The sequence below is a fragment of the Mirounga angustirostris genome, unplaced genomic scaffold (genome assembly GCF_029215605.1).
Source record: "Mirounga angustirostris isolate CCGP_5_RB_7025 unplaced genomic scaffold, mMirAng1.0.hap1 SCAF_6, whole genome shotgun sequence".
Classification (NCBI taxonomy): Eukaryota; Metazoa; Chordata; class Mammalia; order Carnivora; family Phocidae; genus Mirounga; species Mirounga angustirostris.
Window position 1 is genome coordinate 116,556,010 of NW_026991714.1, and position 69,469 is coordinate 116,625,478.

At 50.2% G+C, this 69,469-nt stretch overlaps 4 protein-coding genes across 7 annotated transcripts in view; 1 reads left to right on the top strand and 3 right to left on the bottom strand.

Moving 5' to 3' along the window:
• Positions 1 to 6,393: 6,393 nt before the first annotated feature.
• ZNF22 (zinc finger protein 22) lies at positions 6,394 to 17,876 on the bottom strand. 3 transcript variants are annotated; one of them, XM_064594973.1, is made up of 2 exons: positions 17,779 to 17,876; positions 6,394 to 8,398 (listed from the first exon to the last, which is right to left on the bottom strand). In XM_064594973.1, exon 2 carries the CDS (start codon positions 8,316 to 8,318, stop codon positions 7,641 to 7,643), a length of 678 nt encoding a protein of 225 aa, XP_064451043.1. In that variant the 5' UTR covers positions 8,319 to 8,398; positions 17,779 to 17,876; the 3' UTR covers positions 6,394 to 7,640. The 3 variants fall into 3 exon arrangements, with proteins under 3 accessions (XP_064451043.1, XP_064451041.1, XP_064451042.1); XM_064594971.1 differs by lacking the exon at positions 17,779 to 17,876 and adding an exon at positions 10,666 to 10,983; XM_064594972.1 differs by lacking the exon at positions 17,779 to 17,876 and adding an exon at positions 9,896 to 10,484.
• RASSF4 (Ras association domain family member 4) lies at positions 13,657 to 46,860 on the bottom strand. Of its 2 annotated transcripts, XM_045878314.3 has the most exons (11): positions 46,754 to 46,860; positions 37,295 to 37,391; positions 35,322 to 35,397; positions 25,822 to 25,964; positions 24,357 to 24,448; positions 23,297 to 23,454; positions 19,729 to 19,830; positions 19,399 to 19,450; positions 18,729 to 18,850; positions 17,779 to 17,876; positions 13,657 to 16,478 (listed from the first exon to the last, which is right to left on the bottom strand). In XM_045878314.3, the coding sequence occupies exons 2-11, from the start codon at positions 37,354 to 37,356 to the stop codon at positions 16,418 to 16,420; spliced, it is 966 nt and encodes a 321-aa protein (XP_045734270.1). In that variant the 5' UTR covers positions 37,357 to 37,391; positions 46,754 to 46,860; the 3' UTR covers positions 13,657 to 16,417. The 2 variants fall into 2 exon arrangements, with proteins under 2 accessions (XP_045734270.1, XP_045734275.1); XM_045878319.3 differs by lacking the exon at positions 17,779 to 17,876.
• Positions 28,702 to 30,157, top strand: DEPP1 (DEPP autophagy regulator 1). The gene is made up of 2 exons (XM_045878320.3): positions 28,702 to 28,921; positions 29,475 to 30,157. The coding sequence occupies exon 2, from the start codon at positions 29,495 to 29,497 to the stop codon at positions 30,125 to 30,127; it is 633 nt and encodes a 210-aa protein (XP_045734276.1). The 5' UTR covers positions 28,702 to 28,921; positions 29,475 to 29,494; the 3' UTR covers positions 30,128 to 30,157.
• Positions 46,861 to 65,187: 18,327 nt separating the features above from the next.
• Positions 65,188 to 69,469, bottom strand: part of TMEM72 (transmembrane protein 72) — a 23,887-nt gene continuing 19,605 nt past the window's right edge. Inside the window, exons 3-5 of the mRNA XM_045876265.2 lie at positions 68,750 to 68,821; positions 67,060 to 67,199; positions 65,188 to 65,673 (exon numbers count right to left, since the gene is read on the bottom strand). Of these exons, the coding sequence (XP_045732221.1) occupies positions 65,195 to 65,673; positions 67,060 to 67,199; positions 68,750 to 68,821 (691 nt within the window). The 3' untranslated portion in view covers positions 65,188 to 65,194. The remainder of the gene's footprint in view (positions 65,674 to 67,059; positions 67,200 to 68,749; positions 68,822 to 69,469) is intronic.

The window sequence follows — 69,469 nt, forward strand, 5'->3', positions numbered from 1 at the left end:
CTCTGGTGGCAGTCTCTACAACTGCATTCTGTTCCCCATGGGGTCTAGCCTTGCCTTTGAACCTTCTTCTCAGTGGCCCGTGCTGCACACATTTTCATGGCGAATCCTTGAAAAGAGTGTTTCTGAGCAGAGGGGCAGGGGAAAGCATGATGACTGAGGGGAGAATGCCAGGTAAGGAAAGGGGGAAAACAAGCACAGGCAGATCTTTCAAGAAGCAGAGAAAACAGCTATAGTTTGCTTAGCCAACACTTCAGAAGATTTTTTTTCCTCTTCTACCAGGATAAGAAAGGGACTTACTTATCCCTCTGTGCCTTAGAAGTTATTTAATATCCAAGTTACTGCAGAAATGGAAATGACAATCAGGTAATTTGACTGAAATGTGCTTAATTTTAAAAAGTATGCTTGCATTCCCAAAGACATTTTACTGAATCCCAGCTGACTGTGAAGAGTGGCCCCAAGTTTTCAACATTTTGAGTATGGTTTTTTCAAAGGAAAATACAAGTTGAATGTGGATCAACTACAGTCTGGTTCCTATTATATCTCCTTTGCTGCCATGCAGTGACAGTTCTAGGAAATACAAGAATCCCAATGTCCTAGAACAATGAAAACTTTTGTGACTGAGTACTTTCTATTTTCTTTGCCCATGCAGTGCCTTCATTGGGTGGAGATATTTCTGAGCCTGGGGATTTAACCTGCTGATTTGCATCAGTGGTGACAATCTCCTTGAGAGTACTTACTAAACATGTTTCTGGGTCCTGTACAAAGCAAGGGCAAGCCGACCCTTGAAAATGACATGTGGTCCATCTCTAGCTCAAATGAAAAGCCATGAGGACATCATGAAAAATAAGCCCATCACTGAATACTTGGATTGCTTCCATATCTTAGCGATTGCAAATAATACTCACCCTTGCCCCTTTGTTCCAGAACACTCTCCAGGGCATACAGGCTTTAACTTGCATTAATAAACTATACAGCTTTCAGCATCAGAGAAAACAAGGGAGGGTTCAGGGAATGAAACGAGGAAAGAGGATTGGTATCCATAATCCTGTCCCTTTGCTGGCTGGTCTCCTGTTGGCCTGTGAGGAGACCCAGCCAATAGGGGGCAGCAACAGCATTTTATTTTATCCTCACTTCAGAGTGAATGCTGTGTCTACTACCAAGAGTAAGGCCAGACCTGATCAGACCTTTGGTCCCTGAAATACTTTCCTACAGATGACGTCACCAGGCTCTTCCCACTTATGAGCAGATAGAGGGCAGCCTTTTGCCTCTCCCCAGACACCATTCATTTTTATCGAGTCTTCAGGAAAAACCATAGGTCAGGACTTGTAAAATTGTCCCTGGAGTAGCAGTGTTGAACCACCATGGTTTACATGTAAAACAGAACCTAGGCTTAGATCCCTTTGGTTCTCAAGGGGCAAATAAATCCAAATTTATGGGTGTCTATACTAAGACCCAGGCATGGAACCAGGAAAGCTGGAAGCTGTGTGTAGTAGAGTCAACACTCATTCTGGCATTCTCTATTCTGGCAAGTCTCCTCTCTGTTTGAGGTCAAGGAGGTGGGGACTGTTACTTTTATTTTTGATAGCCATCTTTATAGATGCATTCATCTCACATGATCTAGGATGGGGTAACAAGATTTTTAAAAGAGACATCCAAAAGGCCATGGACCTTTTTGTCCTGTTTGACCTTGAGTAAGTTACTTGAACTCTCTCGGTCTGTTTCTTTATCCAGACAATGGGAATAATATCTATTGTGAACTGAACTCTGTCCTCCCAAAATTCATTATGTTTAAGCCCTAACCCCCAATGTGAATGTTATTAGTAGAAAGGGCTTTTAAGGAGGGAATTAAAGTTAAATGAGGTCATAAGGGTGACACCCTAATCCAATAGGACTAGTGTCCTTATAAGAAGAGGAAGAGACCCAGGGAGCATTCTCTTCTCAATCTCTCTTTCTCCATGCATAAGGGAGAGGTCATCAAAGAACACAGTGAGAAGGTGGCTGCCTGGAAGCAAGAAGAGTAAAACAAAAACAACCCTGCCAGGACCTTGATCATGGGCTTCTTGCCTCCAAAATAGTGAGAAAACATCTATTGTTTAATACACTCAGGCTAGTATCTCATATGGCAGCCCAAGCATACTAATACAATATCTAATGTTGGCACAGGATGGTGCAAGTATTAATTTTCTTCTTGAATATCTTCCATGCTTAGACACACATATTCAATTTCCTGTTACACTTGTTCACCCAGATACTACCACAAACATCTCAAGATCAACATTTCTTAAAACAAATTCATCAACTTCTCCCCCAAACCTCCTTGTTACCTAGGCTGGAAACCATTGTGTTTCCTCTCTTGCTTGCACCTCAAATCTGATGTGTCTCCAGGCCTGTCCATTCTGTCACCACAGTACCTCTTACTTCTCTCCTCCTCAGCATTCCCCACTCCAGAACCCCCCTTTAACTTCTTCCTTCATGGACTATTCTAAGAGTCCTCTTGACTCTCAGTGACAGCAAGTGGTCTCCTTGACCCACATCTCTACCTTTTAAATAATCTAGACAATATTCTTTCCAAATTAGCAATTTGAAATCTCTTTCAAAAACTTTTCAGACTTTCTAATTTTGGAGGGTCTGGTATTGCTTGGCCACAAAACCAATATTAAGAAAATGTGTGTGTGTGTGGGGGGGGTTGTTTTAAAGTCTGCAAGGTCCTTAAAATGCTCTAGATCTGGCTTTAAGGTGAAAAACACAGAGTGTTAGGTCATTTAAAAGTTGGAAATGGCAGTCTTCTAAAATGATATAGATTCTATGTATGTATATTTCACAATTCAAAGAGCATAAAAGAAGAATTGGGTCATTAAAAAATAATCGTCCAAGTTAGGGGCAGGTGAGGTAAGTGGCCTTCCATCTCCCTTCAGACCATGAGAATCTCTGATTCTTTAAAGGTTGATGCCATTTGATACATTTGTTTTTTCATTCATTCCTCATTCACTCACTCAACAAATATAAGTGTGTACCTTGTGCAAGGCTAAAGAATGAATTACACAATGGGCAAGGACCTCCAAAAGAATAGAAAGATTGAAGAAGAGGGATAAGGAGGCAGATGAGGGAAGAAAAGTTCTAGGTGGTACTCTCCAGCTAGGGTAGGTATGGTAGCTGACAGCCAGGCTAGAAACTCCCCAGAACTAACTCCTTACCTCTTTCTTTAACCTTCTTTCTGTACTTCCCTCTTGGTCATTCTTCATTAAAACTTTGACTTGAATGACTACTATAAGCCAGGAGCTCAGAGTCTAGTAGGAGAGAGGAAGAATTAGAGAGACTGAAATGTGGATCATTACAATTCAGTTTAAAGGAAGATTTAAGGCTGACTTCTTGGAGGTCTCTCAGAGTAGGTATTGGTCAAAGCAGGATAAGCAAAGTTACAGAGCAGTTTGGAGTTGCTGTCACTTAGTGTGGAGCAGGGAATGAAAGGAGATGAGACTTGAGGCCCAAGGCAGGAAGTGAAGCCCTGTAGGTCCAAGTAGCCAAGTGGGTCTCTTCTGGGGGAGTTTCTCTTCTAGCAACTTGGTTGTTCTCTTTCATGGGATCATTGCCTTCCAAACTATGCCCTAAAAACCTTTATGCAACTCATCTTAACAAACTGTTTCACCCCTAAGGTGATTTTTAAGGCTCTCCTGGAGGCCCATTCCAGCCGTATCTTCCACATCTCTTGGATGAAACTGCACTGTCAATAAAGCAGCTACTTGCTGTTCCCTGAGCATTCTGTGCGTTGCAGCTTCCACTCCGTCATGTAGCTCTGCCTCTCCCCTCCTTGCTCCCCCTAATCCCCGTCATACACAGAGGCTTTACCTCCTTAAAATTCTAGTCCAAGTATGGCCAACTGGAAGGGTTGTGACTTAAAATCTGGATTTTTGGTTTCTCTTGGAAAATCAGGAGCTGGTATGCCTGGGCCCGAACCTCTGCATGGCAACAAATGTCTGAAACGCAGTTTACAGTGCGGGTCACTCTGGCTTAGCTGCCTGGCCTCTATAGCCTTTTGGGTTTCCATTTCCTAACCTAGTAAATGTCATCCCTTTCGCGATCCCTTCCTTCCTGCCTTCCTGTACTAGATGTAAATTCTCCCAATTTGAATGGCAATCACCACCATGGTCATCACCTGTTTCAATATTACTTTAAAAAACAATGTAACTTACCTTTTTTTCTCCCAGTCTTTTATACATGGTCAGTTCTCAACAAATTTTTATTTCCAAAACAAAATGAAAGCACTCTGCCTCCCTAATATGGAGTATAAATACTGTTTGTGGTTATGTGCTTCTATTTTGAAGAGGGACTCCTATTACCTGTCAAAAAATTCATAGATTCTTAAATTTCCCTTAGAAACTTACTACATGGTTCTTGCCCTTTATAGGCATCCCTTTCTCTGTGAGAGTCTTGACTCAACTGAAGTAAGAGAACTCACCTTTAAATTTATGGGAGTAATACCTTTGTCACTGACAATTTTAGGTTCTGTGTATTAGCTTCTCTGCCTCTGGCAACCTAAGAAGCTAATCAGTAAATTCTTTTTTTTTTTAAATTATTTTTTAAAGATTATTTTATTTGACAGAGAGAGACACAGCAAGAGAGGGAACACAAGCAGGAGGAGTAGGAGAGGGAGAAGCAGGCTTCCCGCCGAGCAGGGAGCCCGATGTGGGGCTCAATCCCAGGACTCTGGGATCATGACCTGAGCCGAAGGCAGACGCTTAATGACTGAGCCACCCAGGCGCCCCCTACTCAGTAAATTCTAAACAATGTCCCAGGCTCCATGCTAAGCTCTCTACCTGCATTAGTTCATTTAATACCCTCCACAACTCAACCATAGGTATCTTCTTGAATTTACTCAAGGGCAATTTTTCAAATTGCCCAGTTGCAAGGTAATTAAGATGTAAACCTAAGTGGCTGACCCCAGAGCTGTCTTCATCATTAAATCCTGCCCACCCTTAGCAAGGAATAGTATTCTGTATCTGACGTAGACACCATTTTATGCAAGCACATCCCTACCCTCCAGTAATGGGTTATAGCAGCGGTTCTCAAGTGTGTCCTGGACCAGCACGTCAGCATCACCTAGGAGCCTGTTAGAAATGTAAATTATTTGGCTACAGCCCTGACCTGATGAATCAGCAATTCTGGGAATGGGCCCAGAAATGTGTTAACAAGCCCTCCGGGGGATTCTGAAGCACCCTGAAATTGGGAACCACTGGGCAGAGGGTCCCGTCTCTGTGCTTGCTTGCACAGCACCCTGTACTTGCTTTCCTGGTTTCTCAGTTCCTCTACTTGACTACTCATTTAACCAAAGTTCCTTAAACTAGGGCTGCCTTGGTCAGTTTTATTTCTACCATACTTACAAAATGACTGAATGAATGAATGTGGCAGGCAAAGAAATTTAACAACACCCCTTATTCATTAGTGTAGGGTGAATGAAATTTCAGCGATACTTAAAGAAAACAACCTTGGAGCTTTTTTCCTTCCCAAGTAAAACATCCAGATTGTGTAAGAAAGGAGGCTGCCAGAGGAATAAAAGGATTCAGTTTAGTAAACCTGAGTGATGATGGAAATTCAGCAGAGTACTGAGGGGCAGCGTATTTTCATAGGAGACTGTATTCAGAGGCTGTGCCTATCAGATTCACATTCTCCTGTAACTCAATTTCTAGTAGGGGAACACATCCTTTGATTCATTAACTTAAAGCAGCTGTGGTATTTTCCTCTCATAAGACGGTCATAAAAGATGAAGGTTGCTGCAGTGCACGTTAGTTACTACAGAAGGCTACCATGGACTGACCTAGTTTTAGGGCTCTGAGAAGAAATGCACACCACAAACTGGGAATACATAAAAACCTGGAGTATTTGCTTTACTTCTATACAGAATATGGAAGTCATTCAGGGTAAAAACATAAATTATGAAATCTAACAATATACAGAGGTCTTTCTGTTGCAGGTTGCTGTCAAAATTGGCAAATTCTTAAAGTGGTGTTGGTCCCAGTCAGAAGTTATTCCAGACACAAAACTTCTATAAAACTGATGACAGATCCTCAAAATGGCCCTACAGCCATGTCCCTGCTACAAAGTGACTTGGCTGTGATTAATAGGACACTTGCTAAGTGGTCAAAGATCAAGTCTTTTGTAAAAGATAATTGCAATCACCTCATACTCACAAAACACTTTGTGGATACTTTGTTGGATGAAACTATTGTCAGTGAGACCATCTTCTATGACTTGCACTCAATGCAAAGCCAGGAGGGAGGCAAAGTTCAAGCTTGAGGAAATAAAAAACGGGCAAATCAAGTGATTCTTCCAAAAGCCGTGATTTTAGGTGTTATGTCATTAAAACCATTTTCCAGGAGCAAAATAAACAGAGGGTAGTAGTATGCAAAATATTCCATTTTGTTTTATTTTTATAGATAACTGTCATTAATACAGCAGGAACTGGTATGATTATAAAAGATACAAAAAAATCAGAAGAATGTTAGCATTCAATAGAAATTAAAACCTGAGCTGAAGGCTGATCAGAAAGTCTGACACTTGGCACTGTTCTGATAAAAGTTAAGAAACGTGTATGCTAGACTTCATAAATAATTCGTATTAACTCAGAGAAAGTTAGCGTACATTTCAAAATCTACACATGGAGCTACAAATGCACCAACACTTGAATTAAATGACTTTCGCTGTTGACAAACATTTAAGATAACCAGTGTTACCTAAAACTCCCCAAGGGGGAAAGCAGGGAAGTGCGTAAATTGTAGATTTCTAATTAACAAGTTGAGGTGTGTTGGTATATGGTTTAATTATTTATTCATGTAGATCTAAAAGGCTAGCTCAATTTGTCAGAGTATAAGAGAATACCAAAATACAAATGGGGATGGATCAACATAAGCCCACCCCAACTTCTGGAAAACAAGTGACACAGTGTAACACCACCTCAAAGAACTGTGCTTCTAAGAATAGGAGACTTGTGGTCTAATTCAGTTCTCACTTTGGCTTCTAGAATCTCTAAGAATTTGGTGTAAAAGAGGGAAATTCAATTCCTTTAATTAATAACTATCCATAAGCAGAAGGGGGGGAAAAAAAGCTAACAGAGTGATGGGGCTTTGTTGATTAAAAATCTTCAAACATGAATACATGTTAATATGTTGAATCTTGAGTCATACTTACAAACCAATGGTTAATATACTACAAAACTTTACAAACATAAAATCTCCTCATCGGTTGCAGAACTTCCAAACTAATGGGATTAATTTCTTCTCCCTTTTAATTACTCCTTCCACAGGAAGTCCTAAAGCTGAGGAGTCATCAGAATACCTGCACTTTTACATCTGTCATCAAAACATGGTTGTTTTTGTCAAAATGATGCAGGAAGCAGTATCACATGAGGTCAAGGGTCTTATATTCTCTCAAAACATAGTTTCAGTTTTTTGTACTCCAAGTTACATCAAAAAAAAAAAAGGATGAGAACAGCTGGACTCATAGTTTCTTTCAGCCCAATGTCATTACAATGTCTCCATGCTAGGAAAGGATATAGTATTTAAGTGCTCTATTACAAAATATCTCCAGTTCTAAAAGAGATAGCTTTTATTTATTTATTTTTTAAAGGCCAAAGCAGTGCCCTTTCCTTAGCGGAGACCAGCCACTGACTTCCTACCTGTACCAGCTTTCCAGGATGACACTAAGTGAGTTTTTGACCTAATATTTTTGCCCCGGGTTTTACGAGGTTTCTCTTCTTTGTGCACCTTCATGTGCTGCCTAAGATGAGAGCTCTGGCTGAAGCATTTGCCACATTCACTGCACTGGTAGGGCTTCTCCCCTGTGTGGGTTCTCTGATGTTGAATAAGGTGGGAACTCTGGCTGAAACATCGGCCACACTCATCACACTGATAGGGTTTTTCTCCAGTATGAATTCTCTGGTGCTGAATGAGATTTGAGCTCTGTTTAAACCTTTCTCCACACTCATCACATTTATAGGGTTTTTCCCCGGTATGGATCCGCCGATGCTGAATGAGGTTAGAGCTCTGAAAGAAACTTTTCCCACAATCGGCACATTTATGGGATTTCTTTCCAGTGTGAATCTTCTGGTGTTGAAAAAGAGTTGAGCTCTGACTGAAACTCTTTTCACATTCAGTACATTTATAAGGCTTCTCATCCAGGCTTCTTCTCAGTCTACTCAAGCTTGAGTCAAATCGAACAGTCATTCCCCATTTTTGCCGCTGCCGGCCTGTTTTGCGTGGGTTCTCATAGGCTTTTCCTTGGCTTGAGCTCCGAGAAATACTTCCCTTTGGTTTTCCTAGCCGCATGGTTATGAGCCAAATGTATTCTTAAAAGTCTGCTCTCTTCTTCTGAAGTTTCACTTCCTAGAGCTACACAGCTCAATTTTCTGTGCAGAAGAAAAAAATAAAAGCCAAAGTCAATCACTCATTATTGTTATTATTCAACTTTAACCCATATTATTCAGTCTTCAACCCACTGAAACTGCATCCATGTGTAAATTAAAAATGTATCCAATACATATGAAAACAAAGATAATTCTGGGGGGGAAATACTTGCAAAATAAATCTAATAATTCCCAGGGTTTCAACTTAATAAATATACCCAAATTTTGACCAAATTTACCTATGGAGTTTTTGTCTGTTGGGACAGGATAAAAGTGATAATGTGAAGTATAAGTTTTTATTAAGCATTATCAAATGATATAACTGAAGGATTAAAAGGTGGAGACAACATAATATCCTAATGGGAATAGAAGAAATAACTGAAAAGACAATCAAAATTTGGGTAATAGACTATCATTACATTTTAATATTTACTCCCCTGTTAAAATTCTACTTACTTACTGGTGACTATTTAAGGCATCCGAATTAGAAAGAATGACAAATCATACTACTTTATTAAATTATTTTTGTTTATCCTTACTTGTTTTGCCATTCTACTTTCACAGCATGGATACAACTTGGCTCTAACTTTGTAGCATTAATCGTTTAGAAAGTAAGAACTACCCTATAAGGAGTGGCAAGTTTCTGTGAGTCAATTCAGTAACACTGGATAAGAAAAATGTAAATGAAAAGATGCTTTTTTTTCTCCCCTAGATTCTAATAACCCAAGAAAGAGGACAATTCTCTGAAAACTTGAAACAAGTGAATTGTTTCTGGGGAAGAAAAAAAATTCAGAAGAACTTTTACTGTAAAGTGGAATGAAACTGAGTAGAAACAAAGGGTAGTGAGTAGAACACAAGAAGAGGAGGAGAAAGTAAGTTTACATGCAAAAACAGAAGTTTTAAAATACCCAAATGCTGCAAAAATTCAAAAAAAATTTTTCATTTATTTACTTATAAGGTTATTTAAAATAATGGCCATAAACAAACAAGCCACAAACTCTAAATAGGTGATAATGTGGGATAAGCTAGGTTGAAAAAGTAATTAAATTATTGAAACTATCTTCCACACCCTGTGTCAGGAAGTAGACTTTAAAATGGGAATAATTACCCTGAGTCTCTGCATAAAAGCTTATAAAGCAAATAACTGAAAATACAGATTACATCATTGTTCTTGCCTTTCCTTCATCTTTTTGTATAATTCAGACTCCAAACCTGGTAGTGCTGAGGACCTTATTTGGATATTTAATAATTATCTCTGTTGTAATTATGGTTAAGTATCAGAAAGAGCAAACTGCATACAATACCAATCACCGAGAGAGCACCGCTCATTAGCTTTAGTCAATATTTGCAGAGTATAATTACAGAATATTTATCTATTTACAGAATATCTGTTTCAAGGAGACATTTGTTAGGTACGTGGTGTTGATGTTCAAAAAACAGCTATAACGGGAATTATACATCGAAAAAAACATTTATTTTTTAATACTATGTAAGTCAGACCTGGTAGGAAACTCTGAGACTATGTAATCCACCTAGAACACTACAGATGAGGGAATCATACTAAGAGGCAGCCTTCGTGGTATGCCAGACACTGTTCTAGGATATTTAATTCTCATAGCAGCTTCACGCGATGCTCTTCATTTTACAGCTAAGGAAAGGCAGGCGGACTTCGGCCAGGCCCCCAACCCCTAGCAGCTCGATCCTAGAGCCTGTCCTCTCGGCGGCAGAACTGACGTGCAGCCACAACTTTCAACACCAAGTCCTGCGCCGTGACCCGGGCTCCGCATAATTTCTCGGCAGGTGCGGGTATTACGGTAGACCTGAGCGATGGGAGCTGCAGTCGTGCGAACACGCGGACCCGGAATGAACCTGCTTTCTCCTACATAAAATCGGGAGGACAATAAAGCTGCGACATCCTCGGGGTGTCAGAGGTGTAAAGGAGTCAGGATCTGCAGCTCGCTCCTAACAGCCCTGTGCTACCCAAGCATTTGTTCGAAGTATTTAGTCCTGAAAAGAGGCGGCGACGGCCGGCGTGGGCACTGCGGCCCGACTCGCAGGAGCTCCCGCGCAGGCCTCCGCCCTCCCCAGGCCTCCGACGGCCGCTCCTCGCAGGCCGGGCCCGCCCAGCTCCCTCCGCCCCCGCCCCCGCCCGGCGCCGAGCCTTCCTAGCGGCTCGGGGAGCGGGGGCGCAGGTCTGCCCCGCCCCGAGACGGCCAACCGGCGCCCGAGCCGCCTCCGAGCACCGGGCCGCGCACCCCCGGCCCACTCACCGCGCAGCGGGCCGCCCGCCGCCGCCTTGGCTCGCTCGCTGGCTGGGCGCCCCTCGCGCCGCCGGAAGTGCGGGCCTCGCCGTCAGTCGGCGCCGCGCGGCCGCTCTAGGAACGTGGCGGGGCCGACCCTCTATGGTGCTGGGCCCACCGGAAAGAAGAAACCCTTCGTTTCTTCTTTTTGTTTCGCTCGCCCGCCGCGCCGGGGGCATCCCGAGGTTCCGCAGCATCACAAGACCTGTGGCCCGGTCCCTTTGTGTGCGCGCCATGGCCTCCGGGGCCAGCTGACTGCAGCCTGGTCAGTCGGGGCTTTTGAAAGGCAGTACCGGCCTGCCCAACCCCAAACGTCATTCTCTCTAAAGTATTGAGCACTTATTAATTATATAGAGGTACTCTGGAGAGCCGAAACTGTTATGATACAGTCACCTGTGTTAAAAAAAAGTTTTTTTTTTTTTTAAGATCTCAGTTGGCTTTGTTAAGCCATCATGAATGGGCAGCATCCCGTCTAGGAAGTGGAGATGTTCCAAGGAGTTGTATAAAATGGAAGTTTAAAAAAAATTTTTTTATTGTTATGTTAATCACCATACATTACATCATTAGTTTTTGATGTAGTGTTCCATGATTCCTTGTTTGTGCATAACACCCAGTGCTCCATGCAGAACGTGCCCTCCTCAATACCCACCACCAGGCTAACCCATCCTCCCACCCCCCTCCCCTCTAGAACCCTCAGTTTGTTTTTCAGAGTCCATCGTCTCTCATGGTTCGTCTACCCCTCCGATCTCCCCCCCTTCATTCTTCCCCTCCTGTTATCTTCTTCCTTTTTTCTTTTTCCTTAACATATATTGCATTATTTGTTTCAGAGGTACAGATTGAGATTCAACAGTCTCGCACAATTCACAGCGCCCACCATAGCACATACCCTCCCCAGTGTCTATCACCCAGCCACCCCTTCCCTCCCACCCCACCCCCCACTCCAGCAACCCTCAGTTTGTTTCCTGAGATCAAGAATTCTTCATACCAGTGAGGTCATATGATACATGTCTTTCTCTGATTGACTTATTTTGCTCAGCATAACACCCTCCAGTTCCATCCACATCGTTGCAAATGGCAAGATCTCATTCCTTTTGATGGCTGCATAATATTCCATAAAATGGAAGGTTTTTATAGGAAGGAGGGTGGGACAAAGAGTTATTAGCAAAAAAAAAAATTGTTACATTTTGGTGGGGAGGGAGGGAAAGGCAGTTTTTGTCATAAGGATGAACTCATTAGTGCCCTAAGGAAATTTCAGATGTTACAAGGCCACATTCCTGGGATGGGTTGAAACTAACTAAGTCTTGGTTTCCTATGGGGGGGTGGTGAGTGGCGGGGGCAAATGACTCCATTTTGGGCTTCTTTAACACCTTAATTTTCACCAAAAAGCCTCTGGAAGAGGGAAATGATCATACTCTACAGATAAGGAAACCGAGGCTTAGAGAAGTTTGCTCAAATTCCCACAGTGTGTTAAAACGTGAAAGATCAAGGATGAGGTGGAGGGGGGCTTTTCGGAACCAGAGTCTCCTGATTTTCAGCGTACCCCCCTCGTTTCTCTTTAATAATGATCTCTCCTGGTTCTCCTCTCTTACAAGCTCCTCTTCCACCAGCCTGGCAGGTGCTGGGTCATCTGACCTCTCTTGCGTTCTCTGTGCCCTCGTTATCCTGTAGAGCTGCTCCAGTCTGACAGCTTCAAATACCAACAGTATATGCTGAAGACTCTTGACTTGGTAACTCTAGTCCGACCCTGGGATGCAAATATTATTGAACCCCAGAGCTGTGTATCCAGTTGTTTACTCAGCTGCCATTTGCATGCGTGATGGACATCCTGCACCTCACCTGCGCCAACACAAAGGAACTTCTGACATTCACCCAACCTGTTCCTTCAACAGTCTTCATCCCAGCAGTTGATAGCAACTCCTTCTTTCTAGTTGCTCAGGCGAAAAATCTGTATGTCATTGTTGTGTCTTTTTTCACCCAAAACCCAAACCCAATCCAGTCCTGGATTCTGGTGTCTCTGTCTTCAAAATATATCCAGAATTGAGCTGCTTTCAATACCTTCACTGCTATAACCTCCACCAAGCTGCTGTCATCTCCTTGTTGGCTGGGGCTTCTCTGGGAAACCACCCAGCAGGGACCAGTGTGCCCTTGAGCCTGGTTGTATTTGAAGAGCTCATTCTAGGAAGAAGGGCGTACACACGTGACATGGAAAAGCCCCGTCTCAGCAGGGAGCCCTGCTGCACTTGGCAAGAACGCGAGCGAGGCTGGTCACATGTGTGGTCCAAGTGCAGTAACAGCAGTGGTCCATCTCCCACAAAGGGACCCCGAACAATGGTTCTGTCCACCAAGCCTGAGACTTTGCTTTCTGTTTCCTTTGGGTTCCATGGGAAAGGAAACTCTGGGGATTCCCATTCCTGGGTTTGCAGAAAACATCTTTGTTAAAAGCATGACCAGGACCATGCCCCACCCTGCATGCTGTGAGTCCAGGGGCAGGTCAACAGCTGGCTTTCTTCCAGGCAGTCTCAGCTTGTGGGGCCGAAACACAGCACGTGTACATTTGCTGTTTTTATACTTAAACGGCTTGGCTCTCACTGCATTTCCTGCTTGATCACGGCTGAGGGACTGAGGCAGGGGGGCTGTTGCCCACCCGGGCACCTGAGAAGGATATCCCACTCCTTCTCCACAGCTGCAGGGTGCCTGCGTCCTGCTCACCCTGGCACACGTTGTGCCTTGCTGGCTCCTCCGCAAATCACCTGGTCAGGCTGGATAAGCCTTGTGCTTTGTTTCCCTGGGACTAAAGGACCAGATGTATCCTGGGTGAGCACAGAGGGAAGGCCTTTAATCCATTTTCTGGTAAACATTCCTGCAGGTGGCATATGGCTATCACATGAGAAAAACAAGCTGTTTTTTTGGTTCTTTCTGATAATTTGTTCTGGGCAAACCACCCTGTTTTTCCCGAGTCCAGTCCTTCTTTTGCAATCATGTAGATTTCATCCTGTGTTTATTATTTTCTCTGGTTCCTGAGACCTGGCCTGGGAAGACAGTCCTGTTTTAGGAGAGGACATTGACTCACAGGAATCTGCACTTTGTTTTTGGATGCTTTTATTGCCTGAGATACTAGTTAGTGAGGGAGCATATGAGAAATACTGTCAGCTCTGTAGAGAGAGGAAAATAGAGCTCCCACATAAACCAGCAGAAAACCACAGAGCCTAGCAGAGAAAGTCTGCAATTGTGGTGGCACGGTGAGCTGAATTAGCAGCTTTTCAAATTGCCTCTGAAAAGCAAATATACTGTTGATAAAAAGATTGGCTAACTAACCCCTAGGATGACTGTAGAAGTGTACATTTCTCTCTTTCCTGTGTAACTTACTTGTGATTTTTCTTAGCTATGATATTCAGAAGTTAGTTTTGATAATATCTATTTCAAAAGTGATGCTTATCTAGGCAGGCCCTAAATAATATTGAAACAGTTGCAAAAAAGAAAAAAAATCCTAAACATGAAACAACTGTAAAACAAAACCAATGAGTGCTTTTAGAGGGGCTCCTGATCTGATAGCTTCCCATGTGCAGGGCCCCGTCCTGCTCCTAAGCTGGCAGGTGTTTCTCAGGCTAGAAAGCCACCTATTCCAATCTGGGCTCAGCCTTCAGGCCTCCTTCCAGGGACCTACACCATCTCTATCCTCTGTTGGTCCCCTGACCCTCCCAGGTATCCAGCCTGCTTCTCCAATTGAGGATAACGCTGAATACCTCCTATTGAGGTGAACCGTGGCTCTGTCTTTGTCTGGCAAAGGACTGAGCACCAGCCTGGCAAGATTACTGCCGAATAATGGATTGGCAGTTGAACTAGACCTGAGCTTATAAATATGGGTTGGGGAGTAGAACAACCTGGGGAAGCCTGTTTGATTTGTTTTCTACCCTCTCTGAGGTGCTATTGCTGTCCCATCTGAGCCCCTGCCTGGAAGATTCCTATGGTCCTCCTGATGCTGAGATTCTGTGAATCAGGGTGATCCTATTGCTCATCCTCCAGGCTGCCCACAGACCCCACCAATGATTCTTCCTCTGTGCCCTTTGGCTGCCTTTGTCCTCAGACCCCACACTAGTCCTCAGGACAGGAGTCATGTTGGGGTCCAGAGCAGCAGGCTGTGGCTCAGCTTTGGCCCTTTTGCTAAATGTGGCCACACATGTTGTAGGATAAAAGTTTTGCAGGTTAGAGCTGGGAGTCAGGGTGGACACATAGGCAAAAAGAAGGCTTGGTCCGAACTCCTTCAGTTCAATACAGTGCACCTTTATTGAGCTCCTAGGAAACTAGGAAAGGGAGGGAGAGCAGAGATGACAGATACTGCCGGGGATCTCCCTGGGGCACTGCTGCATGTCTCTGTGACAATGGAGCTAGGCCAGGGAAATCCTGGCATGAAGTTCACCTGGAACAGTGGCTCCACACAGCATGGCTGCTCCCAGGCTCTGCTCTTTATGGGTGCCAGGAAGGAGCCATTGCATGGAGCAGAGCTGGACTGTCTTTTATATTTGGAAGACTTTACAGTTCTTCTCATTAAATCCACTATCCACAGGCCCCAGTGGGAAAAGAATTTGGTCTTTAACTTGCTCTGTTTTGGACAAACACTTCACATAACCAATGTAAACTGTTGCATAGTTTTGCAAAGGCCTTCCCGTTCATTCCAGAAATTCTCCATCAGCTGACAAATCCAAACTGTTCTGGCCGCAGGGAATTCAAAGCCCTTTCTCCTCAAATAGATATTTCTCCTCATTGTGCCCCCTTGACGGGAAGTGTAGAGAGTGAAGGAATAAGCCCAGGAAGAGCAAGAGGCACATGGGCATCCAAGGGACAGCTGTGATGGGGACTGAGCATTGCCTTCCTGAGCCACTGCCTGAGCCACGGACTCTGCTGCGCATGGGCTGGCACCCTTCCAGTGCCATGTGGGCCTCCTCCTCTATGTGATCGAAGTGCCATGTTACCTGCAGCAAGCTCCTTATAAGAATTCTTCAGGTCCCAAGAGAAAGTTAGAAGCCAGTGCTGCAGAGAGACGACAGGAGGCTCATGGTCTTATCCTGGGTCTGACCTCTGCTGCCAGGGTGCTAGGCTGCGTGATGCTCACAGGGTGGCATCAAAGGCTTGGAGGCCAGGGATGCCACGGGGAAGTGAAGGCCAGAAGCAGGGCACATCCCATACCTGCTGGCAGCCCCTGTTTTTCCCAGCACAGTCTTGAGTAGCAGCATGAGGGGAGGCCGGACACGGATCTCACGGTTCACGTGGATGAGGAGGTCAGGGGTTCCTGGCCAGGCAGAAACTCTGGGCCCAGGCACTGGGAAAGCAGATAGGGCGCACACCCCATGGGCGCGATCAGGTACTGCTCTCCTGAGCAAGAGAGGTGTGGCACGAACAGGACTGGCCGCGCCATCCAGCCACATAATGTGGCCAGTGCCCCAGCTTCAGGGCTGCTTACTGCCCAGGCAAGCCTCACACATAGACCCCACCGAGCAAATTTGTGGCTCCTCAGGCCTGGCTCTGGGCCCGGTGAGTGCTCAGCTTGGAGCCAAGAGCCAGGGACACGGGGCGCATGGTACTCAGGCAGATAGACAGGTAGAAGCGCGGGGGCTTGATTCCCCAGCCGGTGGCTCTCAGTCCGTGTGACCAGTCAGGGCCCGGCCCCCCACACTCAGTGCGCACTGGCAGTTGGGGGGCTTCCGAAGAGGCCGGCGCTGGCTGGCTACTTGGCCTCCACCAGCTGCTCCAGGCGCTGCAGCATCGTCAGACGCAGGGCTTGGAACCTGGAGGGAGACACAGCCAAGAGGACTCACTGACCCCGGAGGACACAAGGAGAGGGCGACAGAGCGAGGGAGCACATTGATGGCTGGGCCAGTAGGCCCAAGGCTGATTAGCGGCCACCATCTCTCCTCCGCCAAGGAGAGGGAAGAGCCAGGCCTGCACCCCGCAAGACCAGCGGCTTCGAGGAGCAGTCAGGGCTGCAGACCCTGTCAAGCTTCAAATGCGGAATGTGCTGTTTCTCTTCCCAAGGTTCTTCGGTACAGAGAGGAGCATGCTGGAGGGGACAGGGTGGCCGAGCAGGGATCGGGAAGCCTGCGTTCAGGCTCAGGCTCTTCAGTGACCTGTGCCACAACCTTCCTTGCCTCAGGCCTCGGTTTCCCCTCTGTGCCCCGAATGGACTGGCCCGGTGACCCCCAGGTCCCCTTCCAGCTCCCAGACCCTACAGCCAACTGCATGGTGGACTGTCCCCTCTGACTGGGGACACTCTGCTGACTTCCCGAATGGGGCCTCACTGCACATTTGGAAGGCTGGGGTGGGGACCGGAGGGAGGGCTGTGGCTTTCCAAAACTCATTCAGCCAGAAACCGGAAACCAAACCAGTCCCTCGACGGCAGGCCCTCTCACAGTGAGCAGACTGCCTCCTTCCCTTCCTGAGGGGGACTCCGCCCCTGGCCCCGGCTGAGTGCCCCACGTGTTCCCCCTACCCCGTCCTTCACTCTGCAGAGGGGCAGGCCAATCATTGGCAGGTACAGCTTGGCTAGCCTCACCCAGCCAGGCCTGGCTGGAGCTTCCCCAGGAGCCCGGAGGTGACACCTGCTCACCTTTCCATTGAACACGTCCCCTGCACCTGAAACGACCAGCTGACATAGAAGGTTCCAACAGCCACTGCTTTTTGGCAGGCTGAGAATTCCCACTAGCAGGAAAGGCCCAGACCAGGCTGAATGTGCCCTGAGCAGGCCCTCTCCTCGGTTGCTCCTCCAGGGCTGTGTCACCAGCAGTGCTCATGACCCTGGTCCAGCGCCCACCCGCGCTCCTGCCTGACTCGCCCGAGCTCAGTTGCAACAGCGGCGCCCCTCCCGTGCTGCTGAGGTGCTGAAGCCAGAGGGGCGGTGTGCCCTGCCTCCTGACCTTTCTGCAGGCTGTCACCCCAGCTTGCCCTCACTACCGGGGGCAGGCCTCCCTGAGCCGGGCCAAGCGCCGTGCCCTGGAGGAGGGGAGAGCTTGCCCAGCCCCGGCCCGGGGCTCTGCCCTGCGCACTGGCCCTGACGTTCAGGACCCCCGACTGGCTCTTTGTGCTGCTTACTTCGTGGTCAGTTTGATTATTTCTCTTTCCTCCTCTTCTTTTAATTTTTCAACAAAACTGTCCAGCACCGGCATTTCAAATTTAATGTACTGAGCGACCTAGAAAATCCAAGAACATTTTAATGTGCTTTAAATTAGAATCCAAAAATGTGTTTTCTTTTCCTCAGGGCCTCCACAAGCAGCCGATTCAGCCATGTCTTAGAGCCAAGGAAATGGCTGCCCTTCCCCCCACCCACGCCCAACTCTCGCTCTGTACTAGGACGGAGGACAGAAAAGCCCATTCTCGCCTCACAGCCTATTATCCCTGGGAGGAAAGCCGAAGCTGGAGATTAGGAAAAGTATTCAGTAGAGAGCAGAACCACACTGGGTCTTCTCGGGGGTGGGGGAGGGGAGCGCTGGGAACGCCATTGTTTCCAACCGTGGAATGAAGCCGCGCTAGTCTGTGAATGGTCCGAGGGGTGCAGGGTCACTGGCCTTCACCTTGGGTCCAAACCCTAGAGGCCTTTTCCGTGCAAGGGAGCTCGGCAACATGCTCCTTCCTAGCCCAGGACGCAGGCTGTTGTGGGACTTAGCCACGTTTCCCTTCCACAGGCCCGGGGAAGGCCCTAGTTAAGGGGCCCTGGTGTGGGTCTTTAGTGTAATGACAGCCGAACACACTCTAACAAAGGAAAAGTTTCTACGTGCCTGCGGGGGAAGGCACAGGCAATGGTTTTTTACGACTCAACTTCCTTTTTCCCCTAGGCGGGTGGCTGGGGCTGGTGGTCCTTGACAGGAGGAAGGAGGGCCGGAGCCATCCCTGTGCTGGGCCTGGGGCCCTTTAGGACAGCTGTGTGAGACGCCACTCCACACGGCTCTGGCCAAGCTCATCTTCAGAGCTCTTGGGAGTCCCCCATGCTGTCGTCCAGCCCCTCCCTCAGGAGCAGGCCTCCCTGAGCCTCAGCCCAGACTCACATCGTGGGGAACTTCCTCGCCCAGGTCGGCTTCCATCAGGAATATCCTGGCGATCTTTTCACATGGCCCGTGCAGGATTCTGGAAATCAGTGGGTACTCACAGTCTTTTAATTTTGTTCGCTCTGAAAAAGAAGGCCATTTATAAAAGTCATGGGCAGTAGGATTGCCCCTCTCTGTTCCAGGATGGGAATGTGGTGGAAAATGGATGTCCAGGGGGCCCGGGAACCTTCTCCAGACCTTGAAGAGAAGGTTGCCCTGAATGATGTGTGATTGTGGCATTCAGCAAAGACAGGTCAGAGAGGAACGGGAGCCCAGGGAGTAGGAGAGAGGGGAGGGTGGACACGGGGAGGCCGGGCTGCTCAGTTACCATGGAGCGGAACCCTGCACAGAGGGACATGTGGGTTCTGCAACCGTTCTCAGGGGGTGAGGGGCTTCAGCTCCAGCTCACAGCCCCTGACATGCACCCCCAACCCTTCCCAACTGAGTGCGGTTGAAGACAGTGGCCTCCCTTGTGAGTTTCGCGGGATTCTGGAAGGGGCAGCGACTGTGCCTGGGTTTGGGCCTGGCAGAGCATTCACGGTGGCCCTCAGAGAAGGAGCATGGTCAGTGAGCTTGCCACATGGACAGAGACTTTGGTCTTTATGATCCGGGAGCACAGGCAGACACTTACCCCCAGACTCGTGAACAATGTAGAGCGCAAACTCACTGGGGCCGTTTTCCACCTGTACAGACAGGAACAGGAAGTCAGACCAGGGCTTTATGAGACAAGACAGGAAGGGATCCCTGGCAAGAACCACACCCCAGTGCTGTGCGCACAAGTCCCCAAAGATCCTCCCCTCTCTCTGCTTAAGATCCCAGAGATGCCGCATCAGCAGAGGAAACTTTTGCTAGACCTTCTAACCCAGGAACCACCAGCAGCTTCCCTGGCCTTTGCCAGCTTCCCCAACAAGACAGCAAACTGCCAGCATCCCGGAGCAGGGCCGCTCATAGCCAGACTTACTCGGAACTTGTTCAGCAGCAGGGTGAGCACGTGCACAGTTGTCATGGTGCTGTTGACCCTCACGTTGGTCACGGACCCATAGGCAGGAGTAAACACCGAGGTCTGCAGAGGGAGGTGGGCTGTTCAGGGCAGGGCCAGAGGGACACGGAGCTGACATCACGCAGGATCTGGGCACACTGTCAGCCAGACAGTCTGGGGTGACAGGTGACCCTGGGCTCTGGAAGCACCTGTGCCTGTCCAACACAGATCGCACACAGCTGTGCCCACATCTGGTGCACTTGGAGAAGCCATAGCAACTCCTGTCTTACAGAGGCCTGTGAGAAAGATGCCTCCAAAGCTATCAGGGTCAGTTCTCTGACCCTAGGAGCCAATCCCATGGAAGTACTTCACAGGGCGTGTGGGGACCAGTCTCCTTCTCACTCTTTCTTTGGCTCAAATTGCCAAGTGTCTGTTGATTCTAAGACCAAAAGTTCTGGAATCTGTCTGCTCCTCCCTATTCTCCCAGCAGTAGAGGTTCTCAGTTTACACTGCATCAGCGTCCCACCTCTCCCCTTCCAATCTCAGCGCTTTAGTCTTGGTTCCCAGCCCCAGACTCCTGAATCAGAATCTGCATTTTGAGGAAACCACCAGATGATGCTCTCCATATAGTACAATTTGAGAAGCACTGTCTTCTGGCATAGTTCTAGTTAGAAGTATCTGAAGGCATCCCATAGCCTCAACAGTACCACTGCTTCCTCTTCTCACTGCACACGTGATACAATGATTCTCTCCCCAGTGCCCTGGGGTCCAACCACACGAGCTCTTCACTGTTTGGGGGGAGGGGGCATTATACTCCTGCAGGTATCTTGCCTTTGCCTGTGAGACCCATATAGACAGTCAACCAGGGCATCATCTGAGGCTTAATAAGTCCTCAGTGAGCACTGGCCAGGTTATAGACCTGCTAAGCACTTCACCTAAAATCTTTGACTTAATCCTTCCAACAGCTTTTTGAAGTACCCTTTTAAGAAAGGACATAGAGTCTTGGAGAGGTCAAGTAGCTTGTCACGGTCACCCATCTAGGAGGGCAGAGCCATTGGAAACCCCATGCTTTAGCCCCGTGGCACTGAGATCTCCCTGTGATTCTCACTTCCCTGAGGTGAGCTCTTCCTCACTTTCCAAAACTAAATTCAGATTTACACATTCCTCCTCTATGGTCCTAGCTCTCCTTTCCCCAGGATATAACTGGGGCTCAAGAACATGAAGGACTCGCTCAGTGTCCCCAAGTACCGGAGTCAGACTCAAACCCAGACCTGCCTCTTCCATAGTCGCCATGCCGAATAACTCTGGATTACACAGAAAGCCAGACTAGGCTTTCAGTCCCCAAGAAATATGGAATAGAGGAGTCAGGCTGTTTCAAGGACAAGAAAGGTCTTGTCAACAAGACATTATTAGTGTTGCTTCTGGCTGGAGCCTTTTTTTCAAGATGATGCTGACCAGCTCCAAGTACGAACAAAGGCCCCCTGGCTGCTATGCCATCTCTAACCACAGTGGTTTCTCCCTGGTAGAACACATTTGAATCTAACAGCCCAGGACAAAGCAATGGGACAGGTACCAAGGTTTACTGAGTCTGGAAATCACATCAACACTACTGTGAATCAGAATAGTTTTGGAAAATGGTTGAGTGAAGTAATAGTGCGCAGTTCTAAGAAATAAAATCCAGAATAACAACCTCAGGAAGCCAATTCTAGGTATTTTTTTTTTAACTCGTTGCCTGTGATTCAAGTACCTTGTTACCTGATTTCTCAGGACACGGATTCCGAATGCACTGCCAAGTAAGAGGGAGAAGGAGCCCTTTACTCAGCCAGGAGGTGGGAATCAGCTGTCCAACATGCCTAAGATACTAGTTCACATCCTGGATGTCAGTCAGTTTGCCTGGAGGAATGAACCCACCTTCTGTAGGTAAATCTGTCACTGGGAGAAAGAGCCGCTCTGACTGGATTACAGGCTAGTGGGTTGAGTGTCGAGCTGGCTGAGGAGCCCTTCTTGCCAGAGTGGCTCCCATGGATAAAAAGCTGTGACAAAAGTCCTCATTGTTCATTTCTGTTCATTCAAAAGGCTACAGAGTGCTCAGACATCTCCATGTCTCTGGGGCATTTGCAATGACTACAGTAAGGTTGAATGTGCTTAGAGATGAATGATTCCCTTAGAGGAGGGGGTAAATGCGCTGGAGATAAGCTCCGCTATTTGTTACCTTGAGTCATGGATCAAAAGCTTCCTTTTTTAGGATCACAGAAATACGAAGAACCTAAACTCATGCAAATATTCTTTTAAAATGTTTGAATAATTCCTCAAAATAGCATATACATAGCTAATATACTTACTGAACACTTTACAGACGAAACCCCTTTGGAACAAGTTTTAAAGAATATCCAAGTCAGATTGTGGGTCCTTTGGCTAATCTAAACGATTCTTAATCTCTACTTAACTTCAACCCTGCCCCCTCTAGGGAAACTACTCTCAAATAGTCCTGGGTTTCCCTGCACTTAGCAAGGATAACCTAGTGTCACCCGTGAACATTCACTGCAAACCCAGCCCAGAGTGGAAGGCGGCGGTGGGGAGGGGGGGTGCCCTCTTAGTAAGGCAGGGTCCCTTCTGCTTGCCTTGCTGAATTCTTCACCCCAAAGTCCAGGGTACTCCCCAGAGCACTTGAATGGCCCCTGGCAGGCCGAACCTGGGTAACTGTTCTTCAGGTCTGACCCTGAGAGCTGCCTTTGCCAGGCCCCCTCCCCCTCCCGTGAGTCATCGCCTATCAAGATGGGCATCTGCTTCAACTGGAAACCTCTGCTTCCATTTCCCAGTGCTGCAGGATGTGGCCCTGTTACAGGACACTCCATCCAGGGCCTCACCCAAATTGCCACTCCTGCCATTTATAGAAACAATCAACTTCTCTTTTACAGTTTGGTTTGTTTAGGGACTGAAGTCATCTGGGGAAGGAGATCTTTTCCTCAGGTCAGTACAATACATACTCGGACAAAAGGCTAAGTGCTGGGAACCAGGAGTAGTGCGGGTTCTCTGGGGCCCAGAAACACGTGCCCCTGGGCACACCATAACCTAGGGCTTGCTCTATCCAGGGAGAAGGCCAGCAGCACATCACGTTCCCATGAAACCATCTGTCGAGCTCGGGTGGAAACCTCAGAGAAAATTGCCTAATTAGACATAAACTTGGCATTACTTTCCAAAAATCCATGCAACTTGTGAAAATGGATTGACAGTGAGTATGTGTTAAAAAACAAAACAAAGCAAAAAAACAAACCCAACAACAGGCTTTGGGGTCACCAGCTGGAATGTGTTGTGGGGTTTTTTGTTACTTTGATGTGACTTTGGGCAAGCTATTTCTCCTCCTGAGCCCATTTATCGGTGAGGACGCAGATATGACACACCAGCACACAGGGCCACGGTGAGGGTGACCTCTGACAAGACTCTGGTGGGGCCTGGCCTTCAGAAGGTCAACAGCTGCACCCATGCTTGGGGCCGCCTTCCTGTGGCCTCAACGTCGGGGCCCAGGGAGGAGGCCAGGCTGGAACATCACCTTGTGGTTGTAAAAGTGCCCATTGATGGAGAAGCGATGTCGCCGGATCCTCTGGGCCTCGCCGGGTGCGCGGGCCCGGGGCCTCCTCTGGATCACACAAGCTGCGTCACTCTTGGTCCGCATCAGCTGGGGCGTCTCCTCGTCCTCCTCCAGGGGCTCTGTAGTGAGGAACAGGTGAGAAGGTCAGTCCGGGGTGGAGCAAAGGGGCCAGAGAACTGCCATGCTGCGGCACGTGGGGCTTGGTTCCCTGGAGCTTTGTGGTCACACCCCACTGAGGCAGACGGTGATGTGAAGGCTGTTTCCGGGACAGAGCTTGGGTGATGCCCACTTCGCAGACAGGAAAGGGGGGCCCCAGACAGGACCACCTGTGTCGCCATGCCGTATGGCCACGGCCTGGGCCTCCGTCTCTGGGCACCCTGGGCAGCTCCTCGGCAGCCCCACCCCTGTCCTCTGAGCCCCCACTGAGTGTGAGGGGAGGACATAAAGAGGACAGATGAGTAGTCTGGACTCCAGAGTGTGAGGAAGATGCATCCTAGAGGCCCACAGGGCCAGGAGGGTGCCATGCTTGCTGTTGCTGTTCTCTCCTTTCTATAAAGCAGGTGACTCAGGCAAATTACGTCAAACAATGTCACCTCTGCAAGCTTCTGCTTCCTTTTTCTGTAAGGGGGCAGCTGAGGAGAACGCCTTGTACTGAGGAGGTATTTAGCAAGTGTTGCTCCTGAAGACAAATAAAGCCACTCTGCGCTCCTCCACATAGCTGGTCTTTCTTTTTTCTTTTTTAGAGAGGGGAAGAGAGAAAAAGAGGGGGTGGGGCAAAGGGAGAGGGAGAGAGAAAGAATCCCAAGCAGGCTCCACATCCAGCAGGGAGTCCAGCCCGGGGCTCGATCTCACAATCCTGAGGATCGTGACCTGAGCTGAAATCAAGCATTGGACGCTTTAACCATCTGAGCCAGCCAGGTGCCCCAACACAAAGCTGTTCTTCAGAGATAGTGGTCATGAGCCAAGCCCCTTACCCCGGCTGAGAGAGATGGGGTCCCAGGTAGCTTGAGGCCCCGCTTACCTGAGCTGTGTCTGGAACTCTCGGCTCTGGGTGCTGTCTGAGTACTTGGCTCCTGGGCAGGGACCCTGCCATCCTGAAGAAGTGGCTCCTTTCTGAAAAGACAGTCAAGGTGCTCATGCGGGGACAGAAAAAAGTAGCTCAAGTCACAGAGAAGAGGCTGGTGGCCTCTGAGGACGGGACACAGGCAAGAAGCAGGGCCGACCGAGGTAAGGCTCTACTTCACACCGAGTTAATGGAAAACACTGAAAGAAAAGCAAAGGATTGCCGGGGTGTCTGCCGGAAGGAGAGGGAGTGTACCCCGCAGACCTGAGTGGCATTGTCCCTGCTGCACAGACACACGGACATACGCCGTGTGCCCATGCACTCCTGGGCACCAGGCTGAGGGAGGCGGTGTGTGCGGCTGAGTACTGAGCGGGCTCTCCGGGCTTCCCTCAGGCCTGATGGAGAGTCAGGCAGGGGCAACCTCGAGGGGCCAACCTCTGGGCCTCTGGGCCGGGCGGAGTCCAAGCCAGGGAAGCTGGCGCCGGGCCGGGGAAGGGGATGTGTGTGATGGGAAGTAGCCCACAGCGTGAGGGAGCCAGGGAGGGGCAGGCGAAGAGCTGAACCCAGGCTGGGAGGCCTCTGAGGGTCCTGCTGTCTGGCCACTTCTGTGGCTGCTGCCCCCCTGGGGAGTGGGACCCTGAGTTCCACTCGTCGCCTTTCTATGAAGCCCGTCCAAACGTTACACTCTAAGTCTGTATGGGGCGCACGGGGGGTGTCAAGCTGCCCTAAGTGCCCTCAGAACAGCAACTTTGCTTGAATTTTTGAAGGGGAAAAGGTTTCACATTTTCGCCTCTTGGAAGGATTCATTACATGCAGAAGCGAGCAAAATTCAGCAGCTCACTGCCCTTTGTTGGGGGGGAGGCGCTGGGAGGAGGCAGATGTTCATTAAGCGGTAAGGTAGGAAACGGTTTCATCACGATTAAAACATATTTCTGATACTAAAATAAACCTGATATTAAGCTCTAATAAATTTATAAAACCAAATTCTGATATTAAAATGAAAGTAGAGCAGTAGGAGGTTAAATTTGTGTGAATTTTTAAGGTAGAACAGGAGATGCCAAGAAATGTTTGTTTTGCCCAGGATGTTGGGAGTCCCCCGGCCACAGCTCCTTTCCTTGCAGATAAGGCAGCTCCTGTGAATGTATGAGAAACACAACTGGTGTTGGGAGTCTGGAAAATCCTCTAAGAGTGAGATGATTCGGTCATCATCTAGAAAGACCACTGTTGGCAGGTGAGGCCACGGGCTTAGCAGTCACGGGGTGACAAGGATAGGGCGGGCTTGTGCTCTCATGTGCCCCATTCGGGAGCAGGGCTTTGCCCTGAGACTGAGGACACCACCCCCTGGACACTCCAAACAGTAAGCACGGGTTCAACAGGTGTCAAGGAGGGCACCTGGCCCTGCCTCAGCCAGCCCAGCACTCACAGGGGGCAGCCGGGCTGTCCGGGTGTCCAGGAGGCTGAGGAGAGGTGCACTCGCTCCCTGTCGTCCTGTATCTGGAGCCGGATAGGCCGCCTCAGTCCCCAGGCAATGTTGAGAAGTCCCTCGATGATCAAAGCGCCTTCTTCCTGTGGGGAACCCACACAGGTTAACCTCTTTCCCCACAGCAGCCCTTCTCAGGGGTCACTGCCCACCCTCCCTGAGCCCCCCTTAAGGCCCAGCCCCTCCCCCAGGGCACTCCCCTGAACACTCTGGCCCCAAACACACCTCTCCTCCTTGGGGTCCCGTCCTCCCCTGGGGGAAGGCACACGAGCCTCTATGTGCTCAAGGCGGGAGGCCATGGGGCTGACCAGAGGAAGCCTGAGGCATGCCCTTCCACCGCTCAGTTCACGTCGGGTCAGGGGCATGGCCTGGGACGGAGCGGCTGAGTCAGGCGTCCCACAGGAACCCAGCTGTTCTCCAGCAAGCACACCCACACGGGTGAGGAAACACGTTCCAGAGGAGCCAGGCCACATGGACACTGGTGCCAGGTAAGGGTGCCTTCCCGTACCTGGGGAGGGGGCCCCACGGTCACCAGGTCCCACTGCGAATGTGCTCAGGGCACTGGGTTCCATGCCCACCAGAGCAGGGGTGGCTACTCCTCAGAGCTGTGTCTCAGCCTCGCCCTTCTCCCCTCACTGCTCCCCATTGCCACAGGAACCACTCAAGTGGGCTGGTCCACCCCGATTTCTAAGCTGCCTTCTTTCCTGAGGGCCAGGCTTGCTTTTCTCACCACCTGCATGTTACCAGCCTCCACATCCCACGACTCGCGTGAACACTCCGAATAGCTACAACAGCTCTCGTTCTGAGTCCCCAACCAGCCTTGATCTCCCAAGGTCTGCAGATGGCCCAGCTACCACCCTCCTGCCAAGCCCTGAGGTCCTAATTGACGGAACTCTCCAGAGGCACCCTCAGCCAGTTTCCCCTCCCCCCCCTCCAGTCTCTGATTCTGTTTCTGACCTCTTTCAGGCTCTTGTGTATGCGTGACCACAGCCAGGCTCTCTGCGCGCAGCCGAATCGCCCCATGCGTGTGCCTGGCCAGGCTGCTTTCAGAACAGCTCTCAGCCCCACTTTCCCCAGATCCTTCCAGCTACCTGCTCCTAAGCTGCTTTGATACTAGCCTTTTGGCAATGAACGTTAAACATCATTCTCCCGTTGTTATGTATATATGTATGTATTTTTTGAGCACTGGGTGTTATACTCCCATTGCTATCTTGTGCACCACTTTAGATTTACAAATTGCATTTCTTTCTCCTTATAGGCTTTGAAAGCCTTGTGAGAATAAGGGACCTTGTAGAAACGTCTTCGTATCCCCAGAAGGGCTTACCCAGAAGGGTATCCTGCAGCATTGATTTCATGGTAAGTTAGTAATCGCTTAAAACACCCTGCTATCTACAGAGAAAATAGTTCCACTCTGTTCAAGGTTATCAAAAATACACATAGCTTTCTGGAATGACCTTGTACTGTTTGTTAAAAAAGAAAATGACAACAGTAAAAGCAGAGCACGTTTTGATGACCACTGAGGTTACACGGCCACAGACATGTAACTAACACTCCCTACAAAGTTAAGACTGGATTGATTCCCTGGAGTTAAAGGGCAGTAAGAAACCCCAAAGTGGGGTTCGGTTCTTTGTTTTCTGTCTTGGCCTCAGATGCCTCTGTCAGAGGTCAACATGCGGGGCGCCTGGGTGCCTCAGTTGTTAAGCACCTGCCTTCAGCTCAGGTCATGATCCCAGGTCCTGGGATCGAGCCCCACATCGGGCTCCCTGCTCGGCGGGAAGCCTGCTTCTCCCTCTCCCACTCCCCCTGCTTGGTTCTCTCTCTTGCTGTGTCTCTCTCTGTCAAATAAATTAAAAAAAAAAAAATCTTAAAAAAAAAAAATCTTAAAAAAAAAAAAAAGACGTCAACACTCTGCGAGAGAGAGCCCCCTGCCTCACCCGACACAGCTCAGCAAGTTCATTCATGGAGCCCCACTGCCTGCCGGCCCCACGTCAGACCCTGTGTGGAGGGAGATCAAGCAGTCATGGTCCTGGGCCCGAGAGTCAGGAGATCATTTAGAGCTCTGAGGGGCAGGAGAAGATAGCGCTGCTGGGCCAGGGGCAGTGGGGCTGGACACGCTGAGGCTGGGCCTTCAAACATGCCACAGGAAGGCTCTGGAGACCTTGCAATGAAGGAGGCAGGAGGAATTGCCCTGGGACTGGGAGCCAGGGGCAGGAGCAGAGTTGCTGCCTCTGAGGTCAGGGATCAGCTATGCTGGGGTCTGCTGGCCTGATGTGACTCGGGCCCCATGTCCTTGCACAGATGGTGCACAGATGTGTCCCCAAGCTGCCCCCCCCAACGACTGTTCCTCTGTCTCTCAGCCTGGCCCCATCGGGATGGAGGGGAGGCCCTGTCAAGACTGCAGCTGTCTCTGGTCAAAGCAGGGGAAATTGAGGGCAGAGCAGAAGGAGCTCCAGGCTCCAGGGTGGCCCTCGCCGTACAGGTGGGGAAGGGCATGCAGGCTGAGGCAGGACTTGAATGTGGGTCCCACAGCCTCACATTTCCATTAAGTCGGGAAGCCATTCTGGGCCCTCTGATTCTGGGTCCCAGTGAACACGTCCCTCCTCACTGGAGCCCCCTGCCTCTCCCTGGGCTGAGGTGGCAGGAGCGGGGCGGCCCCTCCCCTGCCCTGGAGGGTAAACAACCCCGGAGCCTTCCACAGCTCCGGGCTGGCAGCGGGCCCAAGCCCGCCCGCCACGTTGTTTTCCCTCTGCGAGCCTTCCTGGGCACTGCTATTTTTGGCCCGCGTGACAGTGACTGATGGCAGGTGGGGAAGTATAAAAGCAGCTGCCGAGCCTCCGGGTCCACCAGACAGCTCAGGGAGCCTTGCATGCCGGGCAGCGGCCCCACCGTTGCGCTCCCCGTCCATCTCCTGGCCATGCCAACGCTGGACACGGTGCTCTGACTGCGGGGCCCCCAACCCTCGGCCCCGAGCTCCCTGGGCCTTCCCAAGGACTGTCCTTGCTCATCTGGCAGCCCTGTGATCCCCGGGTTCCCTCAGCTACAGGTAAGGGAGAGCAGCTTCCCTCTGGTTAGAGATGGGACAGAAAGGTTTTATCTTTGAGGATGAACAGGGCCTCACTGCGGGTTAGAGACCAGGGCATGCAGTCGATGGCAGGGATAGTAGCCGCTGAGGGCTTCGCATTCGTAGAGGGATTTCATTCCATGCTTTTCTTACAGCACCCTTTCCAGCAGGTACTTATAACCCTGTTTTATGGATGGGTCAGGGGAGGCTTGGAGAGGTGACCTTGCCAACGGTCTCCAGGTCAGGAAGCAGCAGAGGCTGGTTTTACACCCATGTTCCCTCTGACTCCAGCCCATTAGGCCGGGTTGTCTGATTTGTGCGGGTTCTTCAACAACAGTAAGGATAGATTCTTGAGCACGAGGCTTTTAGCGTTAGCAGGAAGGAAGAGTCCGGGAGTCCGAGCCCGGGCTTGGGTCTGCAGACTTCACTCCACTCTCAGGCCTGTGAATCCCCTGGGCAGCCTCAGCTGACAGAGGGGACACAGAGGGGTGACAGAATGGCAGACCCTCAACCCTGGTCCTCTGTCGATCAACAGGTCTCCGCCCCGCATCGCCAATGGCCATGAGGTCCCGGCTACTGCTTCCCGTGGCCCACCTGCCCACGATTCGGGAGACCCTGGAGGAGATGCTGCCCGGGGGGCCCGGGCAGGAGCCCCTGGCCTCCCCCAGCCTGAATGACTACGTGAAGTCCATTTGTCAGCTGGCCCAGCCCACTTCAGTGCTGGACGTGGCCACAGCCAGGGCCCAGCCCAGCAGAAGCCCTCGGCCAGCCCGGACCTTCCAGAAGAGCTGCCCTACTGAGTCCCTACGGGACATTACTACCCGCTTCAGTGGTCAGCAGCCAGCACCGCCCGGGGACGGCACTGCTGACCCCCTGGACTGGCTCTTTGGGGAGTCCCAGGAAAAGCGGCCGAGTAGGAGGGACCCGCCAAGGAGGACTAGCTTCTCTGCTGACTCCTGGGGTCTACACAGACAGATGGACAGTGGCAAGGCCCGAGGGACCCCCAGAGGGAGACTCTGGGATGCCAGGGTTCAGGGACACTCTCCAGTGAGACCCTCAAGGGACTGGCACCAGGGCTCCGGGGCTTCCAGGCAACTCTGTGGGGCTGCGGCCTCCCCCCTAGCACCCCGCCCCAGCAGCACCCTCAGAACTCTCTATTTGCACCTTCCAGTGATCCATGAACTCTAACCCCTCCCCAATAAAGGCTTCTCTACAGAGTATGCTGGTCTGTGTCACCTCCCTACCCTCCTCCCCTGGGGTGGGCACTGTCCCTGGCAGGTCTCCAAAAGGGAAACACCTTTCTGCAGGGGCTGCCTGCCTGGGCATTTCATAGCGAGGCCCGCCCCCCGCCCCCTGAAGCCTATCTGGCCTCATGTGGTGTTACTGATCCTGCTTGCACTGTTCCTCACTGGCTGAGCACCTTGGGCAAGTTACTTAACATTTCTGTTTGTTGGTTTTCTCGTGGGTAAAATGGGGGTAATTAAAGGGACCTGCTTTCTAGGCTGTTCTGATGAGTGAATGTTCGCGTGCATCAAGGGGCGCATGTTACAAGCCCGCATGCAGGCTTATACCCACGTCTATGTGACTGCTTCACAGGCAGGGATGCGAGGTCGGTGGTGGATGAGAAGCGAAGCTCTCAGCCATACAGGGATTTCAGAGGGAGGCCTGCGCCCTCCCAGGTCAGCCTCCTGGCCCCACCCCCAGAGCCCGGGCTCCATGTAGCCCAAGAGGAAACATACGGTTTCCCCAAATGTACCTGCTGAGTGTGGGGAGAACCTGTCACTGGGTCACCTGGGGTATCTCTGTGGCTCCAGCTCTCAAGTCCTGTTGTGTCATTGGCAGAGTTTTGCCCATGCTGAGGGTCAGGACAGACCCCAGACCAGCTCAGCAGGCAGGGTGCCAAACCACCGGGCCTGGTGGCCCTGTCCCCACCATCCCCATCCCTCCCTCCACACCAGGGGGCTTCTCGGCTGTGGGGCAAAGTGCAGGCTATTGGTCAGCTGCCCTGCTCTCAGCCAAGTCCAGTGGCCAGGGCCTCCCTCCCCAGGTCCTAAGGTCTGGGCCAGCCCTGGCTCCTCCAAGCCCAGCGCCGGAAGCCATCTGACAGGGAGGGAGATGAAGGTGAGGAATAGGGGCGAGGGAGGGTCTTCTTCCTCAGAGAGGTGGGTGAGACATCGGAGAACTCAGAAGAATCGGGCCTGAGGACCCATCACCCTGTTCCCTCAGGCCAGGTCAGAGCTGGCCAACCCTGGTCAGGGCGGAAGGGACAGAGGGGAGAGGAGGAGGACAGAGCTGGGGCCACAGTCAAGCTCACAGCCAACTTCAGTTTCCTCCATCTCCTTGCTCTGAGGGCTACCCAAATATTTTCTTCCTTTCTTCTTCCTTTCCTTTTTTTTTCTATTTTAAAACTGCTTTGCACTTTAAAAAAAATGTTCATTGGCCCCCTTTTATGTGTGTTTTGTGGGAAGGCAGAATGTAAGCCATACATTTAAAAGTGTCAGACAAGTAATTTACTCAGTCTCCTTATCTGTAAAATGGGGACACCACCCTTGCCCTTCACAGCCTGCAGGGGTTGAGGAATGGGGCACATGCCCTTGGAGATGGAGTAGAAACACCTCAGAGGAGTGCCTGCATCCGTCACAACCCACTGTGTCTCTGGCCTGCTCAAACCTGCCCGTCCCTGACCTTTGCTGGCAAATAAGTGCGGAGCAGCCTTTAGCCAGAACACCCTTAGGAGGCGGCGGGGAGTGCTGATTTGGGAGGGGGTGCTGGCCAGTGACTGGGCTGGGCTTGCCTCACTGTACCCCTCTGCGAAGCTGTGTGAAATTGGGTCAGAAGGAGGTAACTAGGATGAGGTTGGCCAATCCCCCCCGCCCCCCCCCCCACCACGCCCCGGCAAGCTCAAAAGCCACACGGCTGCGTTTGGGAGGTCAGACAGGGCTCTGGGCTCCTTTGCTCATCTCCCCTGATGTGAAAGAAGCTAATGGCACCTTCAGGAAATGCCCCCCCCAAAAAAGAAAAAAAAATTAATAAAGAGCAGGGGGAAGGGGCTTCTGTCATTATTCCAAGCTTCCCACGGGACAGAACAGCCTAGCAGAAAGTCCCCGTGACAGGGGTCCTATAGAGCAGTCTCCTCCTCACTCGCCCCTGGAGTAGGGAAAGGATGCAGTGCCCTGACCAGGGGGCAGCCTGGGAAGCACTTGGGAGCTCTCAAGGGAACATGTCCACAGCCGAGTACACCCGAGTGCCAGCGGTCTGTCAACTGCCCGTCATCTTGCCTCCAGGCGTTAAAAGAAGGAGGATCACTGTAAGAGGGAAGGGGATTCCTGACTTTCTCCACCCTGGGAGAGGCAGAGACCCTGAGAGAGGGGATGCTCCTTCCCTTACTCTGCGCAGGAGCCTGGGACCAAGGATGGGGACTGGGTGTGATGCGGGCTCACGGCCACCAGGGGGAGCACGAGAGGCCGGCTCCCCTAGCGGGCCACACGCTGGTGCACAGCAGGAGGGCCCTACTTCTCATCGCAGGGACGTATTTACCCACCGGTGTTTCTGGGTGGTCCGTTTTTCTCTCTAGCAACCAAACAGCCTGGTTAAAATGATTTGCTATCTTCAAAAGGCACAGATTGCTCCAGGTTGCTCGTGCTCTCCTTTGTAATATAAGCACAAGGCAGAGTTTACGATAGAGGAGGCCAGTGCCTGGGCCTCCTCCGACAGAGGAAGCTAGTGTGGGAAATCCCTCGCCCTTCGTCCTTCGGGAGCTGGGGGAGAATTCGCCGGGAAACACTTGCCCCGGGGCATGGCCCTGCTCCCTGACACACTTCATCGTCCCACGTTCTATGGATCCCGGAAGGGACCGTGGAGGAGGAGGTGTCCCCAAACTGCAGCAGTCAGGCCATGGTCGCTCGGGGGGAGGCCTAGTGACAGCAGGGAGCGGGGTCTCTTCTGGAGCCCCACGTGGCTCTGCGAGGGCACAGCCGGTGCTGAGCCCCTCTGCAGCTGGACGGCTCCTTAGCTTGGTGACCGGAGGTGACAAACAGCTCCCTGCGTCTCTGAGGCTGGTCAAAGCTTAATGCTGGCACTGGGGTCTCTGTCTTACAAACTTTTGTGCTTGGGCCTTGGAGCCACGCTGGCATCTTCCACTTACTGCAGAGTTACCTTGCAGGAGAGCCCTAAGCTCTGAAAGCCTCAATCTCTTTGTCTGGCAAATGGCCATTCCCATGTCACACAGCTCTTGCATTACAGTGAAGAACACAGGGGTGAAGTGCCTGGTGCCTGGTGCCTATGTTCCCTGCCCTCAGGGCCCGCAGTGCCTGAGGAGAGGCCAGCCTGGGGCTGGCCCTGCGGCAGGTGCCTGAACTGTGAGTCCCCGGGGCCCAGGAGGTCCCGGGTCTGCGTTCTGAGAAAGCACAGAGGCCTGAACACAGGCTGGTGGGTGGGTCACGGAGGCACTCAGTGTCCAGGAATCAGTCATGCGTTTTAGTGTCAGAACTCTGTGCTGCCCAGGCCTACGTCCTTTTGTGGTGGCGGTCACCCCCCGAGGACGCATACTCCCTCAGCCTGGTGCCCCTTGGCTGTTCGGGCTGAGGAAGGTTCCTGAAAGGTACTTTCTGGCTCCAGGGGGATCAAGTCGGATCCTTATCCCTCTTTAAGGTTAGGAACAGGAAAACCCCCGTCTGTGGGGTGTTAACTTCTCACCACAGGGGCTGTCAGGAACACCTCTTCCCCTTCTTGGGGTCTCTCACTTTTCCACATGGACTCTCCTGTCACACACAAACACAGGGCATAGGTTTGAGGCTTCCCAGCCCTACGCCCCACACGACTGTTCCAACAGAGGGGATTGTCTTGGGGAATCCCAAGGGCCAAGGCCAAGCTCTTAGAGTAGCAGTTCTCCAAACTTGACCTTCATCACAATCTCCTGGAGGGCTTGTTAAAACACAGATGGAACATAAGGAGTTTCTGATTCAGCAGACCTGGGGGCAGGAGGGTGACAAGAATTTGCATTTCTCACCAGTCCCAGGTGACCTTGAGGCTGCCGGGGCACAGACCACAGGTTGAGAGCTGCCGAGTCTGCAATCAATCACCGAACGGCCCAGGGCTGAGGAACGGGGCCCAGCCAGAAGACCCCAGCGCACGCCTCCCGCACAACGACTGAGGTGGGTCCAACTCTGCACTTAGCGTAGACCAAAACTGTCCAGTGCTCAGGACCCATCTCCGCTTGCCCCGGGCCTGTGCCTGCTGGTTAGTCACCCAACACCTACGGTGGGTTGGCGCGCTGTGCCTGGCCCAGTGCCCGAAACCAGCCGGGCACTCAGGTAAGGAAAGAAGCAGCAAAACCGGAGATAGCAGGGGGGTGGCATCAGAGCCCCGGGGGGAGCAGGGCTGCGGCGGGCTGGTGGGAGAGGTGTCAGAGAGCTGCTCTGCGGAACGAAGAGCGGGGCCGGGCAGAGGGGGCGGGGACCGAGGCCCTGTGCAGGCTGAGCGGGCCCAGGGGAGGTGGCGTGGGAGGCGTGTGCCCTCCCAGGCCCAGTGCTGCCTGGACCACGGGCCAGCAGCTTGCCTCCCACACCCAGGCTCCCGAGCCGCGTGACAATAGCCAGGCCTGGGCTGTGTTGCACCCACGGACGTGTTTTGTTTAGCCAGCATGGTGTTTTGAGGTTTGGGAAATTCCACATGAAATTCTGGATATCTAACTTCTTTTGAAAAATTAGGAAGAATCTGGCTGTCTGGAGCCCACGTTCCTGCACAGCAGCGTCTCCTGATGGGATGTGCTCTCCGGCGTCCTCCACCCCCCAAGCCTGCCCTGCCTCTCCCATTCTGAGCTGCCTGGCCCTGCGAGCATCCTTTGGGGAACTCTCCTCCATTTCAAAGCTTTCCTCTGATGTTTATTCTGACTGACAAACACGGAGACTTCTTTCACTTCTCGATTGCCCTGTGACCTTGGGCAAACCAGAGCCCCGTGTTGAGTTCCTTATTTGTGCTGTGGGATGGGCAGAGAAGGGACTGGGCTGTGGAGTCTCGAAGATTTCAAATTCCAGTGTCCTGGCAGTTGATCTAGGCAAAAGTCCCAGGTGGAAGGAGGAGACCCACAGGCGATTATTTCTACCTGCTCTGAACTCTTGCTGGGTCTGTGTGTGTGTGGGGGAATGCTCTGACCCTCAGCACCCCTTACAGGACCTCCCAGGAGATGGCCTGGCTGCTGGTAACCTGGTCTCTAACTCAGAAGATGGGCGACCTCATAATTCATTATCCAAACTGGGACACTTCTGAGAGTGAAGGCAATGGTCTTAACAATGGCCCTGGAGTAACAGGTATAAACCAGGACTGTCTTCAGCAAACCAGGATGGATGGTGGCCTATGAATAAAGAAGAGAAACAGGCCTTACCTCTCGGTGTCTCAGCTGAAAGCTTCTGCCCTCATGGTAGCAGTTGTAAGTTTTTAGCAAGCTTAAGAGCTCTGACCTAAAAAGGTAAAGACACACATAATAACCTTGGGGCGTGGCAGGGCTTTGGGACATAATGACAGATGTCTTGCCAGCCACACACAATCAGTTTAGAGACTAGACTCTGCCATCAGACACATGCATTTCAGTCTTCTAGAGGTTTCACATGTCAGCCCTTGTGGAAGGTGTAGGGGTGGGAAGAGGACGAGGAGAAACTCACAGACGGCCCAAGTAATTGTGCAAATTGTGTGCGCACACTTTCACTATCACAGATCAGAGGTCCTGACAACCTCCCTGTACTTTACTTCTGAGTCACTTCCTCAATAAATTCCCTGAGATTAGATCATTAGCCTTTTAAAGACTCTTGCTTTTCTCCCCCATATTACTTCCTATAAGGGCCTGGTGGGCTGCTGTGGGGGCACCATGAGGGGTGCTTCTTCCTCGTCCTGCCTTTATGGAGGTATGATCATGAGATGAAGTTGACAGCTGTGAGAGAAGATCCTGAAGGTCTGTGCCCAAAACGCCTTCTCCCCGGAATAAAGGGAGGCCGTGGCAGAGAGAAGAGAGTCCCTGCACCCCAGCGGGGCTCTGCAGGGGCATGTGGTCCCGTACATAAGAAATGCGAGCCACACATGTAATTTTAAATCTTCTAGTAGTCATATTACAAAGAAAAAACAGGGGAAATTAGTTTTCATAATACATTTTGTTTTATGGCACAATGTATCTAAAATTTTATCATGTCCACATGGAATCAGTATAAAAACTACTAACGAGATCTTGTTCATTATTTTATTTTGTAATGAGTGTTTGCTACTTGTCTTTTATATTCACTACTCCTCTCCAGCTGTAAGTCATGCGCTTGGCAGCCACCGAGGCTCATGGTTCCCCTACCGGACGGTCCTGCTCTAGAATCTCTTCAGGCAGTGCCTTCGCTGACACTGGAGTCCCCCAGGGTATGGACGAGCAACACCTGCTGCTGGTGCTCGGGTGTGCTTCCCGATGTGGGGGTGATGGTACCTGACAGGGCAAGTGAAGCACTTGTGATTCAGTGAATGGGACGCCATTAACACAGCAAGAGTCAATGTTTCAGGTTCACCATGTCTGTAAGTATGTAAATGCTGAACATAAACTTGGTAGGACACCTATACATGAAATCAGTCATGTTATGGTTCTGATTATGACGTTTCCCAAAGTTGCATTTAATATGATTCTCATTATAAAATTTAAACCAGGAAAATGATGGTGTGGGCAGCACTGTGCATGGAGTGCTGTCTGTTTTCTCAGGTCTCTGAGAGGGGAACCCAGGAAGGAGGTCAGCAAAAGCTAGGAGGCTGGCTTCTCTTCAACGTGGCAGATAGGAGCTGCCCAAATTTAGAAAAGATTTGGACTCAGGACTCAAAAAGCAAGATAACATAAAAAATACACTTTTCTTTAGTTGGGAAATAAATTTGAAAAACTATTCTAAACATTTTTTTATGGTAAGACAGATAGTAAATAAAATTAAAAATAAGCAGAGCTAAAAATTATTGTGTCAATAAAATGCACTTTTTTCAGTAAAAACTCCAAACCTATTTTGAGTTTTTTTTTTCTTTTTCCCCCCTGAACTGTTTAACATGACAAGAATGTTAGAATTGCTCTAGTTTTTGACTCAATTAAATGCCATCTGTGCAGAGTCACGGCGGACATTGCCATGCTTTCCTGCCTTTGTGGGCCTGAGGAGGCAGGGGTCAAACCCACACCCCAAAGAGATCCTTGATCTCAAAGGACACAGGCTTCAAAAAGAAGTGCCCCCATCACTGTCCCTGGAGCAGGCACATCATCATCTCTATGAAAGGTGCCCCGACTCCCTCCACCCAAAGTCTGTCCATGGCAAGGTGTGGCCACAGAAGATCCCCTCCCTGTACGCAAAGCCTTACTTCAGGATGGACTTGCTGTCGCTGATGGGGACGTGAGAACTGGGCGGACAGTCTTCCTTCATCTTCCCCTCTTGTCTGCAGACTCGGAAGTTACCTGCTGGGAAGAGGAGGAAGCACAGACAGGTGAGCCTGGAGAAGCGCTGGCCAGTGCAGTGTCCAGAGCCCTGGTGTGCCAGCCTGTGGCTTCAGGCTCACCTTCCACCTCCCATCCCGCCCGCACCCCTCCTCCCTCCACTCCTTGGCACAGGGCGGCCACAGCTGAAGGATCAGGCTCAGAGGACTTAATGGGGCCCCACACCCACCCAGGGCAGCCAAGCTCCCCTGGTAGGTGGGGGGCAAGGTCAGAACTGCGGAGCTAGCTGGCACCCAGTACCAGCTCTATCAGCCCCCCTCCCAGAATCTCTCCATAATCCCTAAGAATCTGGATCAGTCTCATAGATGCTTCAGACCACAGGCTCTCTTCCCTCAGCTGGGACATCCTGAAGGATGGTTTCCGCCTCCATTGCTCCTCCAAACCCCCAAAGCACCCTGGGCCTTTCTCCTCCATTCCTACCAAGCCCAGGCTGGTGGCCCCATTACTGCCTTTGGAATCGGCACACCAGGGCCAGCTCTCCTGGTGATGGGTTACTCGGTACTGTGGTCACCACATTCGGGAGACTGTGTTGAGCATTTTCTACGAATTATCTTATTTACTCCTTACAACAATAGTATGAGGTAAGTATTATCCTATTCCCATTTTATGGATGAGAAAACAGAGTCAGAAGTTGAGTACTTTGCCCAAGATTCCCAGCGAATCAGTGGTAAAGTCACTACTTGAACACAAGCATTTAGATCCTAGATTCTGGTCTCTTAACCCCTTCCCTGTATTAATCTTGCACAGTGACTTAAACCCTCCAGCCTTCTTTTTCTCATCTATGCAGTGGGGTGACCTCTGCCCTATAGGACTGTTAGTTGATTCACACACGAGACTGTGTCTTCACAGCCTGGAAAGCTTTGTGGAGCTTCTCAAACCCTCCTGGGGAAATCCACTGGTGCTTTCTCTAGCTTGTTGCCATCTTCTGCACAGATTTCAACTTTCTCCCTCTCCAACTTACTCTGGCCAAGAACTCCCTTCTTGAGGCATGCCGTGTGTTGGGCAGTGAGCCACAGCTTCTCTCCGCTGCCCCCCGTCTTGGCCCTGTCCCTCCTTCTCTTCTCTCAAGTTGCCACTAGCACTCTGAGGGGTTAAGTCACGCTGGGAAATGGCCCAGAAAGGGTGCACAGCTTGTCCTTCGCATTGCAGAGTGGCTCCTTCACAAAACCCCAACGTCTGTTCTTACAAACCTGGCTCAGTCAGGTCTTCCCCACGCGCGTGTGTGTGTGTGTGCGTGCGCTCACACGCGCGCACACATGTTCCTGGGGGTTCACGGTCAGGTTCGACTGCTGTTGTATTAATGTCCTCAGAGCACTCCATCCCCTTGGGCCCTGACTCTGACCAGCTGTACACCCTGTCTTCCCGCCATCCACAAACAAGACAAGCCTGCCTTCCATGATAGCATCAGGCTTGAACCACCATTTGATTCTGGAAGCAGGGAAACAGAGAGAACGGGAACAAACTGAGGGAGGTGGGCTTCTCAGTGACCTCAGAATCATCCTATAAACACTTCCACTCTGCCTGGGTCTAGACTGAGGCAAAACGTGGCCTAGAGAGAGGTTAGGCCCCCTGCTGTAGCCACAGTGAGGTCCTACCTCCAGAGGGCACAGGGTTAGGCACCATGGGGGCCTGGAGCGGGGGCCTTGCTCTTGGGCAACAGGATTTCAAAATCGGGTTTCAGTTCCTCAGGTCCTGAGGCTCCAGTGGAAAAAGTGATCTGCCAGGCTCCCTCTCTGGGCAGTTCCTCAAATACTTCCATGCAGAGCTGGCTTCAGCCCAAGAAAAGTATCTGGGTTTCTCACTCTCTGCTGCTTCTGTGGGCTCATGTCACTACTGTGTCTCGCTTTATGCAGGCTCATCGTGGGAAGGGCTGGATTTGCCCAGAAGTAACAGCAGGTGGTTTTTCCCCTTGTCTCCTCTGTAGCCAGCTTCTTTCCCACCCCTCCTCACTCCCTGCCAGGAGCTCTAGCCTCCCTGAGCTGCTCTCATTTCTCCTAACAGGCTTTCCGCTTTGTCCTCCTTCTGGGTCTTCATGGTGCTGTCCAGAAAACAGCCTCCTCCTTGTCCTATGCTCGGCTGCGAGCTCCCCAGGACACCCTTGCCAGAAGAGCCACCTTCTCCTGTATCAGGAGAGGCTCCCTTCCAGTCCAGCACCTGCTCTGGGCTCCTGGCTGTGCTGGGTCTGCAGGGCCTGGCCCGTGTGTGAGGGAGCTGATCAGAGGCTGGGCGGGGGGGGGGGCAGGGAGTGGGAGGTGAGGTTGAAGCTGCAGGCCTCCACACCAGGGACAGTACTTTTCTGGCTCACCCCATTTCCAGCCCCAAACCTGAGCCTGACAAATAGCAGGAGGCACATAGATGGCTGTTAAATTAGTGGATGAATTTGAGAAGCCTCACGGGGTCCTCCAAAGTCAGTTTTCCAAGAGTTGTGCATATCCAGCTGGAATAAAACATGTAAATGTCTCCAGGGTCAGGGAAGTGACTCCGCTGAGATACTGGTCAGTGGAGTCCATGGGGACTTGGCGGACACATTCCTTCTCTGGAGGGTCAGCTCTTCTGGAGTGTCATGAGAAGCCAGACATCTGGATTTGTATGGGCTACATTTCACTGTTTAAAGGTGGACACTGTGGCTGAGACATTGACCTGTGCTAGCTCAGATTCCTCCAGGCCCCCGTGGGGCCATGTGCCTAACACCTCACATGTCACACGCAAGAAGGGTTGTGTGTCACTCTCAGGCTAGTGCTTTCGAGCCGTGTGTGACCCTGGTCTCTGCCATGGTGACCCAGAAAGCTGCATGTGCCAATTGGTGCCGCTTCCAGATGGTCAGCCTGGGTCCCCGAGTGCCTCTGTGGAGCAGTCCTCGGCCAACCCACTCTGGATATGGACTGGGAAGAGAAATAATGCTCTGCTGGGAAAAGCTGCTGGTGTCTCAGGGATTTGTTACTGCAGCATGACCTAGACTATCCTGACTAATGCAGGAAATTATTCAGTTAAAAAATATATAGTTAAAAATAAAATGTAACCAGACAAAGCACACTTGCAAGACAGGTGACCTTGGTGGGGCTCCAGTGTGTGACTTCTGATTCACCACAGGACCCAGTTTACAATACTTTGATTCTCCCACACCATGTGGGGAATATGCCCATTTTGCTCTGTTTAGTAGGAATACTTATAAGTGGAACCTCTGTAAGTCATGCAGTGATTAGTTATTAATATGCTTTCTAAAGAGCTCTGGGCCAGGAGCTGCTAAAGACCCTCATGGCTTCAGTTGCCTGCCTTAGCCTCTCTGTGCCTTCATTTTCCCATCTGTGCAATGGGAATATTGATCTCCAATTTTCTCAACTGTAGAACTCTCTGTTCAAATGGAATATTTATGCAAATCAGATTAAAGGGGGCTGCTTGGTTGACAGTGAGGTGGGTGTTGGGGAATCCCATCCAGGGTTTTGCCTAGGACTCTGGATAATACTATTTGCAAAGCGCAGTACTAAGTAACACATTCCCTGCATTGGCTTTCCAGAGAGCTTCAGTGTCCAGAATCTGCTCTTTAGAAGGATGTGACCAACATGCTGAGCAGCTCCAGCTGGAGATGGGTGGCATCAGTTGGGGGAAGGAGTCAGGAGGAAAGTGAAGAATGGGGTGGCTGGGTGATGGACATGCGGGAGGGTATGTGCTATGGTGAGCGCTGTGAATTATATAAGATTGATGAATCATGGGCCTGTACCCCTGAAACAAATAGTACATTATATGTTAATTTAAAAAAATTTAAAAAAAAGAATGGTCTTGGATTATAGATGGGCAAGTGAAAGGAGAAAGAGGAAGGTGACCCAGAGGGTAAATAGCTTAGCTTGGCAGAGATGGAGAATGGGGCATGCCATCCCGGGGGAGTGCAGAAGATGAGTGAGCAAGGCTTCGGGGAGGCAACGAAGGGGACACTTCAGCCAAGGGGATCTCTTCCAACTTGTTGGGCTGGGTCTGAGCCTTATGGGGTAGGAACCTTGGCCCCCTGGAAAAACAGTCTCTTCTTTGAGAGAATCACACATTTCTGTGTCTTCTGACATTCATCATCTGTCTCTCTGATTCTCACATGTCCACCCTTCCCCCCCAAGTAGACAACATCTCCACCTCCCTGAGATCCAGAGCTAAACTTGGGGGTCACTCACAGACTTCCACTCCAAATCTGAACACTGTGCATTTGTGCCTCCTTTAGCAGACTGAACTTGAGATGCTTTTCACCCATTTTGATAATCCCTGTGTCTCGTAGAGTTCTAAAGTGAGGTACACGTGTGACGCAGGGGCACCCTAGAGAGAACTGCTGAATGAGAGAGCTGCAAGGCAGGGAGAGAGAAAGGGAGGGAGGGACAGAGAGAGAGAGAGAGAGAGAGAGAGAGAGAGAGGAGGAACCCCCCAGGAAGAAAGCAAACAGAGATCCCTCTGTTCAGAACGTGCTTCTGAAACTCCCTAAACATTCACTCTCCCTGTGCACTGGACAGGGCCTTGGACAATCTCTAATGGAATGCTTTTCAACCTTTAATAAAACAGACAATCTTATTTGTAAAGGCAGAAGCCCAATGCACAAATAGATTAAAGCAAGGCTACTTTGGTTGAAGCTGGAGTGGGGGAGAGCATGCGCTGGAGCCGGCCTGCCACCCAGGCGCAGTCCAAAAACCAGAGTGACAGATGCAGCTGGGCAGGCCAAGCCCTGCGGCTCTGGGAGGCCAGCCCTCTTTGTCCCAGCCTGCTCCCCTCCCCCAGCCCCCGGGCACACAGCTCAGGCCTCCGTGTTTTCTCCCAGGGCTGGAGGAGGCTCTGTTCCCAACTAGAGGACTCAGACTGCAGCCAGGGCTCCTTGTCCCCAGACAAGTGGCCCCAGGGCGACGTGCCAGCCACGGTTACCTGTCCCCAGTGAACAGGCAGTGAACTGTTCTTGCTTTCCACTTCAGCGGCTGCTCGGCCAGCCGTGCAGGGGGCTGCTAAGGACAGCCAGCACCACAGCCTGCCTTGGCCATTGTCCCTGGCCTTTGATTTGGGACAAAGGACACTGAAGCCTTTACAACTGCGAGGCTTGGCCCATATTGACCTTGTTTGTGGTCATGGAGCCGGTTATCACGGAAGAAGGCAGCTTTGTGGCTCCTCGGGTCACCACCGCAGCCCAATCCTGCTGGCCAGGGGCAAAGGAGAAAAAGGCTAAGGGGGTGGGGTATTCATGAAGCCAAACTGAGTGCATTTGAAAGCCTTTCTTTCCGGACTCTGTGCTGCCTACTTTTTCCTCTTACAATGCCCTCTCTTTTCATACAATGATGGCGAAAATAGATGGTCATTGTCCTCACTTGGCAAAATGGCAAATGCATCAATATCCAAATTTAAATGTTCTGGGGATGTCTGTGAGATCTGGTAACCTCTAATACTTTATAAAATTATGATGCTTATTTTCTTCTTTAGGCATGATTAAAATCGAGTGTGTAAATAAAGTGACATGGGAAGGGAAAGAAAGGAGGACAGAGCGGTGGGGCCCAGCTGGGAGCCTCAGACCCAGGCTGCTTGGATTGGAAGGAGGCAGGAGGTTCAGAGAGAGAGGGCAGGTGCAGGGCCACTGCCTGGCATTCCTGAGAAGCCTAAGTTCCCTGCCCCGAAGCCCATGACCACAACTTCCGAAGGCCAGCCGGGGAGGGGGGGCTGGGCAGCAGGAGGCACTGAAAACAAGGAGCCCTAAAGGCCCCCGCAGCCCCCCTCCGGCACCTGTCAGCCAGCAAATGGCAGGAGCCTTAGTGCAGGGCTTGGTGCCAGTACCAGCTGCCTCTGAGAGGGGGCCTGGCTGGACACAGGCAGCCCCTCAGCAGCACATGTTCGCTGAGAAAGCCAGTTGTTGGGGTGCGGATGGCAGGCAGCGACTCAGCAGCTGCTGCCCCTGCCCCTCCATACGGCTGTCCTTCCCCCACTCTCCAGTTCCAACGGCCGTCCCCCTCCCTCTGTCACCATCTGCCTTGGGCTCAGCCACGCCCCTCCCTGCCTCAGCACGGTAGCTAGGAAGGAGGACCCGGGGGACACTGTGCACGGTCCAGATGGAGGTGATGGTGGCTGAGGGAGAGCAGGAGAGGTGACTGCAGGGCCGCCAGCCACCTCCACCACTGCCTTCTCCTGGGCTGACTCACGGACCCCAACTCGCCTTTGCTGCGTCCTCCCCACCTCCAGCGTCCTGGGCTCCCACCCACAGGTCTCCCTGAGCCCATCCTGGCACCCAGGCCTCCCTGACCCTGGTGCCCTTCCTCTGAAGAGCTTGGCCCTCTGCATCCGAGCAGGCTGGCCTTGCTCGCATCTTCCAGACAGCTCTAGCTCGGAGGCAGCGCCTCATCCAGGCCCCTGCGGCAGGATTTCTGGTTTCTGCTCTTGCTTTCCAAGGCACGGCAACCTGAGGCTCCCTCCTGCTCCCTCTCTCATACACACCAGAGGCCGGAGGGGCCCAACCTGCCAAAACCAGGCTCACCTCTTCCCTCTGGAAGTCGGGATCCATGCAAGCAGGAATCCTCTCAGCCATGCTTTTTGGGCCAAACAGGTGCTCCGAATGACCAAGATCCTGAGTGCCTGGGGCCAGGGGTGGGGGCAGTCGGGGGGGCAAGCCCTCCGAGCCAGCAGCTGCAGGGCTGCACCGGGGGCTCTCCGTGGCTGCCCCCACCTCTGCTGCCTACCGCACCAGGCCTGTGGGCCAAGTGCAGTTGCTGGGGGTGCTTTCTTGTGAGACATCGTGTGGCTCAGAATCTTCTGGGCCACAGAGCCCTTTGGAATCTCTTGAAAGTGTAACACACACTCCCCAGGAAAATGCACATATGTGCATGAGTGTGCAAGTATGCATACACCAAATTTGTATACCACTGCAGGGGCCTCAGGAAGCCCCTATTCGTGTGCCCCTGGATCCCCAGATCCCAGGTTAAGAACTTCTGCTGAAACGTGTCACAGTGAGAGACAGGAGGCAAAGGGGCCTCCCAGAGAGAAGTCTGGGTGTGGGTTTTGCTGCCGCATGCACCTGGTGTGTGACTCCAGCATGTTGTGCTGTCCCTTGGGCCTCAGTTTAGCCAGGATTGTACGGGCAGCTAGCCCAGAATGTCTTCAGGGCTCTTCCCAGCTCTGCAGCTATGGGGCTGCATGAGCTCCCTGCTCCCACCGCCCCAGAGTCAGGCGGGGCAAGCGGAAGAGGTTCCTAATCCTTCCCGCAGCAGTGCATCCTGGGGAACGAGGTCAGGCAGCCAGAAAAGAAAACTGAGCAAACTGTAAGTTCCCCTTTAATAAGAGAAGAAGCTCTGGGAAGAACAGCCACTTCCTATTTGATCTTAATTTACTTTAAAGCAATTCCAAAATATTTCCTTCAGTGTACTCTGTGACCAGATAACCACCCAGCCTTCACAAGGATCTGGGTTTAAAGCTCTGCTCTGTGATTCGTCAGCTGTGTGACCTTAGGCCAAGTCCCTTTCTCTCTCTGAACCTCAGGTTCCTCATTAGCTGAATCGCTGACTGCTGTAAGATGGGCCTCACATGGAGCTCACCCATAATAAGCCGAGGCTCCCAAGACAGGTTGCAACGGGGGTCGGAAGAGATAGCGGGGTTCTGGAGATGGGGATGTGGGACTCAAAGAGGAGGGCAGTCCTCCCAGCTGGAGTGGCTGTGAGCAAGGACATATGGCTGAGTTTACTCTCCAAACCAGGGCCCAGGTCTCCTGGGGCCTCGTCCAGAGTGCCTTCTGGAAGACCTCCTAGTCAGGGTCTCCCTATTAGGCGTTGCATTGACAGGATCTGAACTGCGACATGATGAGTTCTGCTCCTGCCTTGGTTCTCTGGCATTGTCCAGCTGACCCTGACCCAGGGGTGCCCTGGACCTTCACTCTGTTCTCCACCTCCAGGCCACCCATTGGAGTCTCAGGGTGGAAACAGGGCCTCCCTTCCCACTTTCACAGGGGCTGTCTAATCTGTGGCCTCACCCTCACTTTCACTGTCAAGTCTTGAACCACCAGCACCACACAGAGAATTATGACAAGAACTACGGAAAATACACTTTGCCACTGACAAAGTGCTGAAACACAATCCATTGCAACTTCCAGACAGAAATTTTTTGACCTAAGTTTAATGCGTTCCATCGTCTTCCCTTCTTTCCCTTCCCCTTGTCTCCTCCCCCTTCCTCTCCTCTCGCTCCCCCAGTCTCTCCTTCCTCCCTTCCTCCCTCTAGCACCTCCCACCCTGGTGGCCATAGCTCAGGAATTATACTGGGGAGCAGGTTCACCTGTTAGTTCTACCAATTCACTGCAATTTTTTTTTTTTTTTTAAATCATGGCTACTGGCAACAAAGCTTGGTTGCCCCCTGAACAGTTTAAAACTACAGAGAAGCTAGTAAGGGTTTCTTCAGCCAGTGTAAGTGTGTGGTTTTGGAGTCTAACCTGCTTGGGTTCAAATTCCAGAATCCCAGCCCCATTTGCTGCAACTTTATTTGTTTATGAAGTGAGATTACTAAAGATCTCCTTACAGTGTTTTAAGAAAGCACTGGCCAGCACTGGCCTTGCACTGATGGTGTGTGAGAGGGGGCCCTCCCTCCCACAGGGCTGTGTCAGGTTGTCAAAACTCTGAAGCATCTCTCCAGAATCAGAGTCAGGAGCATGGGGGGTGTGGGGGAGGGCAGGATGGCAGGCAGGGTGAACTCTGAAGTCAGTGGGTAAAATGAATGAGACCTGGCACAACAAAGTCTGAGTTCAAATCCTGACTCCACCACTGGGTGAAACTGGACAATTCCATAGCTCTGTAAGCCTTAGTTTTCTCATCTGATAATGGGGATAATGAAAATATCAGGGCTGTGAGAAGTAGGTGCCATATTGTGCTACCGCCCTTTGCACAGGTCTGGGAACCAGGCAAATCCTTTATAAATAGCATGGTGAGGCAAGCCCCTCCTTCTGCTACCTTCTGCTATTGTCTCGGCGCCGGTTTTCCATCTGTGAAATCTGAGAGTTGTGTCAGAGCCTCTTTGGGCCTCTCCCCCCAACTAAGATCAATGCCTAAGACAAGAGACAAGGTGAGCAAAGGTGTAGCCTGCGGCCGCTCTCACCTATTCTGCCCAGGTTCGAGCTCTTGAAGTGCCTTCCCCCTGGAGAAGGTGCCTGGCGCAGTGCCCGCTCTCAGCAGCGGGCCTGAGGCCCGGGCTGCGCCAGGCTGGCAGGGGGAGGGAACTCTGCACGCGGCAGCCAAGGGGCACCGGTGCCCGAGCTCCAGAGTCCACGGCTGGGGGCGGTTTCGGGCTCGGGGACAGGAGACGGTGCTCCCCGGACGCCCCCAAACTCCTGCCTGTGCATCACTCACCCTCCGCTCATCGCGCAGTCCAGAAGCCTCTGCCCATGCTGTGCCCTCGCCGGCACCCGAGCTGTGTCCGCAGAGCCTAAAGCCTCAGGTCCCCGGGGCTTGGCGCGTAGGGCCCGCCCCTCCCCGCCCCTCCCCGCCCCCTCGCCCGGCACTGGCCAATGGCCCGCCCCATCTGTCCCTCTCCGCCCCGCCCCTCCCCGCCTCCTCCCCGCCTCCTCCCCGCCTCCTCCCCGCCCCTCGTCTCGCGCAGGCCAATGGAGCCGCCCCGTCCGTCCCGCCCCGCCCCCGGCACACCGCGAAGGGTGGGCTCCGGGTGGTGCCCGAGGGGCGGCGGGGATGGTTGGGGAGTCAGACCCTAGATGTGTCCTCGCACCATGACGAGGGCGCCCGGAGACGCTTGAAGGAAGCAGCCCAGACTCTGCCTGGAGGGTTCGGGGTGTGGGCGGAGTCCGGGACCCTTGGGTGGCCAGGACCCTTGGGCTTCCAACAAAGGCCGCTGAGTGGGCGCCGAAATTACTAGTGTGCGCTGGGGAGGACGTTATCCGTTATCTCTTTTGCTCACGGGGCACCTGTGTGTGGTCCTGCTGTTTGATTGGCGTGGCCTCTCAGAGCTCCACCGCGTTTAAGAAATCGGATCCGATGGTAAAGAGGAGATAAACTTCTCTTCCAGTCACCGCCAGCTGAATGAGGATTTGCCTGCACCGACCGAGGCAGAGGGGACTGAAGCCCACAGGCCTTTTGGGGAGCTCAGACAGTTTAGTTTCTGGGGTGTGGGGGTGGCGGGGGTGGGGTGGGGGATGGGGAAAGGGCTGATGGAAACATTTGCAGTTTCTGTTTTATATCACCATCCCTCGTCCTGACCTTTGGATCTCTTCTCCCCTACTCTCAACACAAATCATTTTAGTGTCATTCGATCTGTGGTTCTTAATCTTTGTAGAAACAGATGGCTATTTTAGAACCTGGTATGTACCTTCTAGAAAAATGCAGGTAAAATCAGCCTGGGATTTGAGTTTATGGGCCCCTGACCCCCTCTTGAGAGGGGCTGTGCTAATCATTGTTGTCAGGGCTGGGGGATTTGGGGTCAAGAGATTGGGCTCTGCTGTCTATTTCCTGCATGACCTTGCCATGTTGCAATTGCCTCAATTTCCCCACCTGCAAAAGCGAGGGGACTAAAAATGACCAGAGATTCTTCAACTTTGCCTTTGCATGAATCTGTGAAGAATGACCCATCCTTGGCCAGCTCAGGGCTCCCCTGTGGTCAGCGACCCCCACTCCTGCACAGCCCAAAGTTCTGGTCATCAAAGCTGAGGCCAGTAACTGGTGCTTCTGAAAGTTTTTCGGAAACATTGGGCAAAATTCAACATAGCCCTTAACCTCTGAGTATTCATTCTAAGCCCGGTAGGGTAAATAAACATAGCACCAGGGTAACATACAATTTCCCTGGGGCTTTCCAGCACTTGAGAATGAATCATTCTCTCTTACCTAGTTGATGCTATGTCTGGGGCCAGGACTAGCCTGGAGTGATGATTGTGTTTGAGGAAGCAGCCTAATGTGTCTTGCACTCCCACTGTGTGTCATGCACTTTGCTAGTGCAATACATCGGGGATCCCACACAATCCCCTCAACACCCCCAGGGAATGGATATTTCCACCTGGATTTTACACGGAACACAAGTGTCCATCATCAGGGTCCTTAGTTCCTTCAGAAGGAGGATCACCTTTTCCTTCAGTTTTCAATGAAACTGTATTTGCTCCCCAGCTCACTTATGGTGGGTGTTGTGGATTTTGTTAGTTGCCAATCCATTATCCACTTTCTCCTTTGGAAAAAAGAGAGAAAGGAAGGAAAGGAACAGAAAAGGAAAAAAGTTGGGGCGGCTGGGTGGCTCAGTCTGTTATGCATGTGCCTTTGGCTCAGGTCATGATCTCAGGGTCTTGGGATCAAGCCCCGCATCAGGCTCCCTGCTCAGTGGGGAATCTGCTTCTCCCTCTCCCTCTGCTCCTCCCCTCTGCTCCTCCCCTTTGCTCGTTCTCTGTTTCTCTCTTGTGCTCCCAAATAAATAAAATCTTTAAAAAAAAAATAAAAGGAAAAAAGTTGAGAGAGAGAGGGAGAGCCAGCACCATGCCAGTCCCTAGTGACCACTTGCATTTTTCCTATGGCACTTGCAACAACCCAACAGTAGGTCACGAAATTAAGTCAGTAGATGATGTGACTTGTATTTAGAAAATAATGGAAGAGAAAATATCAGTTTACAGCACACAAAGTAAGTATAAGTTGTGTCTTATGAAACTTTTCTTTGCATTATCCATGTTTCAGTTACATGCATTAGGCTGATATGAAATGTGTTTCTCACTGTGGGCTATGGTCAAAAACGTCTGAAAGCCACTGTCTAAGTCAATCTCGACGATCCTTTTCATGGCTTTCCCAGCTTCCTTTGAAGCTAGCAGGGCCATATGACCCACTTCTGGGTGAAGAGATAGGCAAAAATGTGCTGGGTGTGGGGTGAAGTCAAATTTTGCTTTCCTGGTAGAAGGAACAGATATCCCGTTCTGTCTCAAATGTGGATATCGTGTGTAATTTCTGGAACACTGGCAGCTATTTTGAGATCATGATAAAACATGTCCACATGCTAAGGCTAGTCGACCATAAAGATAAAAAGAATCTGGGTCTTATTAACATCATGGGGCTCTTGCACTACCTACTCTAGACTCATCTGGAAAAAAATAAACCCCTATTTGTTTAAGCCAGAGACTTGTGTTTTCTATAAAGGGCCAGATGGCAAATATTTTGGCCTAGTGGGGCTAAATGGTCTGTGTTGCAACTACTTAACTCTGCTGTTGTAGTTTGAAAGCATCCATAGACGACGTGTAAACCAAAGGGCATGGCTGCGGCTCTGAGAAAACTATTTACAAAAAGAGGTGGCGGGTCACATATGACCCTAGGCTATAGTTAGTTAACTCTTTTCCTAGATGATCTTGCCCCCTTTATTGTCTCTCTGACCTCATCTCCTCCTACTTGCCCTCCTGCTCTCTGCTCTGGTGATACTCTTTTTCCTGCAAAGGCCCACTCCCATCACAGGGCCTTTGCCCTGTTGTCACCTCAGCCTGGGAGGCTCTTCCCCCACATGTCCACATGACATGTTCCTTCGCCTTCTTCAGGTCTTTCTTCACAAACCACCTTCTCTTCAAGGTCTTCCCTGGTCCCCTAACTAAAATGCTCCTCACTGGCTCACACATTCTACTCTCTGGCAAGCTGTAGGTTTCGTTTCTTTATCACGAGCTCCTTGAGGGAGGAGACTCATTAAGACTGTTTCTGTTCCCTTAAGATCTTGACTCTGTCTGCAATGGGTAGTGTTTAATCAATATCTGGTATATGATTCTTTCCCCCACCCCTTTCTGCCAGATTCAGGTGAGAAAACAGACTCAGAAGGCTCAATACCCCGTCCAAGGGGACACAGTGAATAAAGGGAGAGAATCTGGTTTTGCACTCTGGTGACCCCAGGGGGTCATGTTTGTGCCACCAAGGAATGAGGGTAAAACAACATCTACCTCTTTTGGACAATCGGGAGGGGACGAGCTGAGGCCCCACAGAAATTTCCGCAAGACTTCTTGCCCTAGTTCATCGCCCCAGTAGAGGGGGCCTGTGGGAGTCCATTAAGGAACAGGGCATTATCCTGTTCATCTTGGGCGATTCCACTTTTTATAGCATTCCTGCATCAGAAAGTCTTTAGAAAAGTCATTATTTTGTGAACAATACAGACTGATTTGTAAGATCCATAAAGAGCTAAATGGAAACACTCACGATCCAACATTTTTAGTCATTTTTAGTCAAGAAAGAACCACAAGAATGAATTTGTGTTTGATTTGCAAGGGGCTACACTTAAAGGAGCCCATGTCTGATAGAACACATGTGACTTCTCACGCCAGATAAGGCTGCCCCCCACCCCCGGGCACGGTGCGGGGCTCAGCTTTTGCTTGCGGCTTCTTGGTACAGTGCAGTGTTCCAAGAAGGCTGAGAAATCACCTTCTTTCCTCAGGTGTTTTGAGAGGTAAGTTGTGAAAATGCCTGGGTATAAGCACATGTTGTCGAGATGCAATTTAGATCTCTCTGAGTTTTGAAAGATAGGTTTATATGATTTAACATAAATGCTATTAATAATGAGGATCATTTTCAAGGCCATTCTCTGAAAACACTAAAGGAGAGTTTGAATTAAAATTGCTGGTTAACTGACTTGGTATGGTTTTTTATCCCCCCCTTTACTGTCTCTGACATGAGATTCAGAACAAGTGACTTTTAAAAAGCAGTTTTTCGGTCTTCATGATTTCAAATGTATATTCTTTAGAAAACAATTGGATGATTGCACTAGACTGAGGTCTGTAAGATCCAGTTTAAACCAAGCAGCTTTTCTTTCCTTTAATGGGCTCTGTTTTATTAAAGCCACCAGCAGGAAGAGGCCACTTACAGAATGCTTCTTGCACCACTTGCTTTGATGGAATCCTTGGTAGTGAGGTCATCCCACTGCATGATCTTAACATACAGAAGGATTTGCCACCAGTTTTCAAATGATTTCTCAAATAATCTGCATACCATCTACCCTTCTTTCCTATGTGAAATGGTTTTCATTGACTCCATTTATTAGCAAATAAATAATAACTTCGGGTTAATATATGGAACTCTACAACCCATGCTAGAGGCAGGCTGAAAATGAGAATTTATTCACCAAATGGACATAAATTTGCATAACGTATGCCACATAACTGACTTCTTGTTAAACAGACACATACATACACGCACATATATGCACATGCACACGTGCACTGTCCATATTACATATTATTTGTCCTTTGTGGTTATGTTTTGGAAAAGCTTTGTATCCCATGTCACAGAACTCATAAGTGCTTAGGCACGGGGTTTCCTCGGAGGGGGAGAGGTTGCTTTAAAAGGTGAGATAGCTAAAAATTGCTCCTGAAACTTCCTTTTGGGGGAAAATATTTGCCCTTTCTCTACTTGGTCTTGAGAAAAGGATGTCAGGTCCCTAAGTCTGCTCTAAAGACATGTGAGGACAAGGATGGCATGAATATCTCTAGGCAGAGAGCATAAAGACGTCTGGGTTGTAATGAGTCAAAGGTCTTTCCCTTCACCTCTTCTCTTCCCTGGTTTCCTGACATATATATACAGATATATACATATAAATATGGATATATATACATATAAATATGATTTGGTTCATCCAACAGTACAAATCAGGCTAAGGAAGGGACATCTTTTCCCTTCCTTAGGTTTTCCCTGGCTTCCCAAGCCTCCCACAGATCTATGTCACCTCCCCACCCACCCACACGTCATACACCTTGCCACCTTCTACTTGGGCTCTGCTCCTGGAGGATGCTGACAATGTGGGGCTGCCAGAAACTTGATGGTTATGAATTGATGTCGTAATGGCCATGAGTTGCTAACCTCTCAGAAATAAGATGAAAATGACTATGGCAATGCAAGACATTTGAATAAATTGCATTTTCAATGTAACTATAATTTTAATAATAGAAAATGACTTTATGCTCTTCAATATTTTGATTCATTTAACAAATGGCAAGACTGTTGGCTGGACATGGCCTGAAGCAGTACAAGGGCAGGATGGTTTATGGAAAGACAGTTTCTCAAAGTATAATGTCTTAAGTAAGGATTTCCCTCTACAAAGAGTCTGGTGTTGCTTGGGAGCCAGAATTCCTATGAATAGCCAGATACTGACTGAGATCCAAGGCGGCAAAATAATAAACGATTAGGACCTTCCCTCAAGCTAGGATATTAAACAGCCAAAGGAAGTGGAGACTTTCCAGATGGAAAAGAAAGGGACCTTGAGAGAGAGAGCACAGAGCATTTGCACAAACAAGGGCCATTTGTCCAGTTCCTGGGCTTTGTATTTCAAAGCAGATCATCCTCAGGGCGCTATGGGGAGACTCACCAGCCAGAGAATGTGGCTGCAGCTGTGTTCTGGAGGGAAGGACAGCCCCTCTACCTCTTCTTCCACACATGCAGCTTCTAAGGAATGTGAAACATCCTCAACGGGGAAGTGGCGTGCTGGCCAGACTTGACCCGTTAACCTTGTGTTTAAAAAAGATGTTTCAGCTAGGTTGACCTCACCTCTGAACCTGCTCTCAGAGCCACCTCTGTTTAGTTCTTGGTGTTCCAGGGGCCAGCTTTCCCAAGTTTCCTCCCCAACCTTGTAACTGTGAACTCAAGATCTGTGTGTCTAAGGCAGGGTTGTGCCCTATAATAATAAACATCTTCAATTTTGTGTCCATTTGGGAATCAGCTCTGGCTTTTCACTTTGGAAACTCCCTCTCAGCATAATAAATAAGATATCGACCCTATAGCTGGGACAGAATTAGAATGCTCAGTGTATGAATCACAGTTCTCCAGAGAAATAGATAGGTAGATAGATAGATACGAGAGATAGATGTGATAGATAGATATATAGAGAGAGAACGAGAGATAGATGTGATAGATAGATATATAGAGAGAGAACGAGAGAGAGATTGAGATTTATTTTAGGGAAGTGGCTCACGTGATTATGGGGGCTGACAGGTCCAAATCTTTTGGGCAGGACAGCAAGCTGGAAACTCAGATAAGAGTTGATATTGCAGTCTTTGAGTCTAGAATCTGCAGGCTAGCACAATGGAACCTCAGGCAGGGGTTCTCTGTTACATTCTTCAGTCAGAATTGCTTCTTCCTTGGGAAACCTCTGTCTTTTCTGAAAGGCCTCTGACTGGGTGAGGCCCATCCCATTCTCGAGGAAGGTAATCTGTTTTACTCAAAGTCTACCGATTTAAATGTTAATCATATCCAAACAAATACATTCACAGCAACACTTAGACTGGTATTTGACTATGTAACGGGGCACCGTGGCTTAGCCAAGTGGACACATAAAATTAACCATCACAATCAGTGAGTTTGGCCAACAGCTTATACCCCATCTTGTCCTTCTCAGGACAGTCTCTGTGGTCCAGGCTCTGTGGAAGATAACGCAGTATTCTAAGACTCTTCAGCTCCTTCTTTCCCAGGGATTTCATGTTTTAATGTACCTATATAACCCGTGGCAATTTTTGAGGAACTTTTGCTTCTCTATTGGCCTAATGGGTCTAAATTAGAAGCTGACAAACATTTTCAGTAAAGGACCAGATAGTAACTATTTTCACATTTGTAGACCATCATACCATTTCTCTTGTCACAACTCAAGCCATGGTAATTTGAAATGAATGGTGTGACTGTGATCCAATAAAACTTTATTTACAAAAACAGGCAAAAGGCCGCCTGATTTGGTCCATGGGTAAAGATATCAGACGTTTTCTCCCTGCCAAACCTGGCAGAAGGGGTGGAGAAACTACACTCCTCAGCTGTGAGGAATAAAAAGCTCAAAGTGGGTTTTAACATCTCATATAATAAGAAAGCCGAGGAATGGGTAGTTCCAGGGTTAAGTCAAGGGTTCAAAAGCATCTTCGAGGACCAAAGTTCTTTCCACCTCTGTACTCTGTCATCTTCAGCACAATGGTCTAGTTTCCCCTGGTATTTGCAAATGGTTCCTATATTTCCTGGCAGACATGACCGTATTCACTGGAAGAAGAAAAAGGGTATGCTCCAGTGCAGCTCATTTTAGTAGCAAAGAAACCTTTCCCCGAAGGTACTGGGCCATCTCCCTCAGTTCTCCTTGGCCAGAACGAGGCTGTGAGCATGCTGCAGGGGATGGACCCTCTGTGACTGGCTGGGTGAAACACATGGTGGCCAAGGGGATGAAGGTAGATGAACCATGAAAATTCAGGCTCTACCAGCAAGCAAGCGATCAGCGGTGCCCCTGGGAGGAAAGCCAGCAAAGCGTACTCTAACTGCCCAGTCCCAGAAGAAGCCAGCAATGCCTGCTGTAAATCCTGGCTCTATCACAAGAGGGGGGCCGGAATGGGGGCAAATTGCTGCCTCGTGACAAGTGAGCAAAGTTTGAAGGGAGAGAAGGTGGGAAACAGCCTGGAGAGCAGTTCGGGAGAATGGGTGCCATGTAACGGGGCGGGGTGGGGGCAGTGGAGGCTCTGGGTAACTGTGAGGGCACCCTGACTAGAGAAAGGGAGCCTCCCAAGCCAGAAAAATGGGAATTGAAAATGTCCCTGGAGAAATGGAGAGTGCCCAGGGAACCTGTGGCCAGAAGGCTCCCCTCTCCCTCACCCCGTTGCTAGGAAAGCCTTGGCCAGCCAACTCCAGGCTCAGGGGGGCCAGGGGCCTTGGAAGGCTGTGCTGGCTGGTGGGTCTGTCTGCTAACCTCCTTTAGAGCCCCCAGGGCCTGGAGTGTAGCAAACAGGAGCTGCAGGAGACCTGGGCCCCAAGAAAGAACCTGGAGGGGTAACCTGGGGCTTTAAGCTGTGTTCCTAAGGCTCAAAGTGACATTGACTTAGCTATTCCTTCTTGCATGGGGTGGGGATGACCCTGCTGAGGCTGGAATTTTTGTCCTGGACTTGGAGGCAGGCCATGCAGGAGGGCTGGACACAGCTCTCAGGCTCTGCTGGACCTAGTTCTGCTCTGGCCCATCAGCCACCCAGGGAAATCCAAAAGATGCCAGCCCCTCGCCCCGCTCCCCTGTGTGAGCAGCCCAATGCTGATCAGGTTGGGGTGGGGGGTTGGGGTGCAGAAGAGCCCATCTAGCATCCTCCTTTCCTTCCCCTTTTTTTTTTTTTCGATATTGAATTGTTTTTTAATGACACATGATAACGGATACTACACATACTTCATTCTTATCTATAGTTGTATCTGGTACCATAATTCAATTTAGATACATTGCATAGGATGTGCTAACAATCACATTAATAACCAAATAAACTCCATGACTTTGCTTGGGTGACACTTTTAACAGTGAACTCCAGGTCACAACACAGTAACTATCATCAAGGTTTTGGAAGATAATGACTTCTCTGCCCAAGCAGGTTGTAAATAAATTTTGAATGGAACCTGGCATCACCTGAAGGGATTCTAACAGGTAAACCGAGTCACAACCAAAGTGGGGAGCTGGTTTTCTGCCTTGTTCCACCTAAGTCAGTTCTCCCCACTCTCTGACTTTCTTGACCCCTCCCTGTCCCTTGCCTCCTCTCCTTCTGTCCCCGAGAAAAATTAGTTTCAGATGACTTGGTTGGAAGGGATCTTAGGGTCATCTGGTCAATCTCTTCTCATTCAGAAGATGAGGGGGGAGAGGCCCAGAGGAAGGGGCACGATCGAGGCCACGGGCTGTGAGATCTGTGGCCAGTCTCAGACTTTGGTTTCCTGATGGCACTGAGAATTCAGGCTCTGGAGCCTGGAATGCATGCTGACTCTACTGAGTCTTCACTATATAGCAGTGTGCGAGGCACTAAATTCTTCATGCTGTGGTTTCTGTCTCAGACGCTGTGAAGATCAGAGGACATGAAACCTGCAAAGCACTGAATGCCTGGCACACACTCAGGTCTCAATTCTGTCAGGGGTTCAATTCATTGTTGTTGATACCACTCTTTGCCTCATACTCTTTCTGCTGCATAGAAATCTTTGTTATGTTTGGAAAATACATCTGCAGGCTTCAGACTCTGATGGGCGTGGCCACGCTTCCCTTGTCCCAGGATGGACAATTATGTGCCTGATAATATTCTAGTCCTACTTTTGAAGCTCAGCACAGATCTACCTTCATAGATTTCCTTCTGAATTCATCTCTCATGGCACATTGTGTGCAATTTCATTGTAGGGCTTATATCTGCCTCATGTCAGCCACACTTTGGGTCCATCTATGGGATCAGACAGCATGCCTGACTCACTCCTTCAGCCCAGCACTTTGCATGGTGCTTGGTTCACCAGTAGGTGCTTAATGAATATTTGTTGAGTTAAACTGACTTTTGTCTCTAGCAACCTGTTTCTTAAGTTTCTATTGGTGCTGCTGGTTTCAAAGACAGAAGCCATGTTCTACTCTGGAAAGAGGAACCCAAGACTTCAGGGCTATGAATATCTCAGCGAGTTTCCTGGGAACTAGAAACGGAAGTGATAGTGAGCTGTTGCACCCTCACTCCCCTCAGAGCCATGTGCAGCCTCACACAGAAGCAGCTGTTTAGGGACAAATGACTCATCACAGGCATTGCCCATCCACTTTACTTGTTATCTTCTCTTTAAAGAAATTTGATTTGAGATTTGCAGAGGCTTTCAGTATCCATTAGGTGGTAAACATTCCATCGGAGGGGCTCTTGCGCCTGCCACAGTGTATTCCCAAGATACTTCTCCAGTTCTAATGCCCCCCTCTTTCCCAGATCATTGTCCTAAGAGATTAAATTTCCAGAAACCCACACTGTACAAAACATTGCACAGCCTATCTTTAGACTCAGAATTGGATTTCCCTTGGGCCTACTCTGAATGAAGTCTGGGCAAATGCTCCCTGTTAATGTGCATTAATGGGCGTCTCTCTGTGACAGAGCCAGCAGGACCATTGGAGATGACCTAATTCCCCCAGGCCCCCCCCATGGGAATATACGCTTAGCCTCCTGGAAGCTTCTTTCTATGAAGCTCTTTTCACCCTTGTCATAATGTGAAATTGGAAGTGTGATGTTTCAGTTAAATGAAACTTGGCTTCTCCAAATTCCCCATCTCTTCCGTGCAAAGGTCTTGACTTATCAGTTCTTCCTTCTTCTCAGAACAGTGATAAGATAACCAGCCAGGGAGATCCCATGGGAGCAGCCCCTGTCCAGCCAATGTGGACAGTCCCTCGGTGTCTCCCAAGAGCATTATATTTCCTTCCCTCTCCAGGTGGCCAAACAACTGCCTCTCCACTAGCAGGCCAGCCGCTGTTCAGACTCTAGCTGAGCCCAGAGCTTTGAGGGGAAGATGCAGGCTGGATGACTGACCAGTGTACTGAGAAAGCTTGACATGCTGTGCAAGCAGGGAATGGGGCAAGAGGTTTTCCCATTTGCACTTCTTAATGAGTATGTTTCCTCTGAGAGATTAGTGAGGAATGGGATTGCATAGGACCCCAGGAAGAGGCTCAAGTTTGTTCCTAGGATAAATGTATCATTGGCAAGGGATGGCTCCAGGCTGAGCTGAAAGAAGTAGGTGGGACTGGCAGCCCACAGAGAGAGCTGCCTTCCAGCAGAGTTGACCAAGGAGGGAACAGAGGATACCAGAGCCCCTGCAGGCACCCATGTTCCAGAAAAGGAACATTCAAGGGGGACCAGGGAGCTGATGTTTACTGAGTCCTTGCCAGCTACCAGTTAGTTCTTGGAAGTAAGTACTATTATTATAAACTCTGGCCACATAGCTGGTTAAAAGAAGATCTAGGGTTCAAGCCTAGGTCTGTGCACTTGTTCTCATCAATGCACTCCATTTCTTCAAGGTCATGGCAAAAAAAAAAAATTGGGAGTGAGGTTTCTGGACTGGCAGCTTGTGGAGCTCGACACCCTCTCCCCCATGAAACAGCTATTTAACTAGAGAAAATTATAAATATCAATTATTTAAAAATTTCTGGAACTTGTCTTAAAGGCATACAGCAAATGGAGAACCATTCATTTAAAGAAAATCTACTAAGTCTTGGTGAGAACAGGGAGGGTCTATGGCATTTGAACCATGACCCACTCCGTTATTGCCTCTCAGCTCCATCCCATGGAAACTCTATGCTGGTGCTCTACTCTGGGCCGGTATGGCCAATAACAAAGGGCCTGCCCCTCCCTCTGGTTCCCAGTCTAGGTTACAGTTTTGCCCCCAAAGGGGCAAGATGCTGGTGTTTCTCATCCTTACAGCCCCGTGTTGCCGAAGTTCTATTCTGAGGAGGCACAGCCAAGATGACCGAGGCCCCTTTCTCCCATGGAGCTCCCACTCCCATAGCAGAAGCTCTGCTCCAGGTACAGTGGGCTGAGAACGCTGGGACCTCAACTGTCACACCCCACTCACTCCCAAGATGGAGGCTCCATGCTGAGTGAGGCAAGCTGAGAGTACTGGGGCTGTCTCCATCTCAATACCTACTTGTAGAATGGGGTGTCACTCTGGGGCAGGTGATACCTGTCCCCATCTCTGGCTCCTGAGCAGTGCTACAGATGTTCTATCTGGGGAGAAAGCAGACAGTAAAGATGAAGAACTCACAGCTCTGTCTCAGGGGACTGATTTTATTTAGAACAGAATGTGGAGAATTCCATGCATGGGGTGGAAGGGAGCTATTGAAAACAATGGTGATCTTGGTAGAGAGCAATTAAAAGGAGGCTCGTAACTCCATGGCATTAGCAGCAACAAGCAAAAGAAGAACAGCTAGGAGTTTATTAGAGAACTGGGTGAAGAGACAGGCGGGAAGAGCCTTCTTGGGATCTCAGTCCATTCTGGGAGTCAGGAAAGCTGTGTGCCATTGATAGGCTGCACCTGCTCAGGCACGATCGGCAGGAGGAGGGGCAGACTTGAAATCATTCCCCAGTTCACACACAGATCCATCAACAAATGGTAGATGCCTCACTGGCACAAGAGGCTTAAGCACCAAAGGCTGGGCTAGCAGCAGCTGCTAGAAAGCAAGGCTCAGAAATAGAGCCACACGTATGCCTGATAGCCTGGCACACAGCTTTGTGTGTCCAAACTTGCACCCTCTCGGGAGAGATCAGGGAGGAAACATCCAAGCTACGAGTCCCTGGCTAAATATTGGGGGGAAATGTAAATTTCTAGAACTGTGATAGAAGTCTCCAAGTCTCATACACACGCTGGTAAAGGGTAAGTATCTAACTGGTCAAAGGCACTTAATCATACCTTTTGACCAATAAATGGCTTATGCTGACCCAGGGGAGACTCCTAGGGAATGAGGTTAAAAAATTAAACACAAGGAAAAAAAATCTGAGCAGGGACCAAAGAGGCTGAACACTGGGGGAAAACGGATTGACGTCACAGAATTAGTCCAGCCAACTTAGTAGACAAACAATGACAAGAGATAAACAAATAAATAAACAACAACAAGAGACTCAGGCAGGGAAGGGGGAGAACCAGTTTCCAGGGTAGTTATTGTATATTATCTAAAAAGTCTAGTTGTTAACAAAGTTTTTGAGATATACAATGAAAGAACATGTGATACACAGGGGCAGAAAGCGGGCAATAGAAGGGGTCCAGAAGTGGGACTTGGTGACAAAGACTTCCAGGCAGCTGTTATAAATATGTTCAAAGGAAAACATGGAGAAAATTGAAATCACACCAAGTGTGTTTTCCAGTCACAATGGAGTTGAATTAGAATATAGTGTAAATTAAATAACATAACTCCTATATGGCCAGAGGGCCAAAGAGGAAATCAAAGGAAACTAGAAAATACTTTCAGTTGAGTAAAAACAAAAACTCCACATATTAAATCATATGGGATGCAGCTAGAGCAGCACTCAGAGAGAAGTGTATAGCTGTGAATGTATATATTAAAAAATAAGAAATACCTCCTATCACCAACCTACCTTCTACCTGAAAAATAAGGAAGAGCAAACTAAAAGCAAAATAAGCCTAAGGAAAGAAAAGTGAAAGATTAGACAGAAATACATGAAATAGAGAATAGAAAAACCTTAAAGAAAAATCAATGAAACCAAATGTCGGGTTTTTTGAAAAGTTCAACAAAATTGACAATCTTTTAGCTAGAATGATCCAGCAAAACAGGGAGAAGACTCAAATTACAGAAATGAAAGGGACTATAATGTAATATGAACAACATGATGCCAACAAATTAGATAATGTCGATGAAATGGACAAAATCCTAAAAAGGTGATAGATGTGTTAATTAACTTGACTGTGGAAATGATTTTACAATGGATATGTAAATTAATTCATCACATTGTACACTTAAATATATATAATTTTGTCAATTGTACCTCAGTAAAGCTGAGAAAAAAGGAAAACAATTCCATTTACAAAAGCAGGAAAAAAAGAATAAAATATTTAGGAATAATTTTAACAAAGAGGGGTAAAGCTTGCACGTAACATTGAAAGAGATTGAAGATGATCTAAGTAAATGGAAAGGCACCGTATATTCATGGGTTGGAAGAATTAATATTGTGAAGATGAAAATGCTCTCAAAATTGGTCTACAAAAACAAAGAAATCCCTATCAAAATCCCAGCTGGCCTTTTTTTTTTTTTTTTGCAAAAATGGACAAGCTGATCCTAAAATTCATATGGAAATATGAGGGACCTTGAATAGCCAAACCATCTTGAAAAAGAATAAAGTTGGGAGCTCACACTTCCTATTTTCAAAACATACTTACTACAAAGTTACGGTGCTCTGAACTGTGGTAATGTCATAAGGACAGATACACAGATCAATGGAGTAGAGTTACAAGTGCAGAAATTTATGGTCTATACATTTTCAACAAAGGTGCCAAGATAATTTAATTCAACAAATGGTGCTGGGACAACTGGATTTCCACAAGTAAAAGAATTAAGTTAGATTCCGTATCACACCATGCACAAAAATTACTCCCAAACTGGTAATTCTAAATTTAAGAACCCAAACTATAAAACTCTTAGAAGAAAATGTAGGAATAAACCATGACCTTAGGTTAGGCAATGGCCTTTTAGATTTGGCCACAAAAGAATAAGCAACAAAAGAAAAGAAATAGATAAATCGGACTTCACCAAAATTAAATCTTTTGTGTTTCAAAGGACAGTACCAAGAAAGTGAAAAGGCAAGCCACAGAATGGGAGAAAATATTTGTAAATCATTTATCTGATAAGGATCTAGTATCCGGAATGTATAAGAAACTCTTATAACTCAAAACTGAAAGACAACCCATTTTAAAAAAGGCAAAGCATTTGAATAGGCATGTCTCAAAGAAGATACACAAATGATCAATAATGACATGAAAAGATGCTCAACCCCATGAGTCATTAGGGAAATGCATATCAAAACCATAATGAATGGCTGACTATAATAAAAAAGACAGACAATAACAAATGTTGGTGAGGATGTGGAGAAATCAGAACCCTCATACATTGTTGGTGGCAATGTAAAATGATATAGCACCTTTGGAAAACAGTTTGGCAGTTTTGCAAGAAGTTAAACGTTGAGTTACTATTTGATCCAGCGATTCCACCCCTAGGCATATGTCTAAGAGAAATGAAAATATATATCCACCCCAAAAAATGAATGTTCATAGCAGCATTGTTCATGATAGGCACAAAGTGTAAACAACCCAAATGTCCATCAACAGATGAACAGATAAACACAATGTGACATATCCATATAATGGAATATTATTCAGCCACAAAAAGGTGTAACATAAGGATACATGTTACAACATGGATGAACCTTAAAAATATTATGTTAGCTGAACAAAGCAAGTAACAAAAGGCCACATATTATAAGATCCCATTTATAAGAAATGTTCAGAATGGGAATATCTATAAAGACAGAAAGTGGATTATTGGTTGCTTTGGGTGGGGTTGGGGTAGTGATCATTAATGGGTACCAGGTTTTTTTGGGGGGGTGATGAAAATATTGTGAACTTTAGATTGTGGTGAACTTGATTATGAATATACTAAAACCCATTTAATTGTGCACTTTAAATTGGTGAAATTTATGGTGTGTGAATTATATCTCAATAAAAACATTTTAAAAACTTAAAAAAAAAAAAAAAAAAACCCAGCCCTTAGGGCTGATGGGAGACTGAGAGGACATACTGGATGGCCTGCAGGGCCTGGCTCCTCATGATCAAGGGTCCGCTGTGGCTCTCTGTCTAAGCTGGAGGGTGGTGGCTACACCCTTCCCAGGCCCAAGCACTGGAATCTGGAGGGAAGAAAGGAGCTCTTGGACCTGCACTGGCCTTGCTGCCGAGAGGTAGCTTGGTGGTGTTTTCTCAGTGCTTCCTTACTCTGGGACTTTCTTTAAGGGCACTTACACACAGCGTGAGGCCCCCACAGTGATGGGGACGTGCACTCACACCGACCTGGGTGATTTGTAATCTGAACAGCACTTTCGCCATCCTTTTCGGTTGAGTCATTGCACCAATCCTGAGAGAAGTGCTGTTATTCCCACGTAATAGAGGAACCTGAGACCAGAGAGGTGAAGAAGGTTGCCAAAGGTCAATCAGCGTGTTAGGAGCAGAGCCAATGATCCCAGCCCAATGATTGCTCTGTTCCACGTCTACGCAACGTCTGGTCCACTTTCTGCTGAGAAAGGGAAAAGGACAGGACAGGGTCAGCCCTTCTGGTCTTTGCTTCTCATCAGGGATAAGGGTCATTGCAACATCTTTATGGAGATAACAGTGCGTAGGGATGTGGCTGTCGGGTCTACTGAGAGGTGAGGGCTCCAGGCTGTTCAGTGATCTCACCCCAGCTTTGCTGCTGCTGTTGTTTGTCGCCAGCAATAGTGTGTTGGAGAGCTTTACTTTGCTAAGTTAGGGGAGATCATAGTTGTTGAGCTTCTAATGCATAGTCAGCAAACTCTCGTTTCACTGATGATGTTTACCAGGAGCCCAGATGTCTCAGGAGGGCAGGCATGTCGTATCCCCTGGAACTCCCAACGTGCGCCTCCCCTCTAGAACCCATCCCAGACAATGCTCTACTCCTTGGGTTTACAGAAGTGTTTATTAAACAGCTCTGATAATACACTTTGGCGTTTGCTTCTTGTGACCTGGTCATCCATCCCCACTCTGCTGACTTGGGCTCTGAGAGCAGAGCAGAAGCGTTGGGTTCCCCAGAAGCCTGCCATGCCTGTGCTGTGTGGGGGTCGCATGTGACATTCCCCTTCTGCATGTGACAGGTGCAGGAGCCCTGGCTCCTCTCCACGTGGGCTCCTTCTGTGCACAGGGGGCCTGCCTGGGACACCTAGCCCATTAGGAATTGGGTGCCATTCCCATCTACCAATAGCCGCATTGTGTTGTTCACTCTCCCCTGACTGTGGACCCTCGGATTCAGAAGCTCTTCCTCGGTGGCAGCTCGGGAGCTCCGCTGCTTCCATCCTTGAGGACTCATGGGAACGTATTTATTTGCTTGTTCTCACTTGGTTTTACCGGAGAACTGGGTTATTGCGGGGAGAGGGCTGCTCATTTGGGACAGCTGTTGGGTTTGGGCACCAGACTGATCATGCGGCTAGCCCTTATTCCCACGTTTGCGAAGTAACTCTTGGGGATGTTGAAAAGTGCACAGGAATGAACACATGTTTCTTATCTAGGCCTTAAAGCATGTGTTCTAAGGGTTGCTCTGCAGAACCCGGGTGCTTGCACACACACACACACACACACACACACACACACACACCCGGGGAAACAATATAACTATTTCTTCAGATTGCTTGCTCATTGAGATTACCTATGAAGAATAATGTGTCTGCTCTTCTTGCGACAATCCCATGGACTAAAGGACACTTTTCAGAAACAAATACCATTTTGCAAATCTTTGAAGGAATATCTGATTGAAATTTCTGTGTTCATTCTAGGTTAACTGTCACTTCCCTAGCCCAGTGGCAGAGAGCTAGCCGGCCTGCCCACTTCCCTCCTATCCCCCCTCTATCCCACCTCTTCCCTCCCTTACATTTAAAACAAATGTATATTTATCACCCATTCTGCCACCAGGCCCCTGAGCATGGCAGGGCTGCCCCTCTGTGCCATGTGTCTGGGGAGCACAGCCTCCCTGGTCCCCCACACACTGCAGGGGCTGGATGCTGTGCTGGAGCATGCGCTGCTGAATCCTTGTCGCCGTCCCAGATCTTTCGGTTTACATCATCTGCTTGGAATCTCGGGAAAGTTCATGTGGTGGGGATGCGGGGAGTCCTCAGCGATGCTTCTGGAATGAGTCTGGCTTTCCCTGCAGTGAGCACAGAGCGGCATTGTTTCCTGAAGGGCTCTACACCTCCTGTTGCCCAGCCCCAGAGCACGCAGAGAATGCGGCCCACAGGTCCCGCGGCTCCCATCCTGAGGCCTGGCAGCCTTGCCTTCCCTCTACATCGGGAGCCATCTCGCCTGGGGGTTGGGATCTAGGGCTACCTTCAACACCTGCCTTGGAGCTGCTCAAGTAGCCAACACATCCCTGGGATTGTTGAGAGCCGGGTTGTTGCATCAGAGACGGGATGGCCGAGGAGCCCTTGCTGAGCGCTGGGCCCTCGTGTCAGGAACAAGAGAAGCCCGTTGGCTTCCAGGGCTGAAGCAGCCTTATGTGAAGTGGGACTGATGGTCTCTTCTGGGGAAAGCACAAGGATTTCCCCACTCTGTCCAGGAAGGAGGAACCTCTGTTGGCTTGAGGCAGTACAGCTTCGTTTGTGCCTTCCTCCAGGCCTCTGCAGGACCTGCCATGCCACTCGATGGTCCCGGAAGCCTAGCTACCATGGGGAGGTCTGGTCACCCCTTGAAGCCCTGACCTGGGAAGACCCCAAGCTCCCTGGGGGGCCCTCAGGTATCAGGAAACTCCAGGCAGGGCCGTCAATCTCTGCAGACCCCTTGCTGAGTGTCCCCCAGGCTGGAATGAGCAACTCAGAATAGGTTGGCGTCCGTGAGAGAAGACAGGAAGATAGGGGCTTGTGGGGAAGGGATGATGGGAGTGGTGTCAGACGTGGTCTCCTCTGGCTCGCTGTCCCCATCATCCAGGCCTTCAGTGAGAGACGGGATGATTCTGACCATACTGTCTTCAAAGTGCACCTGCTTCTTCTTGACCAGCGAGTCGGCTGGCTCCAGAGTCAGCTCCGTCAGGGTGTCTGGGCACTGGAGGGCACTGGGCTTCTTGGTCCCCTTCAGGATGCTCTTCATGTGGATGAAGAGGGAGCCAGTCCCCTCCTTGAAGGCACCGTGGAAGGTGTAGGTTTGCTCGGTGTCCCCAGAGCCAGTGGTGCTCACGGTGCTGCTGGAGGGGTCCGTGTACCGCTCAGGGGGAGCCAGCACCTCCGGGTCGGCTTTGCTCTTCTTCCGTTTGCTCAGCAGGAAGTAGGCCAGGCCGGTGATGATGAGCATGGAGCCTGGAAGGAGATGCGGGAGGTCAGGATGCTGGACGTGTGCTGGGGAGGAGCCGGACAGAGCACTGTCCAAGCGCACTGTTCCAAAGGGGCCACCGTGGCAGGCTCAGGCCCTCTGGGCTCCAGCCTGCGCATCACGCCCACTTCTGATTCAGGAGAAGGCCTGGTGTCTGGCTAAGGGATGTCAGCGGGGCCAGTGCCGTGCTGGGCCCTCACCCTGATTGTTAGCCAGGGGGCCCTGTGCCTGAGGCCCCCCGCCTGTTGACAGCCGACCCTGGAGCCACCTGCCTGGCCTCTCACTGCCATGCTTGGCCTCCGTGTTAGGACCACGTGTTGGGCTGGACCTGCAATGCCTGCAGTGGGGCCTGTACCCTATTTTGGATACTGGGCTCCAGCTGCTGAACTGGGCTTCCTTCCATTCCCAGAAGTGGGGAGATGCTCCTTCCTCAGCCTCCCCAGGAAACATGGAGGAAAGTGTAAATCCTATTGGGTGGGGCTGGCCTGGCATGGGGCCCCCTCTTGGGTGCCCCCTCTTCCCCCAGTCTCCAGGCCAGAGGTCCCTCTGTCTCAGGCTGAGATTGCTGCTCTGGGGTCTCCTGCCAGGAGACCCGCCCTATCCAGAGGAAGCCTCTGGGCGTCTCTCGCTCTCCGAGGAGTGGGCGGTGGTGGCTCGCCCTGGCCTCGGCAATGCCGAATCCTCTGGAGTCCAACAAGGGCCGTGCAGAGTGGCCTTGAGATGCAATGACAGGTACATTAAAAGAAACCACAGGAAGGAAGAGGAGGCTCTGCCTTTCAACTTTGTCTCCCTGAGCAGTCAGCTTCCTGGCATTTTGGGCGGGTCACGAGGAGGGACATGGTTTTCACAGCTAGGGAGCGGGGAAGAGAAGGCTACTAGCAGAGGAGGTCGTGGACAAAACCCAGGGGTGGGAGCACTGAGTCCTGGCTTCTAGCTGACTAGCACGGTCTATGAGGTGGAGGGGAAGATGATGAGGCTTTGAGGGTCCCATCACGGCATGCCTTCCAAAACCAGGCTGAGGAGTTTGGACCTGAATGGGTAGGCACTGGGGAGACATGGAAGGGTTTGCACAGAGAATTGACCATCTCACACCCTCTGAAGGCTCTGAACACACATAGGCATTGGAGGAAGGGTCTCCGTTTGTGGGTGCAGCCTCTGGACCTACATGAAGGGACATTCCTGCTACTTGATCAGCGTGAAGGATGCCTGACCCTTCCTCATCCTGTGATCTAGGCCAGGGAAGTCAGTGGGGCCATGGGGGCCCTGGAGCTGGTGTTACTGAGGCCTGTGTGGGGGGATTCAGCCCCTCCTGCTCAGAGCCCAGGAGCCTGTGGTGGGGGCTCCCTGCCTCCACTAACTCCCGGAGCTCCTACCTGGGATGGTCACGTGCCAGACCAGGACAGGGTGGAGAAAGCAGGCCACAGACAGCAGCATGTACGCCAGGAACTTCTGGAAGCAGCCCAGCCAACGGGCTTTCTCCCTTGCTCTGGAGGCCAGGGACTCTGGTCGACACCTGGCGGGAGGGAGTCCAGGATTAGCAGGCAGTGGGAAACAACCCAGAAAGGCCCAGAACGTGTGAGGCTGGGATGGGGTCCTGCTGTGCCCATTTCTCTTTAGTAGCCTCTGGCTGAACTCTCCCCAGGGGCTGGAGTCCTTACCATGGGTTCCACAGTCCAGGGTCTTGCCTGAGTCCTTCCACAGGGCCTATAATTTTTCTGAAAGGCTGCCTTGCCCTGTCTTTCTGTCAGGGGTGAAGGGAGCTAAATGATACCAGAATTCAGCAAAGTCAGAGGGAAGGAGAATAGGAGACTCAGGGGCCCATTGGGAGGTCCCCAGTGGAGTGGAGAAGGCACGCAGTATGGGAAACAGCTGGCCGGGACAGCTGTGTAGACTGTGCACTGCACAAGCCGCCTGGCCACCTGAGTGAACAGGCTGGAGTCCAGCTCCACCTTGCTCACAGAGCCTCACTTAGGCATAAGATGGCATCAGCCCAGAGGGGCTTCTTTTTAAACTGGCCCGCAGGGACCACACATGGGCCTGGCAGAGGCCTGATGCCCAGCAGGTTTCCTCAGCGGTGTTGCCTCCGGGTTTCAAAGGAGAAAAGGGCTTCCTTTTAGGTCCATCTCCTTCATCCTGTGAGTTGGTCTGGAGCAGGGATCTGCCCAGGCTAGTTTGGGGGCAGTGGTGGGGGCTGGAGGATGACGCGCGCTGGTCGCGAGCACGGTCCTCCTCCCACACACCATGGCCATGGCTCACTGGTGCCCTCTGGTGGACATTGTTTTGTGACCAGACCCTGGCTGGGAGAGGAGGGAGTCCAGAGGGGGGGTGAAATGCTCCTTTGGATTCAGGGCTCCTCCCTCCCTGTCCCAGAGACGTTGCAAAGATCCCTTGACAGTGCCATTCATCAGAAAGGAGGAAGCCTGTTGCCTCAGGGCTGATGACCTTGGGAGGCAGCTGATGGCCTTGCAAGGTACTGGGACAGCTGAATTTGAGGCCTGGCTCTTTCTCTGACTACCTAGAGATGCAACTGTTGAGGTTCTGAGAGCTGTGGTCCAGGGACAGCCGTTGGCCACACTGATGACAGCTTCTATGAACTGAGCACTGCTGGACAGCAAGTATGGGCCTCCATGGCCATGTGGCTTCCCGAGATCCTTGCAGCCCCTGACTTGTGCCTGGGTCCTAGCAGGAAAAAGAACCAGTTCTCAAATCTAGCTCTGCTTACTCCGCAGGGTCCTCACCTCTCCATGGGTGCCTTGGATGGCAGGTGCAGCTACGGGCTATTCTTGGAGGTGGGGATGGACTCTGCGGGGGCTTCTGGGTGGGAACGGACCCTGCGTGAATGCTTCCCTCCACTCCCCTGGTTGGGAGCAGAGAAAGGGGACCACTGAGCCCTGGGGACCTGAGCCCATGTCTGGGCAGGGGCTGGCTGCACGGTGGAGAGGGAACCCGTCCGCAGCTGCTTTGGGAGCAGGCCATCACGTGGGCTGTGGCTTCACGGGTGGAGGAATCTGGGGGTGTCTGGGACTAGGAGGTGGTGGAAGGGCTGCTCTGGAGGCTACTTACTGGAAGCAGGCGGCCAGCAGCTGAGCCACAAAGTAGGCCCCTTCACACACGGAGATGACACTTCCTATAAACCTGTGGTGGAGACAGGGAAGGGAGGTCTGGAGACATCTGATCTGCCCTTCGGTCTCCCAGAGCCTGTTTTCCCACAGCATCCGGGACTCCTGGCCATACAGCCAACAGACTGACCAGGAGTTCCTGGCCTAATGCCGCCCCCCAGCCAGCATCTGCCAGGAGCTGCCTCCGTGCCAGGGTTGGGCTTCAGTGGAGGGGTGCAAGCCCAGGCCCAGAGATGGGTGAGAGGCTGCCTTGACCCCGGCCCCTGTGTGGCCACTGGCAGGCCCGTCATCCTACCTACTCTCACTAGCATGACATGCGCTGCTTGGTTGTATGAACTTGAAGGCTGGATCTGTTCCAGACTCCTTTCCTTCTCCCTCTTTGCCCACTGTTCAGTCTCTGGCCTCACCTATATGACCTGAGTTTGGGCACTGCCCCCTGACCCCTGCACTTGACTCCCCTTTTCCGCCTCCCTAACTCCCCGCCATCCCCTCTCCCTTTCCTGTTCCTCCACTCCATCCCCACTGGCTGCCCTGAGGCTCCTTCTTACACCTGAATATGACCGTGGTCTTCCCAATCCACATTGCTTCAAAAGCTCCTCATGTTCCAAGTGTGGTCCAGGGAACTTCCAACCAGAATCTTCTGGGAAAGATGTGAAATCATAAA

Bases quoted from the DNA above. Each gene is read 5' to 3' on its own strand.
- ZNF22 (XM_064594973.1), bottom strand. From the start codon at position 8,318: ATGCGGCTAGGAAAACCAAAGGGAAGTATTTCTCGGAGCTCAAGCCAA.
- DEPP1 (XM_045878320.3), top strand. From the start codon at position 29,495: ATGGCCATGAGGTCCCGGCTACTGCTTCCCGTGGCCCACCTGCCCACG.
- RASSF4 (XM_045878314.3), bottom strand. From the start codon at position 37,356: ATGAAGGAAGACTGTCCGCCCAGTTCTCACGTCCCCATCAGCGACAGC. The intron at 35,398-37,294 runs GTAAGGCTTTGC...TTACCTTTTTAG, and splicing joins GACAGCAAGTCCATCCTGAA to GTCAGAGCTCTTAAGCTTGC. The intron at 25,965-35,321 runs GTAAGGCCTGTT...GGTTCCCCACAG, and splicing joins TTCAGCTGAGACACCGAGAG to GAAGAAGGCGCTTTGATCAT.